This window comes from Centroberyx affinis, unplaced genomic scaffold (assembly GCF_046629955.1).
Source record: "Centroberyx affinis isolate AG114_WGS23_722 - 3 ecotype Tasmania unplaced genomic scaffold, CSIRO-AGI_Caff_v1 ptg002803l_1, whole genome shotgun sequence".
NCBI lineage: Eukaryota > Metazoa > Chordata > Actinopteri > Beryciformes > Berycidae > Centroberyx > Centroberyx affinis.
The window spans coordinates 36,631-108,248 of record NW_027280949.1 but is presented as its reverse complement, the minus strand read 5'-3'; the positions used below and the strand labels follow the sequence as shown (position 1 = coordinate 108,248).

Below are 71,618 nucleotides of genomic sequence, written 5' to 3'. Positions count from 1 at the left end.
TCACGCAAGCACACAGAGAGCGACAAGACCGGCCGTCAGACAGTCCGACACATACACACACACACACATAGAGACAGACAATACAGCCAAGACAGACAGACAGACGCACAAACACACACACACACACACACACACACCATGACTGTACACCACTATCTCCGCTCTTACACTCCCTATATCTTGCCGCCCTCCCTTCTCTCTGTTTCCTGTAACGTATATAAGCAGCCGATCCATCTAAAGCCCTTGTTCTTTCTGTATTCCTTGTCTTTTTTATTAGTTTTTATTAACTTTGCCTCCCTCTCTCTGTCAGCACTCTCAATAATCAATGCTGATATATTGCCAATATCCAGCAGAGTCCCCCGTGCCATCTTTCACTGAGACTCCGTTATTGGGGGAGATTGGCCCAATAATAATGATATTTATTATAGATATTTATTATCTGGGTTGTGGCAGTGCTGGGGACGCACCCTGCTGAAGACTTACATGCTGGCCAACTCACTGCACAGGCACATAAACACATATACACACATAATACACACACTCACACACACCATACACACATATACACACACTCTCTCTGGGGCTCTTTAATTTACACTGGTAATATCAGGCGATTATTCCCCATACAGATAGTGTACGGGTTATCAGCAATGTTAGCACACAGTGGCCGCAACCGTGGACGGTGAGCCATCTATGTATTCACTCAACATTATAGAGTCCACTGCACTTCGGTGTGTGTGTGTGTGTGTGTGTGTAGAGCCAGCGGTTCACCTATGGTACTGAACAGTATTTAGAAGCCAAGGGAGGGTGATGGGAGGGGTCAAGATTCAAACAGCGCTTGGTCAGGGGAGGGGATGCGGGAGAGAGGGGACTGGACAATCTGGCCTCTCACCCTCCACCCCCCCGACCCCCCACCCCCCCCACACACACACACCAACCCCCCCAGGCCTCATCTATCCCCCCTCTCCATCCCCCATCCCTCCAGTAGCCAGGGCCCCAGACGGTAATCCACCCCAGTGCTCCTCATCCTTTCATGTATTGATTTCCTCTCCTGCGCCACGGTTACATGTCGCACCCACGTCATTGGGTCCCGGCTGCTTCTGCTACAACCCCCCCCATTCCCTCTCACCCCTCCCCACCCACTCACCCAACCTTACCCCCACCACCCCCAACAACAACAACAACCTGGGGGAGGGACGCACACCCAAACCATCCAGGAGAGAGAGACAGAGAGGGGAGGAAAATGAGGGAGAGAGGGACTAAAGGGAGGAAAAGAGGGCAGATAAAGCACTGCAGTATTTCAGCAAAGCAACCAGCGTTTTACAGGGATAGAAACAAACAGGAGAGAATGGAGAGAGAAATAGAAAAAAAAAAAAATCTGCCCCTGGGGGTTGCAGAAGATATTGTGGAAATTATCAGAGTGCGACACACACTGGAAGTCCATGGCGAGAGATTTATTTCGAATTTGTCTTTGACAGTGGAATTCATCACTGAGTAGGCCTGTATCTGCTCTAATTTTATAGACGCAATCGACTGAATGTGAAGAGCTAATTTCCAAAAGACTACGTATCCATTTTGGAAAAAAAAAAGACAAGACATTTTCTGAAGTCCATGATTAAATACCCTTAAAATATAAAGGATCCAATCTGTTAAAGTGTTCTCATTTTGTCAACCAAGAGCTTAAGATACCTACTATCCTTAATTTACTACATTTCAAGACACATCCAGTGATTTCTCTTAAATGTTATGCTATCATTTATTTTATGAGGGAAGGTGTCACCTTTTCAAATGGTGGATATCTATGGATAATTTTGGAGCAAAACTCTTCATATGAATATTGATATGTATTTGTATTTGTCAATGTGTGTGTGATCAATATGTGCTCAGAAGTGCATCTCAGCGGGTGTGACATCCCTGAGTGAATGGATGAAGTATGCATGAGACTGCAGGCTTGGAGGAGTACAGGTCAAGGTTATGTTTGAGTGTGTTTTGGACGAAGTATGTGTCTGCGAGTGTGTGAGAGGTGTCTGTGAGCCCAAGGAGAGTGTGTGAGTGTGAGCGCTTTGCTGTCGTGCTGTTTGTGTGTGTGTGTGTGTGTGTGTGTGTGTGTGCCTTGATCATATGTGTGTATGTGTATGAGAGAGAGTAAGAGAGAGAGAGGGAGGTGTCCGTGTGTCTGATGAGGTTGTGTGTGAGTGTGTGCTGAGTCCGCAGGTTCCTAGTTCTCATCTAAAAAAGCGGTCAGTAAGAGTGACCATCAGGCAGCTTCAGCCTCACATCGTCTGTGTGTGTGCGTGTGTGTGTGTGTGTGTGTGCGTGCATGTGTGTGTGTGTGTGTGTGTGTTTGTACGTGTGTGACCTCACACACATGCATGTAAATGTGTCCCTACATACGTATTCTTCAGTTATCTGTGTGTTTTCAATTTTTTTCAAATTGTGTGTGTGTATGGGGGTTGGGGTGGGGGTGCGCAAGTGTGTGTATGTGTGTGTGTGTGTGTGTGTGTGCCATAAGGCCATCCCTATCACCAGAGCAAACATAGGCCCCATCACTACAAAGCAAACAGCAGCTAGCCACAGCGTATGCATTTTAAACACTTTATCTCTCATTGTCTATCCAACACACACCCCACTATGAAATAATATGAACAGCAAACCGCCTGCAGAAAATGTAAAACAAAAAGCTTTAAGTGTCAAATTTAACGCTGAAACACTGAAAGCTCGGGCAAAACAATCTTTTCTGTCATCACCACCATCAGCATCAGCAGAATCATCTTCAGCTTTATGATGATGATCATCCTCCCCATCATTATTGTTGTCAATGCCAGCTTCACCATCACCATAATAATGCAGCTATTAATAAGCACTCCATAAAACATCACACATCTCATTTCACTGCAGCACTAGCATTACATCATCTCTGTCAATGGTAGTGATATTGGAGGTTTTTCTGACTATGTTGCTGACAATAGTTGCTTTTCCCTGCTTGCCATTTGAAAGCACTTATCTTAAGTGGATCTACCGAGAGGCTAAATTGTAATTGCAACACAGTAATACTACATATGGTCCATATATTGTGTCGTGCAAGGCACTCAACGGCACGCTGAGAAAGAAAAGCAGTAAATGACTTTAGAAAAGGTTAGCACAATTTGGTCAAGTACGGAGGCTATAAAAAGAAAACGCTATCAACTGAATGTCTGAATTTGAGCCTCAACACTTAAGCCAAGAAAAGGTCAAATACACACATACACAAACACACACACACACACACATATACAAACAGACACAAAGACCCATACATGTGCTCACACACACGCTAGTGCGCGTGTACACACACACAACCGTGTACATAAATGGGCAATCGTTTAGTTCACATGCACATACACACATACGTACATACACACACTCAAGACATGCACACGCGCGCACACACACACACACACACACACACACACACACACACACACACACACACACACACACATAGACTTGGATACAGCCAATTAGGTCCACCACCTTCAGAGAAACACCAGTGGGCATGTAAGACTCTGAGTCCAGCGGGCCTCTGCAGCCTAACACAGTCATAAGCCAGAAATAACACACACACATCTCCAGCAGGCTCCACAGACCATGTGAAATAGCAAGCAAAAGACAAAACACTCCATTCCATCTCTGACATTTCCAATATCTGTCTATCCCTCATAAACCTCTGTTCACCCATAAAGTGACTCATTCTTCATAGATAAACACGGGCCATCCGGGTGCTTGTGGGGTGCAGCTAACTGGCCGGTAACTCACTACCAGAGACAGACAAATATGTAAAAGATAACATGTCTTCATGAGAAAAGGCAAGGAATCTGCACACTACTTAAAATCAAAAAGTCTTCAAGGCATTTATTAAAGCATGGTCTGCTCACCAAAATATGCAAAAAGTGCAAAAGTGCAGATACCAGCAGACAAACATTTCAATATACTTCATCTTCATCAGTGTCTTACCAGTTACCCATTATATAGGTAAAATAACCCAGGTAAAACACAATCACATGATAGGATAGCATAGTCACCTTGTGAATCATTATCCAGGCTGTATACATCTATTTACAAAGAGGGTAGAGCATACAAAATAATGGACAAATACATGAGAAGGGTCTTCTTTATAACAAAATACTGTATATTCTCTATCGACAATCTCCTTGATTATACAGTAGCATGTATTAAGACAAAAGTGAGTATGAAATAATCAATAAATGTATGTAATGTATCTCTACTTGTACATTTATCCTGTACATTTCATCTTTACATAGCCTACATGTAAAGATAAAATGACTGACATGGCAGGCTAATAAAAATATAATATAGATTTGGTCTACTGATCTAAAAATAAAGGGTCTGAATGGGAGTCTATGAGTGTCATTTGCTGTTTTTTCTCTGTTTCTCTACATGTATCTACCTGGCTTGTGTTAGGAAGCTCTTTCAGTCTACTTCCCCTCACAGCTCATCCTCACGTAATTCTGTTTTCCCTCCTCACCCCCCGCTCTCCTTCTTTCTCTCTATCCTTCTCTCTATCTCCTCCTGTTAATTCACTACACTGTCACTGGTCAGTGTATTTACCTAACACCCATCTCTCTCTTCCTTTCTCACCTCCTCTCCTCCTCTCTCTATCCTTTTCTCCATCTCTGCCCCTGCGAACGGTGAGACTGTGTGTGAGTGAGTGTGCAGGAGATTTAGAGCGGGGATCAATAAGAAATTTAAAAATCAATGCACTTAGCGCCAGGAAATCAATTGGCCTAATCGGGATGCCAATCGGCCCAGTCAAAACAATTAAGAGGGAAGAAAAATGTTTAACAACCTCCTCTCTCTTGCTTACATAGACACAGGGGAGGGGAGAGAGGGAGAGAGGGAGAGAGGGAGCAACGGACGGAGGGAGGAAGGCCTAGAGAGGAATATCAGAGGCAGACAGAGAGGGATGAGATGGAGTGATATATGGGAAGGAAAGGCTCAGGAGGGAAAGCTCAAAGCTTAGACCGAAGGAAAGAGGGATTGGAGGGCGGGGCGGAGAGAGGCAGGGAGCAAGGGACAGGAATGGAGATAAAGAGCGGTAAAAAGGAAGAATATGATGCAGCGGACTGACAGTCTTGAAGGACAACAAAGGGGAAACGGAAAAGTTGAAGGATTCGGAAAAGACACAGCCAGATTTCTCATCCACACGTTTCATCTGACCATTCAAATGTCAAATTCTGGATCAAATGCTTATCCCAGAATTGTCCCCTGGAAGAAAAAAAAAGGGAAACCCTACATGTCACTCATCAGACACGGAACAAGTATTGTCGAAGGTTACAAATAAGGTTATGGTTTGTGATCAGAAACAGACAAGTAATGCTCTCCCTCTGGAATTGGCACTATTCAGTTCATCAAAGGCATCGAAACCAGCTGCTCCCTATGGTCAGACACAGTATAGCGCTCATCCTCGCCAGACAACCAATCAACTGACAACCGAATCACAAACAACCAACACTCCCAAATCAACAAGATCAAAAAGGAAACATTTTGCTCCCTGTCGAAGTGTCCAATCATACCGAATGTTTGTCGGCCCGGACACCCAATGAGGAGGCTGCGGTTGAGTACGGGAATGGGAGAACGGGTTGGTGGGTGGTGGGGGGCTAATTTGGGGTCAATCAATAGATCTCCCCTCTCTCTATCTTCTGCCTGCTCACCACGCTAAAATCAATGGGAAAGCCAATAGTTCCCCGCCCCAGTGTGGATTAGTGAACACACAACTAATCAGCCAGTCACTGAAACTGACATCTCAGCTATTAACCTATTGATACGGGAGACACGTGTTGAACACACACACACACACACACACACACTCCGATACGCGCAAGCACATTCCGATACAAACATCTGTGCTGTTGTAATGGCTGTGGCGAGGATAAATTCCTTGAGATCTTGAGGGTTTAACTTGTTTTTAAATAGCACAAACATTCTTTATCCTACAAAACATCTCACCTAAATATTATAAATATAGTAGTACTTTGTGGTAATTTATTTTATTTTTTTATTTATTTATTTATTTGCTCTTATATGTATCACCGGAAGATGTATGTTTTGTAAAATGGTGGTGTCCTGTAATCCCATGTGGGATGGGCCAGATGACACAGAAATAAAAATAAACTAACTAACTATAAACTGAATGGAACTATATTGTCTTATTTTGTGCTATTTGTAGGCTGCATTTACCTTGCCTGTCGGTGTGATTACAATAGTGTCACTCTGAACAGCAGAGATGGAGTGTATTAGATAAAAAAATTAGACTGACCAACGACTCCAACAATGTCCTCTGTTTGAGACGCGGCCAGGAGCTATTTTGATTTTTTTTTTTTTTTTTTCAGATGAGTCCTCTCTCTCCCCTCCAGTGCGACATCACATCACGTGCCTCATCTCTCCTGCTGGATCCCTGGCTTTAAGGGTCAAAGGGGGAACTCAAAATGACTCTGTGTGGACGCCAGCTTCACTCTAATTCAGGTTTCAGCCACTGGCCAGCCAGCACTAGCCTCCATTAAGGAGAGAGGGAGTATGTGTGAGAGAAAGAGTGTGTGTGTACGCTTGTAACATGGTGGCACTTTGCCGATTCAGACTGATATATGAATTTGACATATAAAAGAGAAAAAAATATATATCTCTGAAATAACTAGGTGTCAAATTACTGTGGTAATAAACAGCAGATGCTGACTGATTTTTTTTACTGGACTTGATGCCTTTTAAATGTTATGTACACAGCTAATGAGAGCAAATGTTTCACAGTGAAAATAATGACTGATTTAAAAGATGCCAGTCCAATCATATTAAGGCCAATAAATTACCGAACTTAAAAGAAACCCTCGCTGAGGTTTTTCCTACGCTCAGTGCGCTCAGCCAAAACACCTCGCTCAGTCTCCTCAGGAAGATAAAATAATATGTACCTGGCTCTTAAGAGGAGCACTACACAAGGATCATTTTTCAAAAATAACAGCCTGACTAGCTTTCATCCCTTACTTTTGAAAGCCCTCTTGTTTTCTGAGATTGCCTCTCCTTCCTCTGTTCCTCCTCCTCTCCCACCCCCCAACCCCCCCCTTCTCTGTCATGTTTTAGTTTTCATATGTTGGTTTTGTTCTTCCTCATTTTCCCCTTGTGTAAAAAATGAAAGGCTGAAAATAGGATGAGTGAGGAAAAAAAAAAGGCAGGAGGCAAAAGCAGCGACTGTACATCAGTGAAATCACTGTCTGCAGTACTGAGACTGCTCTCTTCTCTGCACTGACAGTTACTGACTACAATACAGCCCCAAACCCCATCCATATACATCACACTCTGCAAACCAAACCTTATCCATAGACAATGCAAGATGTTCGCCTCGCTCAATGCTGAATTACTGTATACCGATGTGATATTCTAACAGCATAGCGAGAGGAATAGCATTGATCAGCCACAGGCAGCTGCATAAAAACATCCTTTAAATCGCATTCAAACCTACAAGCTATTTGAAAAGCTAAACCCAGCCCATGCATGTTTTTGGAATCGGTTATCAGCCATGCACATTGTAGTGTGACAGGCCAGGCAAAGCGGCAAGCATAACTGTCTGTCTTTCCCTATCTCTTTCTTTCTTGCTTCTTGACATCCTTTCAGCAATCCTTTTTCACACGTTAAACACACAAGGAGAATGGAAGTGAGAGGCGTATGAAGTGGAGTGGATTTTGTGTATTTCTTTTTTTTTTTTTTTTTCCTTTCCTCTTTCACCCCCAGACTTTATTTCCATGGTGGACCCCAGCATGAGAGGCAAGCAGTCATGCCTTGGCTGACATTCTACATTCAGGGCCTAATCCAAACCTCTTCCTCCACACTGTTGTGTTTATGGTGGAGATGGAGAGAGAGAGAGAGAGAGAGGGGGAGAGAGAGAAAGAGAGAGAGAGAGGGGTATTGCAGAGATGTCCAGGCCAGTCCGGATGCATTGGTTCCGTATAACAGTCCTATTCCACTCTGACAGACGAATCCTGCCATTCTCAGAGAACGGAATCCTGATTTCTCGCTTGAGACCCAATATCTGCACCATACAAATAGGAGGATATGGAGGGGATGTGATACAGACTTGGAATATGGCTCTTTCTTCTTATCCTGCTCAGCCATATTGATGTTTTTTGAGCCTTTCATTGCTCAGCCAAAATGAAGTCTTTCAGCGCCGGAGCCATTGACAGATTAAGAAAACATATCCTATTTTGTAGGACATGACAGAGGCACTCTTGTTATCTGAATAATATGAGCAGTGCTGAGGTGGCACGGGAACACTATTTGTGAAACATTGTGTGGTTAAACTCAGGGGGGAAATTACAGCCCACGCTCGCAACAAAAAAGTAGACCCTTGTGAGCGAAAATACAGTTTTTCACTGTGGTTGGGATATCAAAATAGTCATTTTATCATTTATCATATTGCCAAAAAAGGAAACATTATATTCAGTCATTTTGTGATATAACTGATAAGTGGAGAATCAATCCCTGATTACGCTCCACAATCAAAACCTTTTATATTTAACATCCACGGTTTTCCCCCACATGAAAGGCCAAAAATGTAGAGCTACACATGGCAGCACTGCTGAAATCTCACACAACAGAGGAACTGACGGACTGGAAATCACTGAGGCCAAATCACAGAAAATTGATCACATCCAACAAAATGGCCGCAGCGACTAAAATTGGTGCGAGCTTGAGCTCGCCTGGGACAGAAAAAAAAAAACACAGCCGAGTGCATCGCTACAACCGCATGATAGCTGCACAAACGGAGAAAAGTGATTCTGTAACGAGCTCTAATGAATTTATACTGATATAAATGGTGATGGTGACATGATGGTAACATTTGTATCAGACACTACAGTGGACAGCAGGCGGGATAATGAAAAAAAGAGATAGGCTGGGCAGATGGACAGTGGAAAAAATAGGATGAGTGGATGATGACAAAGAAAACAACAGAAAAAACCCCCAGAAAAAACGTCCAAGACAGATGAAAGAGAGAACAATAAGGTGTACAGCAGTGCTATTGCAACAAATCAAACTTTTAAAGCTGCCAGGTCTAAAATGACAAAAAAAATTGATACAATTTTATGGCATGATTGGCTCTTAAGCAGCATATGATATTAATCACAATCCCTATCACTAGCTCATCTGGAGTGTGTAAAAGGGTTATGCTGAGAAGTGGCATGTTCAGATGCGATAGACAGAAAGGAGGAGTGGGAGGAGGAGGGCAAGAGAGAGGTAGAAGGAGAACAATTGAAAAAAGGGTTGGTAGAGAGGGAAGAAGAGATTTAGGATTAAGGAACGAGTGTGGGGGAAAAGGAGGAGGATTAGGGGTTTTGGGCGAGAGAAGGACAAAGTGAGAGGAGGGCGGGCTGGAGGAGGAGAGAACAGGAGAGGAAGAGAAAGAGAGGGACAAAACCGGTACAGGGCTTTTTGACGGAGAGAGCAGGGATAAAAAGATGTATTTTTCTGCTTCCTCTGTTGTCCTCCGTCTCCTCTGGGCAACTTCCCGCTGCTCTCCCCCTCTCCGCTGCCTTCCTCCTCTGTCTGACACAGTGGGAAGATAGGTAGGAAAGCTAATCGAGCCAGACACACCGGCTGCTCTCTGCTGACACTCACAGGCCGAGGGCGGGCACTGCAACCTCCGCTGACCCGGCCCAGCCATAGACCCTGTTCCTCACCTATCGTCCATCAATCCAGCACAATAGCCTCGAGGAAGCTGGGGGAGATGGGATGAGAGTCAAGAGGGGTGGGGGGGTCTTGACGCACGGCACTAACACCGCCGTGGATTAGGGGTTCGATTCCTGCCGGGGCCTTGCGTGCGGTCACGGTACCGTAAAGTGGTGTGGGTAAAGGTGTGGTGGGTTCTGGGTGGGGTTAGCGTGGCCTGGGTGGGATGCCTCGTCCTGGGGCGGTTAGGGCTGACGCTGGGCTAGGTAAAATGGATGAGGGTCAGTGTGTGTGTGTGTGTGTGTGTGTGCGTGTGTGTGTGTGTGTGGGGAGGGGGGGATGTCTGCCTCCCTGGTCATTGTGCAGGGGGGAGGTATAGTCATTACAGACTGACTGTTACGGTGACAAGCAGTGACACACCGAGGCCTCACTCCGGGGAATTGGATGCGGGACGGACGACGACGGGGTGCGAGAGGGTTGTGTGTACATTGCACGATCGCTACGTCGTTCTATTTTTTTTTTAAATTCTCTATACATTAAGTATGTATGTGTGTACATGTGTGATTGGGATTCTGTGTGTTGCCGTGTGTGTGTCTGTGTGTGTGTGTGTCCAGGCTAGATAGCACATATTTGCTAATCTGGAGGGGGTAGCTGGGGGTGGCTGGACGAAGGGGGTGGGGTCAGAAGCCGGGGTCAGGTGTTAATTCACTGCTTCAAACCGGAGCCAAGCACCGAAACCAAGGGAGACCGCGGCAAAATTGATTGACGAAAACCCACAAACATATAAATTCAAGGTCCGATGTAGTAACCACCTCTGTTTCTTTCTGTCCTCTCCCACTACCGATTTCACCGTCTTCTTCTTCTTCTTCCCTTCTACTCTTCGTTCTTCCTTTCCTTTCCTTCCTCCCATCCTAAATTTCTCTTCCTCTAATTCCATTCATCCCCCGTCTCCTCTCTCCTCCCTGCCCTGTCCAGCATGCAGCCTCCTCCCCCAGCTGTTAGACCCCAAAGGTCAGTCAGTCTGCAGGGTCATCAGTCTGGGATGAAACTGAACTTTGACCCCGGGGCCTTGATGTATTCCAACCACACACCCACAGACACACTCACATAATGGACATGTGTGCCCTCACAAGAGGCCCATTTCATTGTGGCCATTTTTGATCAATTTATCACTTCTCTCTTGTCACTTATTGAAGTCCTGTCTGTGCTGGTGAAGCCTCGGTCTCTGTGGCGGCTGTATAGGCTGAGTGCTCGAGTAACAGAGACAACGCCATTGCCAATAGGATCTTTGCGGATGATTAAACCTACGACCATTTATCAGCTAATCGATGCAGTGATGATCGTGGATTGCCCATTGATTATATTCAATAAACACAGTCGATGCATGAGTATCTGTGTCATGGGAAAAAACACGCTCTTAGGAGGGACAGACGGAGACAGACAATATAACCACAAAAATACAAAACAACTGATCACCTATAATGTAATGTAATGTAAGCTAAATGTATACAATCACTGACATTTTGGCTACTGATTTACAGCAAACAAATGGCCAAATTTCATGTGTCCATGAAAATATTTCCTAACTAGATTTAGTCCACTACAGGCACATCTACTAGCCTATCTTCCAAAAAAGAAAATAAATCATTTAAGAATGCAATTGAATAATTTCTCTCTAAAATAATATTTGATAACCTTTCATAAATTACCTAAATTTGCAACACAGTTTGGTATTATGTGTCCATAAATTTGGGTGAAGTGGAGTTTTCTATTCAAACAAATCCTCTTTTAAAATATTCCGCATATACTGCGGTCTAACCGGTCACCGCTGGCCCCTTCTTGTCACAAAAACGGTGCAACGTGCAATTGCAATCTTTCCGCCTTAATTGAGCAACTGGCCGAGCGACCTTTGACCTGCGGGTCATTACTGCATTGTGCACCGGGCCACGGAGAGCTGCCACACCATTTGGGAGGGGAGTCGTGCGCAGAAAATGGATTAATTTTGTATGGCCTGTGGTGCTTGATACTGATTGGAAATAGCCTGTAACAAAATGTATAGAAGAAGCTATCTCTGAGCCTAATGCGAATGATCTCATTCTATAACACCAAAATTGAGCCAATAAACCGGTTATGAAATGAGCTATCGGACTGGCTACAGGTCGCCTTTAACATAAACCATAAAATTGAATGTATCGCCTGTGTGGTCTGTTTCAAGTTGATAAGGTACAGGACAGGCTTTCGGGGTGCCATGTTGCAAAAAGAGAGTCCAAGATGATCTGTTGGCTATTGATTGTAGCATTCATCGCAATCACATTTGGATTATCCAGAAAATATTAGTAATCACTTTCTCCTGCACAACCAACACTTTAAATCTATGCTTCAACTTTGGACATGTAATTTGATAAGACATCGGAAAAGTTGCGTGCATAAATCTGCATTATAGGCTGTTCCAAAATGTCCAGAGTTCATCGTTCAACTTGATTGAAAAGCTTATTTCACAAATAGCCATTCACTAAGCTGTCTATTGGTTTGATTCCCTGATTTACTTAAGTATTGTTAATCCTTCCTAACAGACTCTTTGAAAGTGCCGGTTCGCAAATGTAATTTTCATGTTTAGGCAACTGATATGATCTTAGATTTCCATGTCAAGCGATCAAATCTGCATTTCTATATTTATGTTGTCGTGCACAAAACATATTTTTCTGGGGAAAAAAGAAAAGGAAAAAAAAGAAAAACCTATTCTACCCCCTAAACATTTTTCAAATATAGTTTGACTCATCTATAGCCTATAGCCTACTTTCCTAATATGCACTCGCCCTTATAGTTTATCTTGTTTTAATAACAGCTTAACAACCCGTCTGAACTTTAGATAGCGTCAATAGCCTGAAACTAGACTATATTAATGGCGAATATTTTATAGATTTGCATGCAAGCGAACATTTGAACAATCTCTCCCGTACTGAACAGCCTGATGTGCCAAATGCTTAATATAAATAAATTATCAGACTACTAGACTAAAAGAGAATTAACCACATGTACTAGATGAAACAGGCCTATTATTTTGATTGCTATTTGAATAAGAGTTTCTACATATTGTTTAACTTTCTTGCAAAGTCTTTTCCATGAATATTGTTCTGAATTAATATTGAAATTTCAAATGCGCTAATATAGCCTATAGATCGCTATTTTCTAAATTACCCTGAATATCAATGGAAGCATTGCAAAATAGACGGTTATATTATAGCTTATTTATTTTAAATCAAGAATATGCATAGGACATCCATGAAAATAATATATATGAAAATAACAGGCTATATTTTTTCAGGGGAAAAATATCAGTGTAAACTACAAAAACATTTAAAACTATCGCTGAATGAACTCGGCATAATCTGGACCTAAAATATTGATATGCAAAAAAATCGACATTAATATTTAGATATTTATATTCTCTGGATGCACTTGACCACTGACACTTGTAAGAGGATCTCACTATTAAATAGGGTAAATTTGTCCGATATGATCTATAACTTTCAGTCCGGCCATGGATGTTTCCAACAGCCGATAGCAGAGGGATTTTGGTTTTAAATATGCAATGAACGTAGGCTAGTGTTTATAGATGTCACCATGGAATAATTCAAACATTTTCCTTCGGTTTTAATTTTAAGTTTTTCATTTAATTTTCAGACATATTTTAAGCAAATTATGCATAACAAATTCAGGATATTTTACTGGCAAATTAAATTAACCACTTGATTTCGAATAGCCAATTAAACACACACACACACACACACACACACACACACACACGCACGCACACACACACACACACACACATACAGTTTTCGCATATTGACTTTGAAATTCGACTGAAGGGTTATAAGTTTAGAAAAAGAAGATGTTTACAACTCAAACATCAATTATTGCCAGTTTTCAATTTATCAATATTATTCAGCACGAGTCGCACGCTTAAACTGATGTAGCCTATAGTTTAGCTTTGGGGAAAATCAACCTATGTCTTTCATCGTTTCTACTCCAATACCATAGAAAGGAAATGTTTGAACTGGTGACAAAGTTTTGAATGGGATTATTATTTTTCCACGGAGCTCTAGTTCACGTTATTATTCCAGTAGGCCACCCTCGCCTAAATATGTGACATTTCTTTCGGATATGAATATGCAACAAAGTAGACTAGGGGCTAGTCCAAAATCAATCATCTCTTGGTAAATCATACGCACTGATTCGCGTAATTAAATGCAAAACGCGGGGGATGATAAACAACGCAACAACTTGAGAGAGAGAGAGAGAGAGAGAGAGAGAGAGAGAGAGAGAGAGAGAGAGAGAGAACAGATTGTGGTCATATTTGTCTCCTTTTCTTGTTGTGTTAACAAGAACACAACTGTCTTCTCTCTGTCCAAAACGTGTCTCGGTCGCATGGGGTTTGGGGTTGCATTTTAGGTCTGTGAGCTACATGCTGACTTCAAAGACTCAAACATTTCAAATTTCGCTGTGTTTTATAAAAACTTCCTAATGCAAATGAGCGTGAATTACATAAGATTGCCATGAGGCGACACACACACACACACACACACACACACACACACACACACACACACAGACGCACACACACACACAGACGCACACACACACACACACACACACACACACACAACAGACTAGCAGGATGTTAATGAGCATTTTCTACAAATATTTTCCAGATGTGTAGGGTTATCCGCAGTGTGCTGCTGATGACTGCAGAACAATCCTGACCCGAAATATCTGCAACCACACAGTCAGGACACTCACGGCCTATTAGCAATGTTAATAGGCTATAGGAATCACTGATGTGTCCCGTCTACATGTTTTGATTGGAAGATTGAGATGACATGGGCGTCAGTTGGGTGTGATAAGGTGTGGGAGCCTACTCGCCATACCTTAGCCTAAGTGAGTCCAGATTTGATCTTTTTTTTTTATCATTTTAATGGAGAGCAAAGGTCAAGCAGAAATGGACAGAAATGTATTTGGGAGCCATATCTAAAAACAAATCACACCAGGAGAGCATTCTGGACCAATGTTCCCCTATGTTGTGTGCGTCAGTGCAAGATATTTTTGTGGGCTGCGTCATATAATTTATCACATTGATATAGCCTAATAATAGCCTATCTTGTCCCCAGAAATTTAGTCAATATAAGCTGAGCGGGCTTCCGAAGTTTTGGTGGCAAATGATAGGCCTATTAGATGCCGGGACTTTACCAAACCTTATGCTTTAGTGAATCGATGCCCCTGCAAGAGTATTTTGTTGAATTATCAGCCGGTACTGTGAAGGCAGCCAGCGGACAGCACGAGAGGAGCGGAGCGGCCGGGGGGAAAAGCCCGGCCGGGAGGGTCCACCGCCCGCTCTCCTCCGCTCCTCTGCCGGAGCAAGCTCCCCGCTCGGCCTTATAAAGCCCGGATCCCCTCCTCTTAATTGATTTTCTCATAATTAACTCAGTCTGTCCATCGATTTCCCTTCGGCGGCGTATCAGCCCTCACCGTGCTAACTCCTAGCGTGTATAGCGGAGGTGTTATTGTGCTATCTGCAGGCATCGGGATACCGACGAGCAAAAATCGACCACATTGATTAAAAATCTCACCATAGGCTACAAGTGAGAGGCTGTTGTGTTACATTATGCACAGCCGATCAACACAGGGCCTGCACGCCCACCTGTGCGTAAAGAGGACGTTCTCTCAAATCAGACGTGGCCTTTCACAATTATGAATCAAACAACAAAGGGGATATAATGACTGAGGAGTCAACGAAACAATAACGACCTTAAATAGTCTAAATCCTTCCAACTGTCTCATAATCAATGGCACCATTCTCATTAGTGGCCTAGAATGGCGAAATGAACCTCCTCGCTAAACCATGCTGCCATGTTGTGCATGAATTCAAATTTAGCCGGCGCGACAAAAAAAAAAAGAACATTGCCTTCAGTAACAATGACAACAACCACACACACACATATCGCTTTTTATAAGACACATTCTGTGCATGATATTCGCAGAGAGACAGTAGGCTATTGCATCGCAGAGCTACAGCATGACTCGCGTATGCATAATACAGAGCGAGACCATATTCCAAATCAAATATTCCCGCGATAATACAACATGCAGAGCAGGAGAAAGACACAACGCTATTCGCCCACGGAGCAAAGGAGCAAGGGAGGATAGGAGAGAGAGGGAGATCGAGAGAGGGAGAGACAGAGAGGGAGAGAGAGAACACGAGGGTTGCCCCCGTGAATTAATTTCTTTCTAATCAATAAAAAGAAAAAGCCCTGCCCCGCACAAGAAATCATTAGGACCGATATTTCTCTGCCCCATTTTTTCCCCTCTCACTCTTCCACTGCCTTTCCCCAGGACGCTGCCACGGGAAAGCCAGGCTCCCCTCGATTTGGACAAATTTCGGCTTTTGAATTGATACAGAAACAGAAAGATCACTACTGAGAAGGGAAACGGGAGTGTAGAGAGGAAGAGTGAAAAGACACAGGCGAACAGAGAGGAGGGAGGAAGCATTGTGCAAAAAGAAGTTAATATAGGATGCATATCTGAGCCCCCCACCCCCTAGAATTATTTTCTCTTTTTTTTTTGTTTTGGATGTGAAAATTTACCAGTGCTTCCATCGGTGAACGTCTCCATCCCCGCCATGCGAGCAGCCTGTCTGGACAAGAGAGGGATGGAGAGCAAAGATGTGGGAGAGGGAGAGGTATGGGGAGGCAGAGGTGCGTGTAAGGGGGCCAGTGAAAAGAGACGACGGACAGAGGGGGAAAATGATCTGGGGTGGGGGCTCGGCATTAAACTGGGGGAGGTTAGAGGTGAGGGGGGCTTGGCCGGGTTTTTTGGAGGGGGCTGGGGGCACGTATGGTAACACCCTAACCTTTCATGTCCCCCTTTCTCTCTCTCTCTCTCCGTGTCCCTCATTGTCCCTCTCTCTCTCTCTCTCTCTCTCTCTCTGCATCCCTTCCTCTCTCTCCATCTCTCACCCTCGACGTGTGTCTCTCAGTGGTTTCCATGGCGACCTGGTGGCTGTGGTGCTGCTGCCGAGGAGAAAGAGGCGCGTGCATGAGAGAAAGAGGGAGAGAGAGAGAGAGAGAGGGGAGATGGTCATTTGAGGCAGTGGGAGGAAGAGCTCAGACAGATCCGAGATAATTAGCAATCAAACCCCAGTGTTCCCCATTATACAAGCATTTCAAGGATCAGATATCAATAAACACTGTGTTCTGATAAAGGCATATACCAGGAAAATGCTTGCCAGTGTGATGCTTCTGGTGGTGGTGATTCACTTTGTAGGCGTGAGATGTTTAGAGGCCCCACTGTGACCCAGGGGTTGAAAGGCCTGCATAATAAATGCCATTAACAATGTATGAACAAACCACAAAGTTCTCCAAGTTTAAATCTGGAATCACTATGTTCTGGGAGATTTTGCTCTAAGTCCTATATAAATTCATGACATGACAAACAATGCTGGCATGATGCAGTGAAGTGGATATTCAGCAGATCGACTGTTTTGAATATGGGGCCTTTTCAAATTGGCGATTCATCTATATGCTGCCATCTGCAGGCCATAGAAAACACAGTTCTTCCTACTCAACATGGGCCCATGAGCAGAGAATAAAGAATCAGTAGAAGCTGCAGTTCATTCAGCTCTATTGCACACACTCACTGATAGTGATTCCTTGATATACCACCTTTGCATATTGTGTTCATTAGATCATTTACCATTACAAAGGTCAACTAACATGCACAATTTACATCAGATTCTGTATATTGGTAAATTATCTATTTCATAATTTATTGATAAACTGAATGAAGAATGTTCTTGACAAGGAGTGAAATATTCTATTCTGTGCACCTTGAAGATTGAGCACCCAAGTAAATGTCATATTCATATGTTTGAAAAAGCTTTGTTCACATGTTGTCATTTAAAAAATCTTTTTGAAATTTGTTGTGAGTGGATACCAGCTTTACAACCATATACTGTGTAGTGGTGCACCGAGGAAAACAAGGTTTTTGAGAAAATCATCTAATCTAATTTTCTTTTCTCAATAAAAGCCTTAGAATTTCCCCCATCAGAGTAATGTACCATATGCTGCAGGCTACATACAATAACGGCAGCCCCAGTGGGCCGGCAGACGGCTATAGTGTCTATCAGCTTTAGATGACACGTTTCGATAGGGGACTGATTTAGGCCGGGGATACCGCAACATGACTTGAGTCTCCATCCAATCAAGGAGGTGCGAAGAACACCTGCGGACAGTGGAAGTGGCCTTTATATAAAGTCTACAGGAGGGTGATGGCCAGTGTGCTGCCCTGCCAGACAACCCAACATTACATTAGCTGTTGCACCTCAATACAATTTGCACTATAAAACACAAAACCACCTCTGATGTTTCTGTGAAGTGTTTTAGGCAATCAACTGAACATTCACTTCACCAAATGTTCATTGTATTCTATGGTTTTAAAAAAAAACAGGTGTGTTTTATATATTTTATTGCAAGTCACTGCTGCAGCTAAAGGAAACAGAAAACACTGTTCAAACTGATTGATTCATTAAAAACAATTTTATTATTTGCTCTATTGGCTCTCTGGCCAAAGCTTCCCCCGGCTGTTTGGTCAACAGCAGACTGCATAACAACTGGGGCTCCAACACCGCAACACTGTCACTGTCCTGCTCCAGCTCCGTCACCATGGCAACGGGATCTTTGACCCTGTCTGTGGAATCCTTGACCTGGATGTAGATCAGGGAGGCATCGATGAAGCCTATTGGCTGACAGCTGCTGCGGTGCTGAGAGTCCAGAGGAGGGGTGACTGTGAGGGAGTCTGGCCCCTGAGGGTCAGCAGCAGGCCGGGCTGGGCTGGGGAGATGGCAGGCTCCTGGGGTCCGCTCCGGCACACAGGCTCAAAGATGGCGTCAGAGGGGGAGGCCGCTGTGTTTCAGCTGCAGCTCGCTCCGCCTCGGTCGGTGCAGCCTTGGACGATGGGGGTTTTGAACGTGCTCCGTCAGCATCCAGACTGATTGGGAGATCCTGGAAAGAGCAAGAGCCGTCTTTCTGGGCAGATCTGTGCTGTGAACCGGACTCCTGGAACTAGGCGGGGGGTAGTGCGCCAGCGGGCAGCAGAGGATCAGTGGCAGTCGTACCAGCTGGAGCAGCAGCCTCAAGATTATTCAGGCTTATGTCAGAGAGTACAGCAGGCTGAAGTCAGGCGGTCGAGGAATTGTCAGTGGTGGGTCCATGAGATAGCACCTGTCTAGTTGTTTCAGCTGTTTTGTTGGCTGATGGAGACACCTCGGTGAGTGAAGCAGACCCTCAGAGATCTGAATCCCCAGGGAGTGGACAGGCAGCAGGACTCGGGGCCGGAGCTCTGCCTGTGTCTTGTCCTTGGATGATAGTTGTGAGCATGATGCCGCTGCTGCAGCTCTCCAGATTTAGTGCCCCAATTTCTTTGACAAACAAATCTTTCACAGAGGCAGAGTCCTCCAAGAGAAAGTCATTGTTCAGAGGTGGAACATGGCAGCATCCTTTGAGTTGGACCTGTGTAGTTCTGCACACTTCTCAGACAGAGTGCCTGGGACTCCCTGTGGGCGTTGCTGGTCTTGCTTCAAGGCTGGGTGTGGAGAGAACCAGGCTTTCAAAAACCTCAGTGTTCCCCACGGCAGGCCTGGGGCAGTCAGGCTGGCCATCAAACAAGGCATACTCTGAACAGGGCAGAAACGGCCCTATCAGATTTTTCCCCGGGGGTTGGTCCACCTTTCTGTTCTCCATGATGGAAAGTCAATAATAAACTTAATTTATAAACTCGGCAGCTTTTTAAATGGTGGGTGTGGTCAGAGTGTAGGCTACCTGTAGACTTACTGTGGCGTTTGTAATGTCAGATAGTTCCCCCGTGCATCAATGTGTGAGACAAGACAAATGACACAAACCTGTGGTAAAATACATACAACATAAAGTAACAATCAGCCCATTCAAGATGTAGGTTATCCAAATTAGGAAAACTCTGTCCTGTCTGTCTGTCTGTCTGCATCCATTTTACTCCTAAATGGGTTGACCAATCAATCTGAAACTGCACATGGGCATTGAGCATTGGCATTGAGCATGGGCTGGGACTGGGACTGACGAAGCTGATTTTTCAATTTTCACAAATTTACGCTGTTTATGCGCATTTTTGGCAAGTCTGCACGTAGTTGTGGCGCGCGCAGCCCCGGGTATGGACTAGTGCACTAAAATAAAAACCCCCACAGTCAACTTACCTTTGTTGCACAGTCATCGCTGGCTGCAGTTTGTGTACGAATTGGACTGATGTGTATGCAAATGTACAGACGAAATAAACCACCGTTTACAGAGTAGCATGCCTTCAGATACAGCGACGGTGTTAGTGAATTATAAAAGATCTATGTAAGATACGCAAATTGGTTTAAATATCGCCAATCCTTTAACTGGTCTCACGTGCTGCGTAACAAAGCAGGAAACGACAATTATAAGCGCTCAAACGGACCGCGCTGTCGACCACATGGCCGCAGGAGGCAAAGAGTTGGCGAAGAAGCTGTTGGAAGCCTAATAGGACGCCAAGATTTTAGGCTGCATTTGAATCTCCTGCAGTTGTTAAGTGGTGTAAATCTCTACAATGAATAGGCCCGCAAAATATAATCAATTGTACTGTCGCGCGAAATGTAATTTCTATTCATTTGGCTTACATTGGAAACCATACATTCAGAGACTAGCCAATTGGAAAATGCGAATAAGAAAGTAAAGTTAGAGGATGTAACATCATATTAAAGATGTTTATTACCTGAAGTGCAACAGCATGTGTCTCCTGATGATTTTTCGGTGTGGTATTTATCACATCACTACTGTTAGTCAACACACATCCTAGTCCTGCACAACCGAGTGTAAAACCTCCTGTTAGTGCCTGTGCAGATCTAGTGCTTGCATTTCTAAGTGAAATGAGGTGGCTTTTCAAAGTGCCCTTTAGCTGACATTTACAATATGTAGCCTATCCATGTATATTTTCGAGGAATGTGCTAATTTGCCACAATCAAACATGAATATTGATACTTAATTTGTCACCAAGTATGGAGAAATCTGAACATGATTTATGAATATATTTACGGTTATGAAGCTGATGTCACTCTCTCTCAGAGCAAACAGCACACCTTTACATTAATAGTCATTATGGTCTTTCTGCTAAGCTAAAAGCCTTTACTTATAAGTCCAAAGAGGCCAGTGGTTTATTCAAAGAGACTCCATATCTTAACACAGTCTATCATGTATACCAAGAAGTCAACTTCATTTATTTAAATTCATACACAAAACATAGGCCTACTGTCTGCTTTTCTGTGCATTAATGCAATAAAGAACATTACCTTATAATGATTGTGCATGAGTGCTCTTTATTAAAATGCATATTGATTTTTTTTTAAAAAGTTAAGTGCTCCTGAAAGAAAACAACATGGAACAATTAAGGAATAAAATGTTCTTTATCTAAGTTTGTCCTCTGGGGATCATCAATGATTCAAAGGAGGCTGCCATAACGTTTGACCTGAAGAGCTAAATGAATGAGACAAGCATTGACAAGCTTGTCTGGATTAGGTCATATACATGTTCAAATACTTTCTTAAATTGAAAGGGTTACACATAGCTAGGGTAGGAAACATCTAAATCAGTCCCTATTAGATGGCTAGAATAAAAGTCAGTAGTACTCAGAGTCCAGAGGATCGGTGCTGGGAGCCACTGTGCTAAACCATCCCAACATCCACCATGCCTTAAGCTCTCATCTTACCCCTTTGAAGAAAGGTCCCCATTTCTCTCAGATTTTAAGAATTACATACATTTGTACTTCCTTACAGGAGTCTATGTTGAGGCTTTCAGGAGAGGGCCTACCCTGTGCAATTTGGCTTTGCACAGCTCTGAACAGAATTGGTCCAAAAATCAGAGATCTAGGAGGAATCACTCTTATTCGTGCTACTTCCTATTTGCATCTCAGAACGGATATTAATTATATTTTTAAAAAGATCCTGGGATGTTCTGTTGGTTGAACCTATCTGCCAAAAAATATTTTCCGACTGTTCCCTCTTCTCTGATTACAGAGCAAGGAAAGTGAGAGATGTTCTTGTACATGCAGGCACCTTCATTCCCCCTGATCTTGGTCAGAGATGGTTGGATGGGATGACTGGGTTCTTACCTTGTTATGAACGTACAGCATGTGAGAACTCAAAGAAAACTGGTACTGTCAGGTGTTCCTACGTCATTAAACAATGTCTAACATGTACTTCTGGTGGAGTCATATACCTCATCTCATGTCTGTGTGGACTACAAGGTCTTGGTAATACAAACCTGTATCTTATAGAATACAAGAGGACTATACTGGTATAGGAACAGTACCAGATGATCTACTGCCAGACATTTTCATAAAACCAGTCATCCCACACCAATCACAACTCTCTCATTCTGTGCTATCCAGCTGACCTCTAAGATACTTAGAGGTGGTGATATTGAATGGAAGTTGAATGGAAATAAATGTATTTTTTTAAATTTGAAAAAATTGCATCCAGTGGGTCTGAACTCCTTTACTCATGTCTCTTTTCAGGAGCCTTGTTTGGATGGTTTTATCTTCTCTGCTCATTGAGTTGCCCGTTATTGAATTGGAAAAAAAGGGAAACTTGTGTGATTGAAGGTAGTGTTCCTCATAATTTTATTTTTGTGTATCTTTGTGCACTACCCAGAGCCAGCTTAGTACTATTGCAGCATTTTGTTGTATTGCAATTCATCTAGAAAGAGGACTGTAGGCCTGCGGTAGAAGCTTGTGGGTTGATTGGAGACACTCGCTTCCTATTAGCCCGTGGCCTCCTACTATTGGTTGTGCTCCTTTGTAAAAGCCCTGCTGAAAAGAATATGATTTGTGCTGATAGTGGTGCTGAAATGTTCCTGTCACTTTTGTCAATTTAATTTTTTCACCATATAAATAAATCACCTCCACCTCACCTCTTTTGTCAGCGTGTGGGCCTTTTTGCATGTATCTGGTCTTTTCTGAATAAAATCACATAACGTCATACTGTACTTTTACATATCTCAGTTACCTTTTAGTTTAGCATGTTCAATTTCAAGGAAATAGAAACGTTCTCATTTTATACAGGATTATTTCATTGGGTTTTACTCTTTGTTGTCCTTGTTTCTCAGTCACAACTGAGGCTCCTTGAGGACTGCTCTCTCAGGGAGAAGCAGAATGAAGCAGGGAAGTGGGCAGCTGCACAGACCATCCAGGAGTTCAAACCCAGGTCTTGGTGCTATGACTGAGGAATGCAAATTAGGCAATAGTTTGTTGTAGTTGACGCTGCAGGGTGTTTTCATTTTTGGGAGTTCCACAAAGGACACAGCAAACATGGTTACCAGATGTATGTCTCTGTACACCGCGGCCTCACAGATTTTTTCTTATTATTATCTATTGTCTGGGCGGTTGTTTGTAATGCTGGCAATCGAGGAATGTAAGCTTATTCTACTGTTGCATTCAGCAAAATTTGCTCTGGATATGAATGTCAGATAAATGCCTAATGTAAAATGTCAAAAAACAAATTTATGTTTATTAAAATGTGTATCTAAAATTTGGCTTGTAGGGTTTGGCTTGTAGATTGAAAATACACTTGCTATGGTAATTTCATAACCTATCATAACTGAAAATACACATAAGGTCTGTTTTATTCCAGTGCTTTACAAATTTAAATCTTTTACAGCCCCAAAATACATTCAAAATAATATTTAGTTTTCACATACTGCCAGTCTTTGTAAAGCCTAGAATTTCAGGGTGAAAAAGAGTCCTACATTCAATAACTCAATATGCAAACAAGCCAGTAGCGGGGTGTTACGCAGCTATTGGCCCTTTAAGCAAGTGAATGTCACAGGATAGAAAGAATAGAAGGACAGAGTTTCAGTAAGTTTAGTGAGATGTTCAAGAAAGACACTTATCTTGGGTTTAGTCATGCTGACAGCTTAGAGCAAGGTGAAATTATTAAGGATCTGATCCAGGGTGACCCACATTCGATGGATCTCTTCATTTGAGGGCAGGGAGAGGGCAGACTCCCAGCAAAATAGATATGGGGGATGGAGGACAGGCAGAACTGCCAAGGGAGAGAGATAACTGTTCAAAATAACAGAGACGGGCACTATACAAATGAAATGTACAAACAGGCAGAGAGAGAAAGAGATTCAAGATGAGGAATAGGAACTTAAATAATTTACAAGGGAATTCAGAATATTACAGTAGTGCTGGTTGTAGTAATGGATTAAAAAGGTTTCTAGTTATCTTCATAAGTAAGATTTATATTGAAGATTTATCTTTCTAAAAGACTTTCTAAAATCTTTCTAAACATGCAAGACAGGTGAAACAAGTACTGTTTAAAAAATGTAAATACACACTGCGCCACGCTTGATGAGTAACTTGATATCTTTCATTTTTAAGATTGTCGTTAGCATCCCAAAACTAAAATTTATAACATATATTTACCGTATTTTCTCCATGGTAGTGTTTTTGTGCATTGTGTATGAGTATTTATGAGTGTATGAGTGTTTGATTGTATAATATTGTTACAGGTCTGATATGAATATGGATCACTTTGAGTACTGCTTTGTAGTTTTTGGTAATTTTTTGAGTGTTGCAATCATCCATCTCTTCTCTTACACCATATTGTATATTCATCATAATCAGGGCAAAAAGATTTCAGTGTAACAATTTTTAATAATTGATGTAATTAAGGGCTGTAACCTTCATATGAATATGTAAGTATTTAATATTCTTATGAAACATTTAAGTAAGTTTGTTAAATAAAAGAACATTTTAACACATTTAATCCAACAAACCTTTATTTTCCACCAGAAATAATTTCTAATATATTAAGATTTCCACAAACAAAGACTTGCCATGCCAAAAGTAAATATCCATGTTCCTAAACAAAAATGTTCCCCTCAAAGACTAGTGTTTTTTTTTTTAATGTTTTCTCAACAATACAATATACATTGATAAATCAATATACCAAAAACACACAAACGTAAACATGATATTATGTCCCATGTCCCTCCCTGTAGTTGCCTCTGCCTGGCCCCGTAGAGCCCTGCACTTCAGACAGTAGCAAGCAGTCTGTCCGCTTAAGTCGTGCTTGTATGAAGGGACTTAGAGTGAGGGGCCTTATTGATCGTCTTCTATGAGTGAAGTCCAGGCATTAGTTCCAGCAGGGTGAGTAGACAGCTGTCCGTGAGCCACTCTACTGGGCCAACATAGCAGGGCTGAGTGGAGCTGGGATGTGCACTTTTGATTTTGATCTCCCCAACATCACTTCTATTGACCGACGCACTGTCCTGTGCTTTACTTGCTGAGGGAAGCACTTGCTGAGGCCTAGCTGGAAGCCCGGATACAAGCCACCATTGCATTATCCCGGTTGCTGTTGACAAGCTTGTGATGATGAATCTTCCATGGTCCGCTGAGGCCCGGCCCTAATCACTGCTGTCATCTACTGGCACCTGCCATGTCCACTGACCACGGCAATCTCAAGTTGGGTTATCGTGGCACACAGGGCTGGGAGTTCCAGTGTTTATCTGGGTGTGTGTGTGTGGACTGGGCTCTCCAGAACCAAAGTTAGACACAAAGGCTGCTCTGTACTGAGCACACTGCTCTTTGTGATCTGTGTTGCTCAGGATCAAAACATAAATGTTGTCATTTCATATTTTCTTGACTGTTTACTTCGTCCTTTAAATCTGTTCCAATAAGGATAAGACCCAGCTAGCATTCCTCTTCTCAAGTCCAACATCTCAATGAAAACAGAAACAAAACTTTTACAGGTCAAGCTTGGTTTGCAGGTTGGTCTCACTGTGTTCTCGAGAACTGACAACAAACAAGTCTCATGTTGGCATCTGGATGGCCACTGTCTATTCACAAAATTAAACTAGAAGGATGATAGGCAGATTGGTGATGATTTCTGTGTTCTATGAGTTTGTGTGTGTGTGTGTGTGTGTGTGTGTGTGTAGGCAGTCTCAGCCTTGACTGTCTGTGAGCACCTGTATGTGTCAACAACACGTAGTTATTTGTGGTCTGCAGCCCGGTTGTCTTCTCTTTCTTCAAGTTTGATAAAATCATGGGGGGCTTTACCCTTGATGTTCTGGCACGGACCTGCTTGTTTCCTGTTCTCACTGAGAGAGACCGAGAAGAAGAAAACCGAGCATCTTCCTCCTCTTGATTCGTCCGTTGTTTGATCCTGGCGTCCTAGGGAGCATCTCCTGTGCATGAATCACAAAGGAAAGCTATCAATTCTGCCTTTTCTTATGTATGTTTCATTTGGAAAGAATATCATTACAGTTGAAATCTGAGCTTCTAAAATTGTAATGCCTGTTATGCACCATAACAAGCAATGGTAAGGTCTGCCATCTAGTGGTTATTACATGTATTGCATTGCAACTACAAGGAGTAAGAAGTGGGCAATGCTTAAATATGATTACAAATTCACCTGTAACCACAAGCTTTTAGTATAATAATCAACTACGACCATCCATCCTTCAAACTTAATATGATACATCCCAAAGTGTGGTATCAGCCTATGCAGCTCAGTGAATTTCCTGTGTGCCCACCATTGATGGATGACCGCATTCTCCTGGCTGTCAGCACCCTTCGGCCCTCCTCGTAGTCGTCCTGGTCCACACTGATCAGCAGGCGGACGCCCTCCGTGCCCGCCGCCATCCTCAGGGAGTCGGTGATGAAGACGCCCTTCAGAGCCTCCAGCAGGGCCCCGCTCAGATAGTCCCCCCAGAAGGCCTCGAGGTTGTCCAGCTCAGTGAACTTGATGTCGCAGATGATGGAGCCCAGGTCCCTGGCACGCAGCAGCGAGTTGGCTTGGCTGAATAACTCAAACTGCCGCTCCAGGGGCTGCGGCTTGTCCGAGGAGACGCCACCGCGAAGCGCCGACTCATGCTCCAGGTACTCAGCCCGGACGCGCAGTCGGACATCTGCTAATGGGAAGGGGGGAGGGGGAAGGGGCGGTGGAGAGAGGGATGAGGGGGGGAGGAAAGACGTGAGGGGTGGAATAATGGTAGACACATATTAAGAGGGGAGAAAGAGTGAATTATAAGAGGACAAAGCAAAGAAATAGTGAGAGATGGGGAGAGGTGATACAGGAAGGGGAGAGAGCGACAAAAGACATAGTAGTAAAAAGTGAGGAAAACAGTGAAGAGCAGGAAAGGGAGGGGGGAGACAGATTTGGGCCACGGAACAAGTGAAAAGAAGTGATGAATGGTGGAAGTATCAGATTGGATAGGGCCACATCATGACAGAAAGAAAAGGAGGGGTCATGAAGTCAAAACAAAGGGAAGAGAAACAAGGACAAAAATACAAAATCATTAACAAAGTCAACTTGTTTAAGTTAGCTACATTAGTACAGTACATCAAGCAGGGATTATAAAGGGGGTCAAGAGCACAGAGTTTCCAAGAGGAGACTGTGACACATTAAGCAGACTGACTTGACTGGGATACTACATTGAAATAACTTGAGGATATTTCCTTTGATAAAAGCCTGACAAAACAGCAAATACAATGGTGCAGCAGGGCAGAGCAAACAGTTAATTATGCAACGGGAGGGCAGTAGAGCTATACCAACCAGGCTGTTTATTAGGCTTAGTACTGCTGCTGCGACCTCTTCAGAATCTGGTCTTGTGAAAATGAATTTATGATGTTTCGGAGAGTCAAGAGAGGCATTCTATAATGAAACCACTAGTGAAATTCCTTCCTTTCCCAGCCCATTCCATAATTTTAAGCTTTAAGGTCAGCTGTTCAATAGACTGTGTGCCATAAGGAACTGATGCATGAGAATATTCAATATGAAATCCTGTGTGGTAAGAACCATGGGCTACGTATATCATAGTCTACTGCCACATGTCTCTGGCAAAAATCCAAAGTTTAAGTGTTACTAACTTGATACCCTCGGGAAGTTAAGCAAATAGCATGGTGGGAGTAATCAAGGCAGCTTAGCTGTGTCAATGAAAACTGAAAGCCCTGGAGTGGTTTCTGTTCCAACCCTGTTTAAAAAACACCAGATTCTTACTGATCAACATGATTAATTCTGAGAACAGATAGCTCCTGGAGTTCCACAGTAACAGGATTGGCGGTCATGCAACAGCACAGCGAGAAAGGTCAGAGGATACATACTGTACTGAGCAAGAGCACCGCTGAGATCGTCCTCTCATGTCATTATTCCAGAGCTTGGAGTGGAAACCAGCTGCTGACGACTTTTGCTGCAACAAAAATCCATCCCTCCCACTCCAACCCCTTTATTTTAGGTATACAGAATTTGCCATCTACTGTATGACATCCATTCTACTATGACAGTCTTATTCTCTATTTTCCATTTCAAAACTGCACAGAAACATATTTCCAAGCCGTTTCAAGGCCATAATTGCATAGTTTTGTATATCTCTAGGTCTGGCCGACCAAAACCTCACTGCTCCTCTCTATGAAACTTTTAAGGGACTAACCAGGTGAAAATCTCAAGAAGGAAAAAAGTGAAAAACAACTTAGCTACTGCACTCAAAAAAAAACATCTCATGAACATCAGTAAAAAGTTAAAATGAATCAAGTGTAGAAAGACAAATGATATTGAAACACTTATTTTTGTAGCAGTGAACAGAATACTTCTCAGAACAGAACAGAGTAATTCTCTACCTCACTCAGAGCCAAAGCTATGTGTATAGAGTACATATACCTATGACTCTGATGGGAAGACAATGAACCAAGTCTCAGTTAAGGCACAGAAGAACAGTTTCCCCAAAAGAGAGCTCAAAGGACCCATAGCGAATTACAAATTGAATAATCACCAATTGAAAATTCAAATCTTCGTCTGGAGGCCCGTGCCTGGGTAACTGAAGCTATGATTGCACTGACATATGGTACATGTTTCAACTAATGAGTCATGTTTACCCTCTCTCTATTCATATTTGTTTGGGGCTATGGGGAATGGGGCAAGACTCAAGAGGGATAAACTTTGGAAAATGCCAACATTAGAAATGCAAATGTTGAATTAAGGCATCGATTTTGCATCTCTTAACATTTATAGGAGAGTGAAAACCAAACACTGGCTTTTGCTTTCATGCTTCATAAGGTTGTAATGAGGATACTATGCAAACGGAGAGGACTGGATCAAAAGAGGAGATTAACCAGAGTTAGCCAAGGGTTTAAGAACATGTTAAAAGAACAAAGGGTTGGAGATAAGAAGATCTTACTAAAGACTCACTTGCGGAAGAGCACTGAATTCACACGTCAGTTTGCATACACACAAAAAAATGAATGCAGGAGGAGTTTGTTAGTGTTTTTCTTCATGAAGGCAATATTACGGTACAAGAATACGAAACACTTTTGCCATATTTGTACAGGAGTTTCACTTTGAGGTAACATAAAGACAGAGGACATTGAAATCTTAGTTTGACATGATGTTATTAAACCACTTCTCCATTACAATGTTTAACAAATTACTGGTGTAAGTCTAGACTTGTATTTCTGCAGGTAAATCCATGGACAAAAAAATACAGATGGCAGAGTTTGATACTTTGAGGGGCACCTCATCATACCACATATCATGAGTGTCCTTAGAGGATTTAGATATCTGACAGGATGTGTTTACTAAGCATTTCAGTACTCTTGAGGGGAAAACTTTCACAGAATGTCAAATAGAGCATCTATCTTACGGGTGAAGAACACTCCAGATGGGTCTACTTTTTATATTCTAATACAATATTCAGTATGGACTCAGTGAAATATTAAGTAAAAGGACAGTAACAGTTTGACCTTTTGGATCATTACACTGTGTGGGGGCTGTGGCTGCGATAAACACCTGCCCTTCATGCAATTACTGTATTTATGGATGGCCTCCATTTCAGCCTTCCCATTTCATAGTGAGCAGGATGGAAGTAGAGATAGTGGCACAGAGGAGAAGGCCATTTAAAACCACAGGAACACAGTGATAGTCATTTTGTTAGGGTTACAGAGCACTTCACGCTTCATCAGACACAGAGAGATCCACTTAGACAGGACATTAGGAAGCACAGCTTTCATTTTCTCCCTTTAAACACCAAGCCCGTTTGGCTTCCTCCATCTCACCCCACCGAAAAAAAAGTTTAAGTACCCATTTACGAGGAGTCACTTGGTGCGGAGAGCTTCAACTCTTTATCGATCCGTTTTTCTGCTGAACGACTGACCAAGAGAGTGGAGAGTTAGGAGAGTACTGAGAGACAGGCAGACAGAACTCCCTCTGTTCCCCTTAGACAAAAATCACTCTCTGAATCGTTTTGCGTAGTTTGAGCATTTAGTGTTCGTTCTCTCCCTCTCATTGTGTGTGAGGATAGTGTTTTCCTGACACACAGGTTGGTCTGTTTAGAACTGTGAACATAGAGAAAGGAGAGAAAGAGAGAGAAAGAGACAAGCACAAGTCGGTTGGATATCTGTCCACTGGGTTGGTTTTTCAAGAACAAGCAGGCATGGCACAGCACTCACTTCTATTAGTTGTAATGAGGTTTGAGTCAGGGCTATAGTTGGTAACGAAAAGTTAATCAGCTCAGAATTGCCTTTGCTGTAGATCCATAATATAAGGTAACATGGTAGCGTCTAAGTGGGCTGCTTGGGACTACTCTTACCTTGACCGATCCCCTTACCCTAACCTTCACCAACCCATTATTTTAGCCCCAGCCATAACATTAATCAACAATGTCCATTATAAAAAGTAAGGGCCTTCACAAGCATCCCATTTAGATGGCACAAAACCACTACTGAGCTGAAGTTACAACACCTTATGGGCATTTGTAACAGCAGTTGTCACTGTCAGAATGTAATTGAGACACTTCAGTGAAAATGATCTGAGAGATGAATCATGACAGGTAAGAGAGTATTCGAGGTCTGTCTGAATGCTGGGGGCCAGCATTGGACTGAACTGCCCTATCTATCTCTGCTCCCTCTTGACACACACACCCAGGGCTCACACGGGGCACAGAGATAAGATACAGCAGGAGCTTCCCTCAGCAGAGCACTGTTGGGTTATTTTCCTCAGAACTGCTTGAGTAAAGGTTACAGAGAAGCTTTTTCAACAGCTGTCTGTTGGCGACCATTTTAGATTCTTTGAAAGGGAATACAGGGTCCGACCTGACAAAAGGACTGGTACCCATGCACAATTTACATTTTGATAACTTGAGACTCCAGAGCTGGTTTACGTAACATTTTAGTTAGCCAGTATGATTGGAGTTGCTTGAATTTTAAGGCTGATGTTTGTGACCAGAGGTAATGAAGATCGTGTGAGAAAAAAAAGACAATGGCCTCATTCAATCTGCCACATGAGGGAACAGTTAATTCCACCACAAGTTAAGAGAAGTATGGATTCAATAAAAATGCTAACCTTTATCTACAAAGTAGATGTTAGGGAATGTTAAACAAACTTTCAAGATCTATCGCCATTAGAACCATTTTCTCAGTTCAAATTTATGTTCAGGTTTTGGGTTTTTGGATAAGATTCAGCTGAAGAATTTTTGGAAATATTCGAGGCATACTGCTGAGGACTCTGTCAGTTCTGTGAAACACTGACACCAACACCTCTCATTAAGAAAGAGAGACATTTAGGAATCAGAGACTTTAAAACATAGAATTTTCTCATCCACAGTGCACAACACTAAAGAACATTACAGGACAGTTTTTTTTTAGAGCAATCGTTTTTTCTCTGAAGGGGATAGGGAGGAGGGCAGCTATATTATGATACACAGGCATCGAATACAGAGCATAGTGGCGGCACCGCCCCCTGTTGTAAGAAGGGGGAGGGCCTCTTTACCTTAGGCATCGGACCAGACTTGTGAGAGCGCGAACGACTGAGCTGATCTCACACACACTGCAGTATGTATGGACAGAGTGGCGTGACAGACTTTTTTTGTTTTGTCCCCCAGCCTCCCTCTCTCTCCATGTTCCTTTGTTTCCTAGGTTACTCGATCTGAGTCAGAATCCTGAGTCAACCTGGTGGGATCAAATGCGGAGTCAAGAGAGCAACATGTTTACAGTCACAGGCACATCACTCTGCATAGCTAAGAAGGGCTGTCGTCATTGTTAGATGACTTTCTATTAAGTCAGAATCATCGGGCCTTAGTTGAGATAAGGATGTTTTGACCAACACGCAATGAAAGGCATTCAAAAGGAATTGTTGAGAGGGTCTGCATGAATGACAAGCAAATTTCACACAAAGTGCAATCCATGTATTGTGAGTGTTAGCTCAATCATATTGTGGTGAGGAACTAGCATTGGTCTCTAGTAAAAGGCAGGCAATAACAGAAATGTGGAACGGGATATTGACAGTGGGTTATATAGCTTTCCAGTGGGGCTAATATATTCTTGAAAATAATTTTCAGGAAGTGGGGTTTGGCAGTTGGCACTTGGGGTTTGGCAGTTGGCAACTTAGTCTCAAACTTGGAAATGAAGCAGAACAAGGGCTGCATCTAGTGGTGACTGGGCAAGTGTATCACAGCATGGACAAAAGGACAGGAGACAACCTACCGGATTGGGCTCTTAACAGCAGCTGAAAATAATCCGCTGGGTTAGAGAAAAGATGTAATGACAGGGAAAGAAGGTAACAAAGGGCCAGATAGAGAAATGGATGCAGGGATAGAATATCCCCGATGTTGCATATGTTTTATTGCGAGAGTTAAGGAGATAAATGCTCAACATGTTCAGAATGCGAGAATGAAAATGAGATTAGAAACAGCCTGAGTAACATGGATAAGAATGAGTAATGAGCAATAGGAATTCACATGTTATTTCTGTGCCCCAGAACAGTTCAGTCAAGTTTGTGAAATTGCATCTCACTTTCCTAAAGATAGAAATCAGAGAGAGAGCCCTTTAATGAGTGATGTCACTGGGATGTGAAATCAGGGGCTGTTGAGTTGCCACACAATGAAGTTTATATATTCTAGCATTGCTAATCCATGAATAACAACAACATGAACAGTATGAACCAGAATTTAAACCTAATTTGACTGTAAGAACTTACACAAAAATATTATGAGTCAACAAAGTCAAGGGTCAGTTCTCCAGTTTGTAGCTTTAGGAAAGAGTGGTGCATGTTAACAAGTATTGACTGAGCTGTCCTGGGGCACAGGAGTAACATGTGAATTCTTCAATGGGTGGCATTCCACTTTAACTCCTCTGGGTCTAGTCCTGTCATGCAGCTTCAAATAATTCCACTTTAACTCCTTTGGGTCTAGTCCTGTCATGCAGCTTCAAATAATGAACAGTTCTCACAAGTACAAACTCAAAAGTAATAGTTAAGACCTTTAAGGTAAGTTTTGAATGCATGCCCAAATGAGTGTGACACGGGAGGACAAAAAGCCCATAGGCAAAACTTATTCTTGCCTAGAGCTTCATTTTGTTTTCCATAACAGTGGCACACCTGGTAACAGAGTCTTCCATTTCAATTCTGTGCAGTTGAACAGGCTTTTTAGAGGAGCTTTTGGCTGTGAAAGCATGCTGACATTTTGCAGACAAAATCTCTCCATTGTGTGCTAGTCTGTTAGTGTGGCAAAGGGCTTGCTGGTGTGCCATTTGAAACCCTGTTGATTTACAGGAGCATGAGGATAAATCCACAGGCCTAGGAAGATAGAAGTCAAAAGGTTTGCAAGTTGCAAGCTTAATGCAAAAAGGGATAATATGCCATATATGGAACTGCACCGAATAACGAGCAGAAATTGGAAAGGGGTAAATATTGTAATTTGAAATTTGTTTATTATAATTCTTTCTGCAGCCCTAATTTAGTTAGCAAATGTATTCATCCCCAAGCATTTGAGAGGCCTACTTTTAAAAAGCTATATTGACACTCACAGTTAGGCAAAGTCTACAAACGACAGGTAGTCAGAGCGGCACAACCTCTTTCAAGAAAATGACAGAGTGTGTTGGTGGTTAAAGGCTACAAGCCTACAAGCCATTTAAGGCACATTTTCTCCCTCAGACAATTCTCCATTCGGGAGGTATTTGATGTCATATCTACAACTGATCCTAGAAAAGCTACTGGTGCAGACCTTCTGGATCCAAGACTTTTGTAGCTCCACCAATAATAGCATTTCCACTAACTCATATTTTTAACTTAACTCTGCTTGCTGAGAGCAGCAAGCAGCAGCACATGTTTTACCTTTGCATAAAGGAGGTGATATCAGTAATCCAAATAATTACTGTCCAATTTCTACATTTTCATGCTTAGCCAAATTATTGGAAAAGCTTGTTAGTAGTCAACTACACTTCTTTTTGTCGGAACACTGTATTCTAAATTCCTATCAATCTGGTTTCAGACCGAGTCGCAGCACCTTGACAGCAGCCTGTAAGGTGGTGAATGACATAACTTGTTCCCTGGATAGGAAGGAGAGCTGCATTGCTTTATTAATTGACTCATCCAAAGCGTTTAATACATTCAATGTGACTATTCTTTTAGATAGACTTAAATCATTGGGCTTTGATAATAATGCATGTAATTGGTTTAGGCGTAACCTCACTGGGAGCTATAGTTGATTTCCTTGCTGTTACTAAGGGGGTACCGCAGGGCTCAATACTAGGTCCGCTCTTTACTTTGTTTATAAATTATATAGGTTCCCTAGTTAATAACAGCACTATTCATTACTTTATTGATGACACAGTCATCTATTCATCAGCACCCTCTATTGATCAAGCTATTGCAAACTGAAAGTCAGATTTTCTTGCCATCCAAAATGCATTATTTAAACTGGTACTATTAACATGCTTTTCTCCAGAGGACAGGTAAACACAATATGTAAGCACAGAAGATTTTAAGGTATTGTTGGAGGGCTTTAGTCAAAGGAATGTAAATGTTTTTCTTGATGTATTTGTCTGTCCTCTGTGATGTTGTAGTATGTCTGTCCATTTGTCTTTTATACACCTGTTCACTTTTATTCTCTCTGTATAGTATTACACAGTATTTTTGTATTTAGGGCACCACTGTGAAAGAGAGTTTTGGTCCCTGGAAAAGTAAAGGTTATCAATCAATCAAATGATTGCATTCCTTTTATTATTAATGCGCTGGACTAATATGAAACTATCACTGAAATGGTTAACATCAAATTATTTTGCAATGACAGGAGCTACAGGAATGATGACCCTATTAAGACCAGTGATGCCACACCACTATTTTAAAGCCAGCAAGAGCAGAACAAAGCAGACTGGGCAGAATCAATCAAGGACATCGAACTTAGGGTAATTAACCAGGAGGAATATTGCAAAACTGCACACTTTGTTAAGCCAGATGCCCCATCTTATAGCATAAGTGAGAGCAGGTGATCGGTTGATGCAATGCTAAATTATTGTGTTTGTTAGTTGGTGGAGGTCTGGTGGAAATGACCAGAAAAACTGAAGCTGAGGTTGAGGGTGGAGGAACTACATCAGAGTGAGGTTGAGGGTGGAGGAACTACATCAAAGGGGAAAGAGACAAAACAACAGGGAACGTGGTGATGCTGCAGAAGGTGTTAAGTGATTGAAAAAGAAATTAGAGATTATATAACTGGAGATTGAAAAAGAAAGGAAAATGACTTGCAATAAAAAAAAAGAGTGACATTGAGATAGGAAGGTGAAAGATGAAAAGCTAGAAAGAAACAGGGTGCAGATTTTGAGGCTGCTCTTACCGCAGGACACTTTCTGCGGTAGTGGTGGTGGTGGAGGCGGCGGCTGGTCCTGCTTGCATGTTCTCTTGGGCGTGCGGCTCCAGCCATGGCCTCTCTTCTTCCTCCTCCTGGGGACTTGCCCAGGCATGGGAGGGTAAATACCTGACAGCACAAGCATGTTTTTCATGTTTTTGAGCATTCTGACATTCTTTTCTAAAGGGTAATTACTGTTCACCCTGCTTTTTTCTGTTCCTGGTCTTGCTTTTGAGCAACTGTCATTCTTTTCTAATGGGTAATTACTGTTTACCCTGCTTTTTTTCGCTCCTGTTCATATCCCAAACTACTTGAACAATCTAGAATAACACACTTCATTGGTACATGATTCTTTGTACAACCTTACATACCAATGTTTATTTATAACTGCTGATATCTGATCAACAAGTCCTTTCCTTTCAGAGGAGGTTCACCACAAGCCCCGGGCTTCTACTTTTCCAACACAATTCTTTGATTCATTTATTTGTATTTTTAATACCAAATCTAAAGTGAACTAAGGTAAACTCAACTCCAGAAACCACCAAGGCAAATCCTATATTATAGTGCTCTTACCAGTTCTCCACTGCTGTGTAAAGTTTGGCAGAGGAATTTCTGTCTGTCTGTAGTTTTGCCTCTGTCCAGAGTGGCACACCAGCTTTCTGTTCTCTATTCCATAGTTCTGTTCAATTCTCTCTGGAGATACTGTGAGGTAAAAAAACAAAACATGGGTTAAAAACTAACCATCTGGCTTTGACAACCAATAATACAGGTATGGCTGTCAACATTCTAGCATAACACCAAGCAACCAATACATTACTCAACATAATTTCACAACCTGATAATGAGCACTCAATGATTCATCCTCACCTGTCCTCCTTTTCTTGCGGGACACAAAAGGAAGAAGATCATGACGGGTGAGGACTCTCAGTAGTTGCAGTAGTGGCTCCAGGTTGCCCTCACTGATGTACCCTCGCCTTTCCAGCTCCAGCAGCAGCTCAAGGCCACTTGTGGGCTTGTATAAGGCCACTGAAGGGCATGGGGAGCCCTGGGGTTGTAACCGCCTCCAGAAGTTTAGCAGTTCAGGACTAGGAGACACACCTGGATTGTCTGAATCCCCCTCATGGGGCTCGACTGTCCAGCCTGCTGGGTCGAGGGGGTGTGATACGGAAAAGGTTTCATTCAGAAGGAAAGAGAGCACTTCAATGTCCGTCTCTGTCAGTTGAGAACCAACTATTTCAAAGACCTCATGGAGAGACAGCATCCCATAGTAGTTGAGGCATTCTGTTTCGTCCCAGTAAAGCGAGTCCCTGAGAGAGTACTGTGGGCGATGCACTACGGCCATGGTCAGGTTATAGCCTTTCTCCAACTTTCAGCCTGGGTCAAGACTGTGCAGAAACAAAAATGTTTAACAGACAGGCAGTGATGTAGCTGAGATGTTAGAATGACAGTACTCTTGTCTTAGCCTTGTGATGTACAGGTAAACATGGGCGGGTAAAAAACTAGTATGACCGGCTGTCTGTGAGTATCATGAGCCACTAAACCAATATAAACAAAAATCAATTACACTGTATTTTCAGACTTATTCAGAATTATTCATTTATGCTTGCTTTTTTCCTTAAAAGACTATATGTTCATATACCATACATAATTTTGCTACCCCCTACCATGATGTATAGGCTTATTTTGAATGTATCCTTAAAGATTTATGTCAGCCTGAAGAGGTGGGTAAACTAAAATAAAAAAGGTGGTGGGTACACTGAGTTTAGGTGGATTTACCCTCCACTACGTTTCTACTCTAGCCTTAAAAACAAGCAGGCATCTCGACAGACAGCAGGCAAAATGTGACAATTCTCAAACTGGTAAGTTAGCTAGAGAGCAGAAATCAACAGCAAGCCGAACGAGCTAGCTAATGTTAACACTTAGGCCAGTCCAGGCATAGCAAGCTCTGCAACATACCTATTTCCACAGTCAGCTCGGCGTTGTCTTGAAACATGCAATGCAAAACAGCTGGGAATGTGTTGTGTTGTCGTCGGTTCAGTGAATATCTACAAAAGCTGTCCGAAGCCAAAGGGAGAAGTCGCCCTGCAACGCCCATCAACCGGTGGAGCAAATTACCTTTGACACTTACGTAACCAGTCACGTTCCGCTGGAAAAAAAAAAACGACAACAATCATTAAATAGCCATGTTGCAATAACTAAATCCAAATTAATCATTAGTGCCACCTTTTTCGGGTATTATGAAATATATAACGGATATTCAGACCAAACTGACATGAATTCGCCGTGCATCTGTGTTATATTTGCTGATAACACCATCAGCTGACGTTAACATCAAACGGCCTGGGCTCGACAAAGACAGGCCGTGGATCAATTCAATAGTAAAAAAAAAAAACATGTTAGATCAATTTTTATAGCTGTATTTAAACATGTAATGTACCCGACGACGACTCACCTTCCTCTTTAGTAATGTTAACGTTAGATCATCTGTCAACAACTAGCACGACAGGCAGCAGCACAACAACAAAGAGTGACCAATCGCAGCCCTCTGTCCGGAAGATGACGTTGTTTATGGTTGAATTTCGCACTGATCTGCAGTCAGATCTTCTCTACAAGCTCCTTATCTGATCGACGATAGTAAAATATGAAAGCTGATCCCAAATCAGAAGTTTTAACTGGGCATACTTGCCTAGCTGGAGCTGAAATTCTGCCTCAGTTTAGAAGGTTAGAAAGTTGAATCCATTAGAAAGAGTTTATCTAGTGTTTTACAGTTTAAACACTGATATCGCTATTCTCTCTCTACCATTAACTTCTATGGGAAAATGTAAAAACAGAGTTTACAAAGTGCTTTACCAATCCAATAAAAGCAAAAACGTATACTCGTATATATATAATTTAGAACACGTAAAAACAAGAAGGCACCACAAGTTAAAAAGACAAGAATAGAGGGTAAAAACAATATAGTAGTAGAAAGAAGAGATTGAAAGACATCAAATGAAAGCAAGTCGATGCAAGCATATTTTAAAAAATGATTTAAAAGACAAATTGACTTTTTTTTGTTTGTTTGTTGTAGTTGTTCTTTTGCATAATTTACGCTTGTACAGTGAATATTTTTGATCCAGTGTAACAAAGGATGGACTACTACCCAGTACCGTCAGCAGATGGCGGTATTTTCAGTATCTTCTAGGCAACAGGAAGTCTAGACTAAACCGCTCCACATCACATCCGTCGAGTGGCAGCCAGCAACAACAGAGCAGAGGGAGTCAGCCTAACTTCAGCTGTGAGGATATTTAGGTAAATGAGTAATATTTTATATCTCTGAAATGTTTTCCTTCGATGCGTATGAAACATTCACCCACTGTGCTGAGATGTAATTTAAGACTCGTTAACGTGTATCTGTCTGGGCCGGAGTGTACACCTAACGGCAGCAGTGAAGCAAACCAAGCTAACGTTAGCTCTTTTCAACACCCAGCAAAGTTGTCTTTTACAGCATTAACTATTTTTACATGTGTTGTACAAATTTTGATAACGTCAGCTTAGTTACAGTACAGCAGTCGGCCAGTAGTTGCCTGAAATTGTCTTGTGGTATTTTGTGATGTGGCAGTTGCCAAGCCCTTTGTTGACTAACATTTTCCATTACATAATTATGTCTATTTAGCATTCCCAGCCTGCGTGAATGACAGGCGTCAGCGTGTGATGTCCGTGCGAATGCTGAACGAAATGGCATTCACACATGTTTTTCCTTTGTGCACTTAATGTTACTTGGCAGCAAGCAGTCCATAGATGCCATCTGGAGCTCCGAAGGGAGAGAACTGCCTTGTAGACATGGACAGCAAGGCTGGAGATTTGTTCAGTGCTGATGAGGCTCAGCCTACTGGCACGGGTGGAGCAGGGATCATGGCAAAGTAAGAGCTTCTGTACTGTGTTTTTTTATGTTTACCATGTGCCTCAAACAGAGCAGGGCTTCTGGTTAGACTAAAATCAGTTGTACTTGGGGTCTTTAGTAATGATATTATGAAGAAGACTCAGTGGGTAGAGTATGTTACTAATTTTGTTGGGATTATGGGTTAAATTCAAAGTCATGATGGTGATCCTATGTCAAGTAGTAAAATTGAGAAGCTGGACTAATAGCATTAAATATTACATCTCCCTATGGATACACACGTGCCTTTATGGGTTCTTACAAGGTACAGATAATGTACCAACAATGCAACCAGTTTGCACTTCATGTTTGTTTGCAATATAAATGTATTAATTGATACCATTTTATCTTGATCCAAAGATGGACAGATATGTAAAAACATGGCTAATGCATCATGACAGGTTTACCAAAATATAAAACAGATATATAGATTTACCTCATCAACAATCCAAAGATTAAGTCATTTGGATGGGAATGCACAAGCTTTGGATAAGTATGTATTCCACTGTGGTACTACTTGTTATTATTATTGTGTTTAATACTCAGTGTCTCTCTGCCTTATTTCACAGGCTCTGGCTCCCCAAAGGCTTCTCAGCCAGCATGGCTAAAGAGTGGATTGAGAGGCGTCGAGTGTCCATTCGACCATGGGCTAGCTTCGTGGACCAGCGCAAGTTCTCCAAACCCCGCAACTTTGGGGAGTTGTGTCAGAGGGTGGTGAGGAACGTGGACACTTACAACAGCAATTACACCTTCATCTTCCTGGGTCTCATCCTCTACTGCATGTAAGGACAGCAGAGGTTTTTGCGTTTTCGTCAGTGGAAATGTCACAAGACCAAAATTTGTGGGGAAGACTAATGGACGCTGAATTTTGATGATGGTGCTGTTTCACATGATATGATAGTTGGTCATGTCTTTGCAGTCGAGAATGCGGTCTCACCATCTCTTTCAACCAAGGTAGACATTACAAAAGAGAAATAGAATAATTTATTTATTTTTATTTAACCTTTATTTAACCAGGAAGTCCACTTGAGATTCAGAATCTCTTTTACGAGGGAGACCTGGCCAAGACAGCAGCAAATAAGGAGTAGAACAGGAGCAATTAAACATTATAAAGACAACAAGACAAAACAAGTAGATACCTTATAAAACAATAAAACAGTGAGTTAAAACATATAATACGTCTCACCCAACAGAGAGAGAGTCACAGAGACAGGGGGCAGTGAGGAAACAACCTATAAAAAGCAAGAGCAGAGTCCGATTGACTTGGATGACTTGGAGAATGGAAAATCTGTCTGAAATGAATATGATTTATAAAAGTAGACTAAGATATATAAATAGCCAGGAGACTAACTGAAACAAAATAATAATAAACACCAAATCGACTGCTCTCCTGATGCCCTTCTCCTGTTGTCTCCCTCAGTATCAGCTCTCCCATGCTGCTGATTGCCTTGGCTGTGTTCGCTGGTGCCTTCTACATAATCCACCTCAAATCCCTCGAGTCCAAGCTGGTTGTCCTTGGTAAGTAAAGCTACCATATATGCCTTACAAACCTTTTCAGAGTACCTGCTGAATAAATTGGATACTTGAAAAACTTGTAAATACTTGACCCATCTCATATCTTGTGTGGGTGTGGCGATGTAAATAAAGCCTAGACAGTAGTTCAAATATTTGACACCATATTTGTACTGTAAGTAGGTGCGTCATTTTGTGAAATGTAAACAAAAACTTGACATTCATCTCTGCCGGAGTCATCCTCAACATTTTATTAGCAACTCAGCAACTGTCACTTGTAGAAAAATATAAATTTGTGCTCTCCTATGTCATCATAACAGAAAGTTTCTCTGTTACCTCTCTGTTTGTGCCTTTCACAAACAAGGAAACATGGAAAAACACTTTGATGGCAGTTAGATTCCATGCATGTCTCCAGTGATGACGGGTGTCTCCATAATGTGTTTAGAAATATACAGATGCCTTGACTTTAATTCTTTGCATTTATGAAGATAGTCTGACAAAATATAAATATCTCCTTTAGACTTTGTTAATTGTTTTTCCCAGTCATAAATGGAAGAGGCAGCACAGAACCACTGCCAAGGATTTAACGTCAAGTCAGTGTCATGATTTTGTTTTTCTCCTTTTCAAATCTGTGTAATTTTCTTGTCAACCAGGTAAGGAGCTGACTGTCCCTCACCAGATGAGTCTGGCTGGAGCCATCTCTCTTCCTGTGTTCTGGTTGGCCGGGGCTGGAGCTGCAGTCTTTTGGATTCTGGGTAAGACAATCATCATTATTTGTTTTAACAGCACTTCTCTATCATACGTGATCATTCTAGGGAAACGAGTATAGTTGTTACAGTCTTGTCAGGTCGCTGTGGCTCCTCACTATTGAATGTTTGTAATGCTAGTGATGCATTGAAGCACATTCTACTGCATTCATTGCAAGTCTCTCTGGATAAGAGCGTCAGCTGAATATACACACTCCATCTTAGAAAGACCCCCTTCCTCACTCCCTCACTGTCATTTCTCTTGTCAGGAGCGACGCTGTTTGTGATTGGCTCTCACGCTGCGTTCCGTGAGCTGGAGGGATCCGACATGGATGAGCTCCTCATGGAGCCTGTGTGAAGACCAGGCTGAGCTCTCACCTTGCTGGAGTATGACCTTGTAGGTGCTGGTCTGCGATCAGTTTGACCCTATGATAATGTTAGCCCAGACGGGTGGAGGAGAAACTGGTTCTAAATCTGTTCCTAAGCTAAATGTGTACCCTGTATTCCCACAATTTACTCATCCCGATGTACCTTGAACGCACCTTGTCTTGCCTCTGAAGTAGTTGTTGTTACAGACAAACCCAGCCCTTTTCAGAACTCTGTTATTCAAATAATATGCCATATGCACAAAGAATGCCCTTCTTAATGCGTATTTAAGCACATTGTGTACAGACAATATGCCTTTGTCTTTATATATCATACCTTGGATGCCTCTCATTTATGTCAAATAGCCTACATGTTCCCTGCAGCTTCCCTTATACAGTGACATCCCTTTCAACTTTTTAATCAGTGGATTGCTTGTGCTGGTCAATATTACCTTCTACTGTAGATATCTTGGAAAATGGCTTCTGTGTCTGAAATGTCTGACAATAATGCTCATTTCTTATGTAAAGATAATGTATACATACAATGCAATGATGACAATTGTAAACTGCTTAAAATTGACTTTCGCTTTCCAAGGGAAAAGTGCCATTTAAAGCTTTAAAAAATGTATATTTCTTATCATGATCATGCAAATTAATTTTGAACAAAACCAATTTGGTATTTCAGGTACCTAATATAGATCAGTTGATGAGAAGACATCTTAAAAGGTCAATACTTAGTAATGGTATTTTGTATTTGGGATAATATGGTACATTGTGACTGTTAAGTATATGCATTTATCAGCTCTGCTTATAGCTTTTACATCTCAAGGTCATTGTATAAACTATGGAATATTTGTTTTTCAAAATACAATGTAATTCATTTTTTTTACATTTCAATGCAAGTTGAGTGTTTTTTTTGTATTCTAATGACATTTGGGAAGTGCAATAAACTCCTGATATAACAATGGATCATCACTGGTTATTTTAAGGACTTAGGAAGTCCAGTCACTGTGTTCTACCTCTAATCGATTCAAGTAGTTTGTGCCTTTCAATGAGAAGTACACTTGACTTTTGTTTGTGCATGCATGGCAGGAGATGGAGTGAACTCAGTGGCCCCCTAGCACTTAGTCTTTACATTTTCTCATTATTCCGCCCCAGTCTGAATACACAGTGGAATAGGACAGTTCCAACCCTTGTGGCTCCTCTCCTCTGTCTCTCGCACACCAAATACTGCAGTGCTCACCAACCCCCTCTTGTCCCCCTATGGTCCCCCTCTTGTCCCCCTCTTCATGTGACCCCTGTGACCTGTGCTCTGTGACAGCACAGCAAGAGGACCCCATGCTCAGGTTGCCATGGAGATGACCTTGGAGGGCCCCCGTCACACACACACACACGCACTCATCCACAGACACACTCGCTTACACACTGCGGCAAAGGCGAGCGATCGATATTCTATTATACGGAGGGTGGTGAAGGGGGAGAGAGAGAGAGAGAGGAGAGTCGCACTGCAGTGAGCTCACTGCAGAGACACAAGGGAAATTAGAGAGAGGGTGGGAGTGTGAGTGTGTTTGTCAGAGAGAGTGACACAGAAAGTGGGTGTGCATGTGTGCGTTTGAAACCGTGTGTGTGTGTATGCATGAGAGGGAGAGTGTGCATTTGTCTTTGGATAATAATAACGGTGGAGTTGTGCCAGGAAGTTTTATTTTCCCACTCAAAGGGACATATGTCCTAAGTTTTCACAGGTTATTGCAAGGTGACCCCCTCAGAATACCCGATCCTTATCCCTCCCGTTATAGAATACTATATCATGTGTGATTTCTTTAATCTGTGCGCTAGTCGGACAATAAGAGGTTCATTTAAAATAGATGACCCTTGTGGGAGAGAGAGGCAACACAATTACAGTTTATTCCCTGAAGATGAAAGATATAAAGAGTTGCGGTCTATTTACAGGGATGGAACATTTCCGTTTTTTCAGGATTTCATTGTTTTTTTGGGTTTTTTTTTGACACAGTCAAAGTCCCATTAATTTCAAAAAGGACATTACTGCTACTCACTTTTTCTTGCTTTTTGTGTTCCTGTCACATCACTATGTACTATTTGCTGTTTCTGAAGGGAGTTTTGCAAAACCATAGAACATTAGTGGAATAAATATGGCTAAAAGTCCTATCCTGGTTTCATCAGACTGTCATGTCCACAGTGTATCCCATGCTGAAGCTCATCTGTGTCGATGCCAGACAAGGCTAACACATTTACTTAGTGGTTTGGTGCATTACCCTGGGCTGCTGCCAACTCTTCCTCCTATGGCAGTTTAACATTATGCAGTTTGCAGTGGGAGTGCATGCATACTCACAACGCTAGGTGGCGCCTGATCCTCACATTTCTACTTTCCCATTTCTACTGTGCCACACACTACACTATGATAGTGGAACCTGAAGTCATTGTGAAATCAACTATTTTTCCTCACAGGTACGTGCATTTTATGAATGTGTATATTAATTCAGAAGTGTGAAAGTAAGGAAGTTTTATTTCATATTACATTTATTGTGATAAAGGGAGATTGATATATATGCTACCTTGATATAAATGTGGTTTATTCTGAACCCATTTTCAAGAGAGAGAGAGAGAGAGAGAGAGAAAGGAGAAAAGAATGTGATATAAATTATGAGGAAGGGAACTGTAAAATGAGAGTGTAGTTCCACTTTTTGAGTCAAGGACAGAGACAAAGACACACAGACAGAGCTAGGTTGTATTAAATGTTCTAGATGTTTTATTGGTGTTGGTTTCATTTATTTCACACACATGTTCTACTAGTTGTGTAATTTTTTCTTCAATCTCAACCCCTACAGCCATCTGAGTTAGACCCAGCCTGAGACCGCTGGCCCTTCACTGGTCTCCAACACATACATTCACACAGAACGCAAGACCTGGGCCGGACTGGGCCTTAGACCAGGGCCTGGACTGAACCAGACCTGGACCAGATCCAGCTCTAGACCCCAGGAACATGGACTCATCTTCACCACTCACCACATCACAGCACACTGCACCACATCATACCAGCACACCTGCAGTGATAGGAACCTGAAAGCCTCGGTTGCTGTCTCACGTCTCTTGGTAAAAACACAACCTAAAACCCTGCTTTGCTTTTATATTTTTATAATGGCCTTCTGAAAAACCAGCAAAAATTGAAACCAAACAAAAAAACACAAAGAGAGAGAGATACCTCTCACTCTTTTTTCTATCTCACCAATATTGTTGATGTTCTTTTTCATGAATGCCTCTCTTGAGCAGTTTATTTTTCAACGTGTGTTTTTTTTATTGTTTAAATTTAAATTCAGTATAGAATTATATAGTTTTCCTAGAACACACAGAAAGATTGAGTTGTATTTTCCAACTGGGGGGGGTGTACCATAGTTATTAACAAGGACAATGGTTCACACAGTGCACACAAACAGAGACAAACGGGGCAGGAGGGAGGGGAGGGGAGGGGTGTGAGAGACGAAGGGGGAGGGAGGGGGGGACGGGACGCCATGGGGTGTGCTTTGTTATGCCTAAATGAGGAAAAGCAGCTCTCACATACCCCCCTCCCATCAGAGAAATAAAAAAAGACAAGTAAAATCATTGAAACCCCCCCTACCCCATATATTAAAAAACAACAACACTGTGGCCGCTGAAAACGGAAGAGAAGGAGAATGGACGCAGTGAGAACGACGGAGAGATGACCACTCCTCTGGTCCCCCAGAGACAGGAGACGGAGGCGAGAGGTGGTGGTCGGAGTGGTGTGTCAGCGGTGGGATCTCACTTTGTGATCTGTATATCTGTGTGTGATTGGAGGACAAGCAAAGGGTTGCCGCAGGGGGAAAAGAGGGAGGAACGGAGGTATAGAGAAAGAGGGGGAGCAGGGCGAGGGGCAGGAAGGGAAAGGAGCTGGATGGCCCTTTTTTGCAGAGCGTAGACACTCCCTTTGCATCTTAGCTCATTCAAATCTACATACACAATATGCAGCTGCCGTTTGGTAGATATATTGGTTTATGTACACAGCAGTGAGAGAACACATGCAAAGAGTATCATAGGAGATGGGGAGGACAGGGGGTCAATGTAGAAAGTTGTAAAGGTGCTTTTGCTGTTTTTAATCTTTGGGGCAGTTGTGATGAAAATTGCTTCAAAGCGGTTGTTGTCTTTAAGGGGGCGGGGCATCTGGGGGTGCGTCTTTGCAGGGATGGAGTGACGGGGGGAGAAATAAGTGGAAGATGTAGGGGGTTTGAGTAAAGATGCTCTCCATCGATCAATAGTATGTCTCCTTCTCCACCCAACCTGCGGGGGAGGTGAGAGAAAGAAAGAAATAGAGAAAAAAAAGTTCGGTATTAATTCAATGATGTTTTCAAGTCACACTTTTCAAATAATTTCCATTTAGTTTAAACTAGTTAAAGACAGTTTTGCTGCATGACTGAGAGAAAAAGATACACACCTCCAGGGTTCCGGCGGATGAGAAGTTTTCGAACTTCATCATAAACAAAGATGAGAAAACTATAGGGGAATGCACAAAACCACCAGGTAGGCCTAGGAGTGAGAGGAGAGTCCAAGATTAAACATGTGAACAGATAACCATGACATGTTTTTATATGGGAGTGACTGCATATGTATCCATGTGAAAGGAAGCGTGGTGTGGTAATGGCACTCACTTTAGGGGGTACATCCTGAGTGCCACATCCATGCCTGGGCAGTAGGACAGGAAGGCAGCCAGAGCTGTCTCTTCAAACAGGCCAAAGATCAAAATCTTGTTCCTGAGTTGGGAAACACACAGCAAACATTAAACAGGGGGGATGTAGACACAGAAATAGAGATACACTATGTTCTAGGCCTGGTTTAGATCATATTATATTTCTTTATAGTCTGAAACAAGAAATGAGAAACTGACAATTATTGGCACAAAGATAATCTTAGTGTTAAGATAGGTTATGGAAACACAGCAATCAAGAGGACATTTTATACAAATATACAGATACACTAGTATACACTACAGTTGTTTGACTCACTTCATGCCCTGCTGGAAGACAGAGTTACGCCTGGTCTTGCAGATGATGACATCAGCCCACTGCACAACCACAATACTGACGAAGAAGGCTGTGTGGCATGTGAACTCCACAATCTTCCTCTGCTCGTATGTCTGAGGGCAGGAGAGGAGAGGTGGGAGTGAGAGAAGGAGACACAGTGGAAAAACCTGGGAACACACCTGCACACCTGTACCCCTCCACCCACCCACCCACCCCCACACACACACACACACACACACACACACACACATTACGCACAATACACACATACCCATTGCTGCCCATAGCTGTCTTCCAGGTCGTTGACAGAGCGGTCATCCCAATTGAGCCTGATGCCTACTAGTATAGAGGGCAGGAAACCGTTTTCAGCCAGGATCACAAAGTAGGCGAAGAAGCCTCCCAGAGCCTGGATCATACCTACGGACAAGCACACAGACAGAGATGAAGATACACATTCTGAAGTTTCCTAACTGCCTAATCCTGGTTTCCACAAAACATTGCACCTAGTTCCAAACATAATGTTGGTTTGTTGTTTAATTTCTAAGCAATAATGTGGGATAAAGTAGATTTTAGCACAAAATTGCTTTCATGCAACCCAGATGTAACTTTGATTCAGAGAGAAGACCATTCACAGTCTGTTTCAGTGGTCCCTGTCTTTAGTCCACCTACCGATTTGTCCGTAGGCAATACTGATAAGCCTCTCATTCACCAGCTTGTCCCTAGCTGGGTTCCTGGGCTGACGCTTCATAATGTCGCTTTCAGCTGCTTCATAGGCCAGGGAGATGGCAGGCACCTAAGGGAAGAGGGAGAAATATGAACTTTAAATATTATATCAGTATTGTATGATGTGCCATATCAACATGAGCTGAATTCAGTGATGTCTGTCTGGTGTGTGCACATCATATCAGACCGTGAGTGTTTGATCAAGTCTCACCATGTCAGTTCCCAGGTCAATACAGAGGATGGTGATGGTTCCTAGGGGCAGGGGGATGTTGACGATGATGAAGAGCAGGAAGGGGGTGATCTCTGGGATGTTGCTGGTCAGGGTGTAGGCGATAGACTTCTTCAGGTTGTCAAAGATCAGACGGCCTGCAGGGAGACAAGAAGATAGGTTACGTCACACGCTAAGTCCTAACTCCACATGCTGGGAGCAGTTCCATGTGAATTCTCAGATCACATTTTCTGCATTAAGATCCCTTTACTCCATGCCTTGGTGGACGAAGGCACATGCCATGAATTTGCAATGAGTTTGAGTCTGTCTCACGTTATATGTTGCAGGCCATTCTCACTCATCTTTCCTTTACTGTCCAATTAGGTATAAATGGGTACCCCCAGTGGCCAGAAATGGTGATGTGGTTTGGACTATCTCCTCTGGATCTACATGTACCTCTGCTGATCAAATCCACTAGAACCTGTACTTTGTTGACCCTCTAAGCTTTGCTACTGTCTCAAAAGATTACTTTTAGCTTATCTGCAGAAAAAGATGATCTTCAGCTTAGCTTCCATTACTTTCCACACCATAAGGCATTACCACTAACATCTCTCAGTTTTATTTGATTTCTCATTTCCCATCCACCTCTTTCCGCCTTTATTTATTGTTCCCTATTCTCCCATCGTAATCTCTTCATTGCTTTAATTGATTTCTGTCTCCCTGTTCTGTTCTTTGCCTCTGCTCACCCTCTTCCACTCCAGTGACGATAGAGGCAAAGTTGTCATCCAGCAAGATCATGTCAGCAGCCTGTTTGGACACATCGGAGCCGGAGATTCCCATGGCAACACCGATGTCAGCCTTTTTCAGGGCAGGAGAGTCGTTCACACCGTCACCTGTCACAGCCACGATGGCACCCTGGGACAGAGGGAAGAAGGGTGAGGAGAGGCTCATATCAGCGGTGAGGCAAGTGACAGTCACAGTTATTCATTTAATTTATCCCTCATTTACCCAGGTAATCTTGCTTTCAAGAGAGACTTGCTTATTGTAACAGTCAATGCCCAAACCAGAGATTAATACAATTACTATTCATTACACCACACAATAGTTCAGTGAGAAGTCAATTCTTGATAGAAATCTCATGAGAGTGGTGGTAGGTGGTAGAAAACAGATCCTCATATAGTGCATATAAATGTGAATTTTGTGCATAGATGTTGTATAACTCAGTGAGTAGAGCATTGTGCCAACACTGCCCAGATTAGAGATCTAATTCCTATTTATGGCAAAAATGCATGTATCCATAAGACATTTTATATAAAAGCATTCACAAAATGTCCCCACCTGTCTCTGGCAACCCTCTACAATGATGAGCTTCTGTTGTGGGGAAGTCCTGGCGAAGACAATCTCTGTGTGGTTCCTCAGGATGTCGTCCATCTGGTCCTGAGACAGATCCTTCAGGTCTGTACCATGGATCACACAGGCCTTGGCATCCCTGGACAGACGTATTGAGTATAAGTACAGACATAATGAAATATATTCTATGACGAGGGGGTTCTCACAAATCACTGTCTTTTGTATACTTGTGTGTGCGTGTGTCCCTTACCTGGGGTTGACCTGGCTGACTGGGATGTTGAGACGGGCAGCAATGTCCTCCACTGTCTCGTTGCCCTCGGAGATGATGCCCACTCCCTTGGCGATGGCCTTGGCTGTGATTGGGTGATCTCCAGTAACCATAATGACCTATAACAACAAGAGCAACAAAGATGACTTTTTGGGCACTTCCTTATCCTAAAATGTAATGGATTAACATGATCAATTTTGTTTTTGGAATTGAACCTTTATGATCACTTGAATGAATATACTGATTGAAACAGCTCACCTTGATACCAGCAGATCGGCATTTGCCAACAGCGTCAGGCACAGCAGCACGGGGAGGGTCGATCATGGACATGAGGCCTACGAAGCAAAGGTTGTCTGTCTGGAAGTTGACATCATCAGTGTCGAAGGCAAAGCCCTTGGGGTATTGGTCCTCTGGCATCAGCAGGTGGCAGAAACCTGGAGGGAGAGGAGAGCTATGACTTTCTGTGTTCATTCAACACCCAAAAGCAGCCTTGGTTGTTTTGTAAGTGTATGAGGTGGATATCAGTATTTGGTGCATGTCTAAGAATCAACCCCCATCGTCTCTCCCTATCTCTACTTCACCTGGGACTTGTTGTTGCGAGACTTAACACAGGGAGGGACTAAATGAAAAGTGTTCAAAAAGTTCAGAAATGCTTTGCCCATAATCTTGAGCTGTCAAATTTTGGATTCTTCAAAATGAAGAAATTCCAGCCACCTCGACTGTAACCATGGGTTTTCGGGGGTGAACACCCAAATATGCACCACCATACTCTGTTGCCACTGGTGTCATTTTGAAAGCTGTGAAATTGCAGGTTTTAGATGATAGCAGAGCCGGAGGGGGGTATTCTAATTTTCATATAAAAAAAGGAAAATATATTGTTTTTAAATTTGGGGGCATTTATGTTATGAAATGGTCAATTAGCTAACATTTCACTAAACTAACTAAAATCCCTATTTTGTCATGGGTTCTAACCCCGGCGTCCTCTCTCCCTCTATTTCCCCGACCATCCTTCCTTCCATCTCTCCTAGTCCTGTCAATCCCTCCATTCACCCATCCATTTATCCTCACCCAGTACTCTCTCTCCCAGTCCTCCCAGCTCCATGTAGGCGTTCTGGAAGGCTTCCTTCATCTCCTCATCCATAGGCTGCTCCTTGCCCTGCAGCATGATGGTGGAGCAACGGTCCAGGATCCTCTCGGGGGCTCCCTTCATCACCAGCAGGTAACGGTTGTCATTGGGGTCTTCTGTCTCATGCACTGAGAGCTAGGGGTGGAGAAGGGGAAAGAAAGTGAGTTAGAGTGATACCCTGTAATAGATTTGTATAATGTGTATCGGTGTTGTTGGTATTGTTAGTATTGTTGGGATTGTTCTGGAAAAGCTTTGTATATGCTGTATGGGCTGTGAATAGTTTTGTGAACAAAGTGAGAGTTTGAGCATATGTTGGTCAGTGTCCCGTGTAGCGGTGGGTTTAAATCATATTTGGGAGTGCAACTTGTGTGCACGGTCACAATCCATCCTAGACTGCGTGTCGCGTACCTGATACTTGTTGGTGGAGTTGAAGGGGATCTCGGCCACCTTCTTGTTCTTGTCTCTCATCGTCCTGACAGAGCCGCAGGACAGCTCGATACACTTCAGCAGGGCCGACTCAGAGGCATCACCAGCCACGTCACGCTTCAGGATGGGCAGAGCGTCTTGGCCTGCCTTGAATTGGGCACGGTTACACAGAGCAGCAACACGTGCCAGAGCCACCCATGTCACTGAGCTCTTGTCAAAGGAGGCACCTGGACAAGGAACAGAGAAGTGGAGAACATGAGGCATAACTATTTGAATTGGTTATAGCTTTTACAGCATGTGCATATTTTGAACAGCAGTGGTGTCGGCACCCCCAGACCCCTGTGACCCTCTCTCCACTAACCAGACTGGTCCTCGGTGGTGTCGGCCTCGTGGATCTGGTTGTCGAACCACATGTGGGCCACGGTCATCCTGTTCTGGGTCAGGGTGCCCGTCTTGTCGGAGCAGATGGTGGAGGTGGAGCCCAGGGTTTCTACAGCTTCCAGGTTCTTCACCAGGCAGTTCTTCTTGGCCATACGCTTGGCAGTCAGGGTCAGACACACCTGGAGGCAAATACATTCAACATGTTAAACCATGTTGCCATCCTTGTGCCTGTTTTACTTTATTTGTCCACTATGGCTAGAGGGGAAGCAGGGATAAAGTGTTGATTCTCTGTTTCTTGATGCTGAATGAAACAGGCACAGAGTCTTGTGGTATGGTTAAATAAGAAGTATAAGAGATAAAAGGTTATTTTGTGAGAAAGAAATTGATCAACGGCAAAGACAGATTGTAAAAAAGAAACTGCTGCATCAAGAAACTGGCGGCTAACTGCTATGCCATAAGTGGAAAGGGCCACAGAAGTGCCTATTTATTGGTCCACTTACAGTGACTGTAGCCAGCAGCCCCTCAGGCACGTTAGCCACAATGATGCCGATGAGGAAGATGACAGCCTCCAGCCAGCTGTAGCCCAGGATGATGGCCAGGATGAAAAAGGTCACGCCCAGGAAGACAGCCACACCTGTGATGATGTGGATGAAGTGCTCGATCTCCTTGGCGATGGGGGTCTTGCCAGTCTCCAGGCCAGAGGTCAGAGTGGCGATGCGGCCCATGACGGTGCGGTCTCCGGTGCAGATCACCAGGCCACGCGCTGTGCCTGGGTTGGGAGAGTTAGGGAGAGTATAATGTTAACAAACAGCATTTACGGTGCCACTACCAATGTGTCAGTTTTTTACACTTATACTGCATAGCACTGATCATCAATATCTCTCCTGCATTTTTATGATAGAATCTATGATGGCATTTCCTGAGTTAAAACCACTATTTGAAGATTTATTTTTAGTCTAGGGGCACAGTATTTGAGTGTGTAATTTATGAATTGCCTCATATTGGTGGCTTTAAATCCAACCACAGGTCTTCTATACGCAGGCACATTGGTTAATAATAGCATTTAATACTATTGCCATGGTTACTATACCTTCCACACAGTTGGTGGAGAAGAAAGCAATGTTACGGGTCTCCAAGGGGTTGTCATGGGTACAGTCAGGTGACCTGCTCTGAGGTTCTGATTCGCCTGTTAGGGAGGAGTTATCCACCTATTGAGGAAAAGGAAAAAATAAAACACGTAGTTATGTATGAGAGTCAAGGTGTAAGTAAGAATTAATGTGTGTGTGTGTGTGTGTGTGTGTGTGTGTACCTTGCAGCCATGAGCAGACACCACCCTGATGTCGGCAGGGATCCTGTCTCCTCCCTTCACCTCAATCAGATCTCCAGCCACCACCTCCTCAGCATTGATCTGGACCTTCTCACCCTCGCGGATCACCAATGCTTGCTGCAGGGACATAGTAGGGATGGTTAGAAAATACACCCACACACACACAAATTGGGCGAAGAAAGGAATACATCAAATCTGAATGCATTGGACATTAAAAAATATAGTATTAGGTAATATTGACTACGTATTTACAGGATATAATTGCTGGTTACTGCACAAACCAGACAGAGGTACACTAACTTTTCAAAAATATTCACTTTCAATGCTATAGGACAGTGGGTTTCCTTTTACACCCGTGACTGGTTATTGAGGGGAATAAAATAAGCTCTACAGATACAGGGAAATAGGGATGATTGATTGTTTCTTCTGTTTCTTGGGTGAACACACATGTTTACCTGGGGCACCATGTTCTTGAAAGACTCCATGATTTTGGAGCTCTTAGCCTCCTGGAAGTATGAGAAGCAACCGGTGATGATGACGACAGCTGTGAGCACGATACCTAGGTACAACTGGAAAGGGAGAGGGAGAGAAAGAGAGAGAGAGAGAGAGAGAGAGAGAGAGAGAGAGTGGGGGAGTGAAAAAGAGTAGTGAAACACGTGAAAGGGTGGGATGTGATGTGGCAGTGGGTGTGTGATAAAACTGCCTTGCCGAGGTGTTATTAAGGCTTGTACTTCACAGTCAGAAGTGTGACTGATGTGTTAATGAGGTGTAGATGGGCCAGCTGTGCATATGTGGATCTGTGTGTGTGTGTGTGTGTGTGTGTGTGTGTGTGTGTGTGTGTGTGTGTGCCACTCACATTGTCTCCTGCAGGGTCGTCCTCGGTGGCTGCCTGGATGGCGTAGGCCAGGAAGCAGAGGATGGCGCCGGTCCACAGCAGGATGGAGAATCCACCAAACAGCTGGCGACAGAACTTGACCCACTCCGGGGTGGTGGGAGGAGGGGTGAGAGCGTTGGGACCGTCTCGGATCAGATACTCTGCTGCCTTGGCATTGGTCAGTCCCTGGAGGGAGCAGAGAGGCGATTGGGTGTTGAGTCATTAACACAGACAATGGTCATAAAAGTTTGTTTACAAGTTTGCAGCAAACCATAAACAGTCTCAACACATTCTCTTGTATGACTTTGAAGTCCAGAGCAGTGTTGGGCTGGATGGGCCAATAGTACCATCCAATAGGACAGTGGTTCTCAAACTGGGGGTCCCAATAATTTTGTGGGGTCACAAGATGATTTATAGGATAGGAAAAAAACATATTTCTACTATATATATATATATATATATATATATATATATATATATTATCATGTGTAATTTTCAGATTTTTCTATAATTTGTACTTTTTCTTATGAAATACTGAAACATTTTCAGTCTCTGGGCCTCCTCTGACAATCAAATAAAACAACCAGAAAAGGGAAAATAATTGTTTGGGTTCACTGCTCCCCATATGCAGCCTGTGATGGGGCACTGCAACAGAAGTACCCTAATACCACCTAGTGGCCTCTTACTGGAAAAACAGCCTTCTCAAGTTATAGAAGGACATGATGAGAGAAATGTAATAAGGTAATAAAAACGTACCTGGACAATGTCGGTCTGGAATTTCCTGCATACCTCCTCTACAGACATCTTGTGTTCCGTCTGAAAAAGAGAGAGAGAGAGATAGTCAGTATTCTGTGTAGTTCAGTACTTGCCGTTACTGTTTGCATGCAGGAAATACTATGATGTGGAAAAAGTAGTCCAGATTAAAATAACATGCTAATATGTATTGAACAAGAATGTAATACTTTTTTAATTAGAACATTCAATAACTAAATGATGTAACTATGTTAATTAAAAATTTACTACATGCATGCATTTCACCTGAGAGATAAGAGTATCAGGACAGCCAGGTATGGCGTCCCTGGTGTTCTGTGTCCTGCGTAGGGATGTGGGATCGAACTGACGACCTCCCGATTACAAGTCTCCCCTCTTACCACCAAAAACAACATTCTTTTGGCCTGTATGGGGAAGATTTCCCTCTCTCCTACAGTTGGGGTCAACTCACTTTCAATTACTATATCCTGCAAGACGATGTTCTTCAAAAGTTGAAAATCGTTTGCTCTGAAAACATTCTCACATCCAAAGTGTAAAGAAATGATGGTCAACGAATGTTGTATCATTATTGAGTGAACTGTGAATTTAATCAGTTTTCAACTGATTGGATCAAAAGTGAATTGGCCTCAACCTTGCTTGTTGCCAACATTCAATTCCACAAGACGTAAAAGGTAAGTGTAGCTTTTACTTACAATGGGCACTTCCTTCTTCAGGTCATCCATATCCTTGGCCCCCTTCTTCTTCTTGGGGGAGCGGTCATCTTTGTCCTGTGTGGTGGCAACGCGGTAACTGTCTGACCGCCCATACTACAGACACACACACATGTTTTATACATGCCTTGGGACTAGATTGGGGAGATAGTACTCTGTCTGCGAGTATTGCTTTGTGAATTATCTTAACTACTCAGTGGGTTTGTATGACACTAACTCCAAACTGTACTTTGTTTCAGAAAATGTATCACATGCCCTAACTGTCCTGAATGCTGTCTTGCCTGGTATTTTAATAACCCTTACTAATCACTGACTACAACAGAAAAAAGCCATGGGGCTTTATTGAATTGCCCTTGAGAGTTTTCTATTTCATTGTACAGTAAATAATGTTGTCTCCCTTTGAAGTGGCCTTGTGTAACCTGTATTTCTCAAAAAGTAATAATAATGTCAAAGATTAAAAGCATAAATCCAAAAAATACACCAAAAGAATCATGGAAAAAGTCAAAGGAAAATGTATTACCCTGGTCCCTCTTTTTTGCTGAACAGTAAGTGTCTACATTAAGAATCCACTATCGCCACACACTTAACATTAAAGCCTGTGGTCTGCTCTGCCATATCCATTTGATCTCCAACGATCAAATGGTTCTCGCTCTGATGTCCACAACAAACAGACTGATGGACACATCAAAACATAATCAAGTGCAAATGGTTTAACCTGTTTAACTAATAATTTCCTGCTCTTGTTCATCTATCTTGCTGCCAGAATAAAGGACCTAAGAGAGAGAGAGAGCAGACAAACTGAGTTTAGTGAGTCATCAAAGACTTTCAGATTAGATTCTAGTATGTTCTACTCTATTAGACCGGACACATCAGTGAGACTTTGATGTGAGGAAGATGAAACAATTAAGTTGGCTCATACACAAATACACGCAAATGCAAATGCAAATGCACACACACACAAACACAAACACAAACACACACACCAAATGTCTCTTATGCTTTGTTTACTGTACTGTTAACTGTCCCAGCTACCCTCTCCTTACTATAATTGTCTCCTCAGAAATTGGCTTGTGTTGTCAAACTAGCCGTGAGTGGCCTATTAATAACCCTGAGATTCTCCATGCACTGCACATTCTAGGCCTTCTAGGTCTATGACTGTAACTCTAGCGTATTGTCAGGAAGGAGAGGAGCCTGACCGCTGGGCCAGATCAATACAAACGTCCCTGATCAGAGGTCAGAGGTGACATGGAGAGCCAAAAATGACTCCCAGGAGGCCTGCGTGGGTCCCAGTGGACAGGCCCCCCCACTGACACAACCTAGCCATCAAGGAAAATGCCCTTGGTGGCAGATCAATGTGGTCAGATATAATGATGGCTCAGAGCAAGGGTTGGAGGTATGATAAATTAAGGCAGGATTGAAGAGCAGAGTCCAAATGACATAAAGTAAGCCATATATTTTTCCCTGGATCAGACAGAAATGTCAATACCTATACAAGTGATTATCAATGACACCACTGTTCTTAATTTAGGATTAAGGTATAAGTTGTGTCAAAAGGTCAAAAAATGAGGCCAGAGGTTAAGACTTCATTGATGACTCGGTGGTATTGGCTGTGTGTTCCTCTCTAGTAGAGCAAAAACCATCTGTGAGCAGATCACTGAAATTGAACAGACACCCTCTAGTGGTAAAACCAGTTGATAACATTTTAAGTTCTGCCATAGATCTGGAATTTTGTTTGCATTTGACTCATAATTCAGATACTGAACTAACCAACCTCGCCTTGCGAATTGAGGTCTGACCTTTCACATAATGATAAAAAAAAGTATGTTTACTCTCAATAAATGAGAACGGTGATAAAGTACAAAAGGTAGGTCCTGAGTGATTCATATGCATTAACCAAAGTAGTCTATTTACAAAGGTGCAGGGAGGAGGTATGAATTAAGCTCCCAAGTCCTCCACACACCTTGATTGACAAACTCCCACACACCCTAACACACCAGAACATACATGCTCACTGTGGGACAAAAATGTAACTGACAAAGATAAACTTGCCCCTGCATTTCCCACTTGAGGCGTTATTGTAGTGCTGTTCTTTACAACTCTTGTGAAATCATGGCTCTATGTCTGGAATTTGTCTGCGGTTAAAAAGACCAGTCTTTCTGGTTCATCGTTATAGAAAGGGGCTTCATAAATGAACATGTTGATAACAACTCTCGCTGATTTAATTGTGGAGGGTGGATTGTACAATGACCACTTCTGAATTCAAAGCAAACAATGAAACCATTCAGTCATTTGTCAGGTAGAGAGTCAAATGTCACCGGGAGGGAACTGTTTGATTTGACTGCAAAAACACACACACACACACACACACACACACACACACACACACACACACACACACACACTCAATAGTTGAGCATCAAAAGAGCAGGTGAGCAAGCTCTCGCTGCAGCAAGACCAGGCAGGCCTGACGAGCCAATGGCTGCACAGAGCAGGGACTGATGCAGTGGAAAAGTACTGCTGCTCATCCCCTACGAGACAGACCCTGGCTGTGTGTGTGTGTGTGTGTGACAGAGAGTGTGTGTGTGGGTGTGTGGGCGCTCACATTTGTATAATATCCACACATATTATTCATGTGTGATTAAGTGAATGAATGATGACTCCATATCTCTATCTAAAAAGGGCCAGGGCGTAAGGGCATTGGAAACACGGAAAGTTTCATTTCTAATCAGGCATCAATCAAGCGTCATAATATGAAAGAAGAGAGAAGAGTGTCCATACGCAGGTATAAAGTTGCCACCTGGGCTAGTTTTTCCATGGAGAATGAATGAGCGGTGCAGATACACATTTAGAGAGCATTGTTAGCTCGACGGCACACCTGCTCCTCTGAACATATGCACACCTAAATCGGGAATATAAATGTGTACACAAGCTGTACTCTCTCTCTCTGTCACACACGCACAGACAAAGAAGTGGTAGGTAGGGGAGGTGACGAGTGCGATATAGTGGTGAAAGGTAGACACAGAGAGAGATGGATGGAGGGGGCGGAAGACAGACAGAGAATGGGGCACATGGAAAGAGAGACAGCAGTGGGAGGTGAGAGGGAGAGATGGACAGCGAGGGAGGCAGATGGAGAAAGGAAGAGAGAAAGAGAGAGAGAGGAGCTGTTGTCACCCTTCTCTCATGCTTCTAATTAGATACTGACCAGCAGTCTTTGTCTGCTGGCTGCATGTCAGTGTTTGACCCTCAGTGACCCCACTCTAATAGATTGCACAACCTCACTTATGGTGTGTGTGTGTCACTGCGGGTGTCTTCTCATACTCTAATGGATTATTTTCTCACTCTTAAGTGTGTGTGTTTGCCAAAGTGTACGTATGTGTGTGTGTGTGTGTGTGTGTGTGTGTGTGTGTGTGTGTGTGTGTGTGTGAATGTTCATATATCAGCATGCCACCTCCCTCACAGAGAAATGAGTTATTGCTTTCTTCTTTGTTTGTCCCTATAGTATGTTGAGTGCATTCCTGCTTTGCCTGTGCACATGTGTGTGTGTGTGTGTGTGTGTGTGTGTGTGTGTGCGCCAGGTACTCAATCATTAATGACAGACGGGACAGCCTACCAAGCCTCTCCTTTCCCTCCCACCCCTCTCACCCCCACCCGCTGGCTACCTGACAAGATGTGTCTTCATTGCACTTATGTTGTTAACATTTTATCTCGGTTACCAGGCAAAACTAACCCTATCTGTCTGTAAGTCTCTATAAGTCTCTAATGTCTCCATCTCTATTGTTAATCAGACAATAGAGAGATTATAGTGTGCATCTACAATCTAAGTATCATTTGTATGCAAAAACCGTCAAAGTATGTCTGCCTGTGTCTGTGTGTGTGTATATATGTGTATGTGTGTGTGTGTGTGTGTGTTTGTATGTGCACATGTGTGTATATGTGTATGTGTCTAGCTCGTGCTAGGCCTGCCTCATGAAGTGTTGGGTAATGTTCCTCAGTTCTGAGGAAGGAAACGGAGACCCGTGGTTGGAATTACAGACGCTGGCTCTCCCATAGACACACAGACAGAATGATGGACAGACTGATGAACAGACAGACGTATGCGCGCCCTTCCTCTTGCTGACAGACATGACCGGGAACTGGAAACAATGGATTCTTCGCTACGGATTACATAGTGTAATCACTTATATCCAGTGATGTAATGGTTTATTAAATCGTGGATAAATTATTCAGTAAAACCATAAGACAAACAACCATGAATATAAACAACAAAAAATACTTAGATTTAAAGTTTATTATTGACTTATGTTTAATTTTATTGAAAACACATTGTCATCCATGTACCATGTACCATCCATCAGTCTGATAGGGTTAGTAAACTATAACGTATACTATGAAGATTCATATCATCTAAATCATATCATCATCTCAACTCTCTGGTCGTGTCTATATTGTTGATGCATCACATCCTTTGACTTGATCATAAGCTATTCTGCCGGTCGGCTCTGACTAGCCCACTAAACCTTGCAGTTTGTCCCCATGTGAACAACTCTGATGAGTGTGTTTAGAGGGCAGGTAACCATGGCGACTGACACGGCCATTGGCATGGTGACGAAACTCAGCAGTGGCCTAGTACTCTAGGATCCCCTGATGTGAGCCAGAACGAGTAATAATTGATGTATCTGTAATTGGACACTGTATTCACGGCTGTAAAATACAGACAGGACATTGAATGCCATTGATTCAACGAATTAGTGTGTGTGCGTTTGTGTATGTGTATGTGCCTATGTGTGAGCAGAGGTGAGTCATTGTGTTGGCTACAGTCCGTATGTGCAGAGTCGACACGCACTGCGGCAGAGAGAGAGACAGAGAGATTTGGAGTGAATGAGAGAGAGAGACCTAGTCAGTGTGAAATAATACAGTAAGACGGATAGATAGAGATATGAAACAGCTTAAAACCTCGAGTCTTGAGTGGAAAAGGGCTTGTCAAAATCCTCCCGAAATGTGGACTGGCAGGTAACAGTGCATTTTCTAACACGAATGAGCATCGGGCATGTTGAAGAGACACTGGGACCTTTTACCCACCCCATGTTTATAATTTCTCTTTCACAGACATCTGTGAGTGAAATCAAGTGATATTGTTCTGTAATATTGAGCCCATCCTGCACCCACTATTTTAAGTGGCATGTTTGGTTTAGGAGTGGCACTGGAGAGGAGAGCTGTCATGTCAGGTATGTCAAGGACAGCAGGTCGGGGCATGCCCAGTGACGGTGGGTCTGCCAGGGACTGAGCTGTGGCACCGTACCATCCCTTCCCATCGCACGCATAGAGGAAGAACTGATACATGCAACAAACGCAGAGAGGGAGAAGTAAGAATGCTGCGGTTGGGCCGTTCAGTCTCTTAACTGCTACAAGGAAGTGGTTTGGGGGAGGTGGAAATACCACCAGCCTCCATAATAGTCTCATGCAACCACTGTAGACCAAAATGTCACTTCGTCACATCTGCATATGACTCTACACTTCCTCCTAGCAGCCAAGTACACTGATCACTTTAGCTCCTATCTATGCACTGATCGTAGAAGCCTACGTCATGGACATATTTTGTGTTTTTCCTAGACTGTACAATTGAGACAGTATACAGTTGCTGCACATACTTGTAACTAGAGACCACTTTTAAGGTGGGGCTCCAAGTAAAAGGTTTTGAAAAATAACTACTGGAATGTGGCAAATTTCCAACCGATAATTTAGATAAATGTGGTAACTTTCTTGCAGATGATTTTACACAAATTTGTGCTCCAGGCAGATGGGAACTACTTTACAATACTTTTAAAAAATTCTAAATTTAAAGCCAAGCTAGTGATGCTTAACTTAGAAAGTGTGGATAATTTAAGTATCGTACTGTATTTTTTATAAAACTTTTAAATGGGTAACATTAGGCTGATATTGGTGCTAATCCTTGTTGCCCTCTCTTGTGGTTCAGTGAGAATGTCTGGGCTGCAGAGCAAAGGCCTCCATCTCCAGTCTGGCCCACTGTCAATCTCAATGGACGGGCCTAATGACAGACTGATCGTGATAGGTCACGTCCCTCCCACTGGGCTGGCTGGCTGGCTGGATCTGGCCACTTGTGCATCTCTCTCTCTCTGTGAGAGAATAGGTATGAAGATTTGACTTCTTTGTGACTGTCTGTCTGTGGGAGGGAGAGATTGACTGTAATTGGCTGTGTGTCACTTTTTTTGGTTAATTTTTGAATTTATTGGGACATCCTCATGGCTCAGTTTGTTAAAACACATAGGCTAGCATGTAACTGTGATATCCTGTGTTTGAATCTGGCCCAGGAACTATGTTGCATTTTATCCCCCTCTGAACTACCCAATAAAGGCAAAAAAGCCCAAAAAAATCTTTTGAATTCTGAGCACACGTGCCGAGCACTGCAGGTTAAAATGTGGGCTCATCTGTGTCTGAATTTTTACATCTGTAGACATGTGCCTGTGAGTGTGTGTGTGTGTGTGTGTGTGTGTGTGTATGTGCCTGTGTGTGACCTTGGAAGGGCCTTGGGCCATCTGCTGTTTCCTGCAGCAGGATGGCAGGGCTCTAGGGCACAGTAGGGGGGCTCAGGCTGGGGACTAGGCGACATGGCTGCTGGGATTAGCTAGTCTGATTACTAGACTGGATTAGCCCACTATACTTGTCTCTCTCCCTCTCTCTCTCTCTTTCTCTCTTTCTCTGCCTCACTCTCTCTCTCAGTCAAATGCGTAAATGCACTATGCACACACTTATCATGAGGTCCCAATGGTCAATTAAGTTGATGAATGGTGTGTAACAATACTGGACTAGTGAATGGATTGGATGACTGTATGGTCATATTGTTATCAACTGATTAGGACTTGAATGCCTTGTAACAGAAGACTATCAAGGCATTTGTTTCGCTTATCTGTTCATATCAGCCTTGGTAATGATGAGAAAATTCCTCATCTTACTTTTCAACAGACACAGCACACATGAAAGGAGTTGTTTCCAAATCTCAGAGATGAAGGAGAAAGGGAATAGCATGCATGCAATTCTCCTGAAAGAAAGCAGACAGTAACCAGAATTGACCCTGAGGTCATGCTCTTGCTACTGCTGCACAGTGGATCCAGTTACAAGTAAACACAGTATATCTAATGGACTGGACTAATGGAATAGTATAAATAGATAAATGTAGAAAAAAAAAGATTGCGGCCGCTTAAGAGGACTAACAGAAAATCTCAATCTCTCAACCACACACACAAAGAGACAAAGAGAGATTAACTCTCTTTAGCTCTCAACTCATCTGTGTTGTGCTCCCTCCAAAAATTAAAACTAAATAAAAGAAAGAAACCAAACAACCAAACAAAACCCAAATTGAAAATCCCAATTTAGGGTATTACCCCTCCTGCCCTCCTTCCTCCCTCCCTCCCTACTCTGTTCCCTCCTGCCCATCTGTCCATCCCTTCATCGTCCTGATCTGTTCATCTCACGGAGCTAAAATGAAGTGAGAGAACTGACGCATAGCTATAGGTCTAGGCATGCAACACACAATCCACTGTCCATCCTGTGAGCTGTGAAGGACTACAGTTTGCGTGTGTGTGAGTGTGTGTTGTGTGTGTGTGTGTGTGTGTGTGTGAGAGAGAGAGAGAGAGAAAGAGAGAGAGATTGTAGCCTAGACTAGATTGGCATTGTAAATCTTGGTTTGCTGGCGCTTGTAGCGAGCATGGCATTTCGCCATTGGTGTGAGAGGGGTTGCCTTAGGACTCCTCTGCTGGTCACACACACACACACACACACACACACACACACACACACAGCTGCTGACTGTACAACAAACTGTATTTGCTTCATGAGGCAAACAGCCATCTGCATGATATCACCATTTGTATTAAACTAAATGTGTGACATCATTCATCATCCCACTGAATGGGATAGTTTTCTCTCTGAAGCTAGAGGAGACAGGAATGTAATTACATCATATATCCACTAAATTTATTTGAAGAAAGATGTAACTGTCTCACTGAGTGGCAACATAGCATGCTAACAAAATACAAATCAATACACCAAGGTCTTGCCAAATGAGCCGGTTTTGATTTTAACAAGAAGCCTTTGTCTATTGTGACTTCCCCTTGTGTTACTCTGTGTGCTTTGGTGTATAAGTGACAGACACTGACACAGACAGACACAAACGCAGACACACACACACACACACACACACACACACACAGATCTCCAGGACGACTCCCTGAATTAGTCATGTCTTTGTAGTCAGGCAACCTAACCCTTCTGAGTGTCTCTCAACATGGGAGACCATCAACACTCTCACAAAGCTGAAAAAACGGTTAGCCATATTAATCACTGTGCCTACAGTAATCTTGTTTTCTAGTAATGTATGAAGGAGACAGCAATGACCTTTACATTTTATTAGTCTTGCACAAGCTGCTACTGAGCTCAGAGTAAAGCTTTGCCCTGTTTGCCTTACACTAGCATGCAGTGTAACTGCAGTATTTCTGCTGAGGCACTACAGAAATCTGGACTCTGTCCTTCAGCAGCAGTCTCACTAAGGACGATGTCCTCATTACAGCGGAAATCTATTGATCAGAGACCCTCAATAGGCTTTAAGTGGACAATGGAGCAGAATTTCCAAGGGTCAGCAGGATGACCTTATTTGACCCCTAGGTCCTAAGGCCTAAAAATCCCAGCTGGCCATGCAGTCAATCAAACAGCATCTGACCATGCAGCTGATCAGATCCCATGTGAACGTGCTTTCCTATTGGTCCTTGCAATGTGCGGGACAGATCAGTCATGGTACGGTGCAGCCTATCAGCATCAGGCAGCAGGTGCAGTGGGGAGGGATGTGCAGCACTCTGCACCAAACTGAGGGCTGGGCCGCTGCAGAGGCCAGACACCATCTCCTGAACTACCTCCCACTAACACCTGGGTCCTTACCTTCTTCACTAGCACTCTACTCACCTTACTGCTGCAAGAATGAAAGAACACGCTGTTCTTCCTTTATCTCATGACATGATGCGATACAATAGTAAATCTGATAAAAGTCATATAGTGGATTCTGAACTAGTAGGAGCCGGCTTCCCCTCTGCCATACTGCATTGAAAGTAGCTCAACCACACCACTAGTCACTAGTCAGTATGACCTTCTGATAAAGCCTCAGTGCTACTGCCTTCATCTCTCTCTCTCTCTCTCTAATCCCCCATCTCTCCTGTGGCATCTGCCCACCTACACCCTACCTCTCCACTAGCAATGACCCCCATACCCCCTAAGTCAGTATCCTATGGAGATGACCCCCCTCCCCCTCCCCCTCCTCCTCCTCCCCTTCCCCATCCCATCTGGCTCCTGTCTCCGTGGTAACCAATCCCACAAAGCGCAGCAAGGGGAAACAGGAGCCATGGTAATGTGAGCCTCAGGTCATTATCCTGTAACAGGATATACAGCCAGGCAGCCCTCCCCCGCCATGCTCCTCCTCCCTCGCGTTCAATCCCTCTCTCTTTCGCTCTACACCTGCAGACCAGTCACTACTTATCCTGCCCTTCCTCTGACTCTCTCTCTCTCTCTCAGCAGTGGCACCCTCCCCCCTTCCGTGTCACGTGTCTGAAGGTGAAACACAGCGGTCATCCCATGTGTGCGGCCCTCCATCAATGCCTCACTATACCTTCCTCCTGTACTCTCAGCATCCCCCACCGCAACATCACTAGTTGTACCAGTGCAGAGAAGAAAGGAGTGAGCAAGGGTGGGGGGAAGGAAATGGACACCACACAGATATTTCCTTGGAGATGATGTGCCAAATTTAGAGCCTCTCTCTATGCCTCAGACAGACACAATGTGCTAGTTGTCTCTCTAGTATCCCTGACACATGCCCAAGTCTTGCTCTAGCATCACCGCTGCTTCTTGCCCCGGTCTTTTCTGCGTGGCTCCTTGAACCAGCCTATCACAGCTCTTTACAGGGAATTTCCACACCGGAGGCCCCGCCCCCGTTTTGACGCAGAAGGCGCGTCGCAAGCGATGCCCCCTGCGGCCTTGGGGAAGGACAGCTGGCAGTGCCACAGCACAGCGCGTCAAGCGTCAGTGCGCCAGTGCGAAAGTCGCGGGAGAAAGAGACAAAGAGAGGGAAGGAGTGTAGGTGACACCAGGGACATGTGATAACAAGGAACCCGGGACACTCATATTCTCTTCTGATGCAATTCTCTTGAGAGCTCCGGTATCTTTTGAAATGCCACGCTGCTCCCACTCAGCATCTCTCTCTCTCTCGCTCACACTCTGCCTAACCCAACTTCAACACAGCAGCAGTACATGCGTAAGCACTTTTTGCGCTCCCATCCCTTTTGACGCAGTGCCTAGTGATGCTGCCGAGTTGGCTTTCACATCTAAATGAATAGCCTACCGACCTAAAGGCTCTCTTCTCTCCCCGAATTATCCCTTAAACGCCTCGCCGGGGAGAGAAATCTCAAACGCAGGGGCCCTGTCGACGAGTGTCACTGCGGTGTCACCTGCTCGGACTGCCTCTCCAGCGGTGGATATCTATCAGCCCCGCACGGGTATCTGCAGCGTCATGCCATCACATTAATTCACCCCGCAGACCACGGTCGAAGATTAAAAAGCACAACTCCCTCTGCATTTGATGATGGAGCAGACATTGCGCAATAGCCCGCACTGACAATCGCAGCATCTGCACCTCGGCATTTCCCAATAGCGCTGAACTTTTTCATTGGCCTCTACTGACGTTCATTTGCATGACACTTAGCCTAAGTAAGAAAATGATTAGATGCTTTGTCAGCCGCGCACTCTGACAGTAAGTCTTTAAAATCATTTTGACAAATTCAGTCTTACGAATTCCTCATCAGCCTCTGCCTATAGTGAACTGGACGCATCTTTTTTCTTTAATCTGTCGTGTGTGTGTTCACTGTCGGCGATTACCGAGTCCCTGTTATGTCACAAATTAAAGGGGAAATAAGCTGGTGAGGCGCTTATTCCCGGTAACCGCATTATGACGCATGGGTCACCGAGGCTGCCGAGGCTGAGACTCCTCCGCCGGCTGTGGGCTCAGCATCTCCTCGGTTCACCGCCCGGCACTTTTCCCTATGGCACTATAGAGCTGCATCCGTGAGAGGGCAATGCCAGCGGTTTTACAGCGGGAGTGGAAAGGAAAGGAAAGGAAAGGAAAGGAAAGGAGACAGGGACGGTGGACAGAGGGGGCATGAGGGAGGTCACTGCTCTGCAGTGCACATTTGATCACTGAGAAAATGTTATAACCATGTATTGTGAAGCTTACAAATGCGATAACGTGAGTTTTAACACCAACTATGATGATGATGATGATGATGATTGGAATGAAAGATTTCTAACATGTGCATCTCTCTCTCTCTCTCTCTCTCTCTCTCTCTCTCTCTCTCTCTCTCTCTCCTTCTGTAAGAATAAACCGATTAGGCCTACCGTGGCTGGCAAGGTTATAGTCAAAGTAAGGCCTATCAGATTGTGCCAAGGGAATACCAAAATTAGCCCCAAAATATAGCCTATATGCGCCTGACAACACCTAAAGCATAAATTCTAGCTACTTTTAAGACTTTAGCATCAGTTTTATTCAAGATTTCAGTTTAGTTGACTGACTCCAGAAGAGCAGAGGACATGGGCCTATAATATTCCATTCAAGACAAAAGTCCTGAGGTATAGGCTACCTAAGTGAGCTTTATCAAGGTGCAGCATTTAAATGTCTTCCTATAGCCTAGCTGCACTGTGACCTGAGCTATTATCAATTTGTCGCAGTCTATGAGACCAGGGTAGGCTATAACAAAATTCCGCATTAGAGTCAATGTCACTCCGACATACAGGATCTCCATCGGAAAAAAAAGACATGACAGCACAGTTTCACGCCCTTCCTCGCCAGGAGCAGACAGAGTGTGATATCAGGCTATCTCTCACTTCACAGGCCACTTCAGGTGGGATACAACGCAGTTAAAAAGTTGGAATCGCCAGTCTTACCCCCATGTTGGCGCAGTCACTCTTCTCCTCTCAGGTGATGCAAAGCTTGAGAGGTGTCAGCCCCTCAGGTTGAATTATATCAAAATGGCTTGCCTTTTTAAAGAAAACGCGATAAAAGAGGTTAACGTTATGCTCAGTTTTTCAGGGTTGCCTAAAATGAAAAATTAGCTGCTAAAAGACGTCAGGGAAGTTAGCTAGGATTGACAAAGGGGTTTGGGGTGAAAATAAACGGACTGTCTCTCAAACCTTGAAAAGGCTTAGGCTACAATCTTTTTTCCCCCGGTGAGACGTCTTTCAAATGAAATGTTGCGGTCTCAAGCGGAGCATCACGCGAGGATGCGGGTCCTTCTTCTGCTCTCTGATACTTGCGGTGAAAGACCGGCGAAACTGACGAGCCGCACTGCTACCTTTTTGGAACTTGATCTCCCTCCGCGGCTTTGCCGGCTGCCGCAGTACTCCCCTCCTCTGGTCACACCACTCCGCCAATGAAAGAAGCGCCGGTGGGTGCTCGGGACAGCGCCGCCTCATTGAAGCAAGCAGATAAACCGAGCGGCCCGTAACACCCGCCCACCGATCACACAGCTGGCCAATAACTGTTCGGAGCGTCTCATCGGTGATGGGCTCGCTGACCAATCCGCTTCAGCTAATTCCTCCAGCGGGCCAATAGAAGGCCAATTCTGCCCCTCCTGCTTTACTGCAGAATTCCGAGGCTTGCAGCCAGCAGCATCGCGAGTCTCTAGGCTGAAATTTTGTGTAAATGGACGCACAAGGTTAGATTCTAGTTGTCGTGATTGTGTTGTTTTTATGTAATGTATTTCTGTAAGATAAAATAGTGGTTTTGTGTGCACTGTTGCATGTGATAAGCACCCCTGGATGTCTCATTGGTCGTGTCGGTTCTGTCATTAGCATGTTACTGTGCACCTCCATGTCACTCCAGTACTAGGCCTGGACGCAGCAGTCAGACAGAGGAGACAGCAACAATGTGTGCGTGCGTGCGTGTGTGTGTGGGTGTGAGAGAGAGAGAGAGTGAGAGAGAAATGCAGACAGAAATGCAGACCGTGAGAAATCAGGTGAAGACAGACAGACATATGATCAAGTCAAGCCATAAATTTCACACCACATCCGTGCCATAGCTGCCCACAGCCACAACCTGACTGCCTTTGTACCAGCAGGTGTGTCCTACATGTGTTGACTGTGCAGACTAGACCACATCTGCATCTCTTTTCAGTTGATGCGGAGTGACTTGCAATACAATGGATGGGTAAAATATTGATATGGGAGTCAGATAAAGAATTAAACCTTGCTTGTTTCAGCATCATGAATGTTTTATCAGGTGAAACTCACTGGCCACTGGAGCTATAACTTTGTTTTGCCTGTCATTTGTGAATACAATGGTATGGAACAAATGCTGACATGTACGAGTGACAACTTCTACAAACACTGACAGACTGAGAGGAATGAACTAGCTGAACAAATCAAACTGCATTCTTCAAACACTGGACTGATGGAAGGATAGCGGGATGGAAAATGACGAGAGAGAGAGGTAGGCCAAGGGCAAGGACAGTGGGGATAGACAGAAAAATGTAAGCATAGGGGAGACGGACAGATTGTGTATTTGTCTGTAACAGTGCCAACGAGAAAGAGAGAGAGAGACAGACAGAGGACATGGGCAAAGATAGAGGGAGAGAGAGCGGTAGCTGGCCTATATGCAGCAGTGAGTTGCCATTACAGGCCTTTGGTCACGCTCTCTCCTGTGTTTTTTACTGAGGGGAGGCTGCAGCAGTAGCACCACACACACACGCAGACATACACTCACTCACTCACTTGCATGCCCACAGACACACACACATACACACACACATAGACACAAATGCATGCAACGTCGTGCCTGATTTGCAAGGGAAAGCTGAGAGTCATGCCTGCTGTTCCTGGGGCAGATAGTTGCTACGCTCCGCTGCCTTCCCTGCTCTGGGCACAGACGATGACCATCCAGCACCAGAAGACCACAGAGCGTCACAGCAGGGTTAGCTCAGGGTTACATGAGAGTCAGCTACAGCCGTCTTCAGCTATGTTGTTGTGTTTTATCATTTAAGGTCTTTGATGCAGTCGGTGATTAACAAATAGCAAGGAATGATTCACTTTAGCAGCGTGCTGCCATGCTGTTTTGGGTCGAAATATTTCTTACTGTTTTTTAACCTTTTTGGTCTAGCAGATGGGTGGAGTAATATGTGTCATATGTGGCAAATCCCGCCCATATTGTACTCCCAGGAGGTTAAAACAAATACACTACTGTACTAATATACAGTATAATAATAATTATACAAATACTATTTATCCAGGTCTGGTTGCAACAGAGTAGTTTATGCTGGTGATATTAGCACTCTGGGTCTGAAACAAAGATATGATCTGCCTACTCTACTCATTCTGTTTAAAATTATATGGGTATGGCATAAAATCCATGCACACCATAGACTCACATACAATATACAGTATAGGCTACATACAGTAAAGATTACTAAATGGAATTTGATTCTGGAGTGCACAGTGCTGCCCATGAGGGTGCCTTTGTCATCTTGCTGTTGCTAATAAAGGTTTTTCAATCTCATTTCAACCAAAATGGCCGCCAGCAATATCCTTCTTTAACCTCTGCCATACCTCCATGTTTCTCACTCTATACACTGCCCCCCCCGCCTTGCAGCGGAAGAAAGAAGGGGAGGGAAAATCCCCCAATTCTCGGTCTCCCACAGCAACAGCAGTCAGGTGACCTTGTCTCCGACTGGTAGTGCTGAGTCCAGAGAAATTGAGGGATGAGAGAGGGGATGAGGAGAGGAAAGAATAGGAGAAAGAAAGAGAAAGAAAGAGAGAGACAGGGAGAAAGAGAGAGAGATGACACAGAGAGAAAGATGGTACCCAACGCCCGTTATTATCACTGATGCCGGCGATGTGGAAGGCGTTCAGACAATGCTGTGTCATCCTAATTTTCCATGAAGCCACATTGTGTGTCTTGAAGTGTAGCCGCCCAGTTTTGTATAGAATACAGGATTTTGCCAAGAGTGACAGACCAGGGCCACTTGTGTGTGTGTGACAATATGCGTAGTCACTGATTTAGGAAAGTATGACGTTTGAGCGTACAGTATGAGTCAAGGCTGCAGTCAAGTATTGTATGTCATGAGGTTTTAGTGTCATAGAGCATGTGTGTAGGGGTCAGGAAAATATTTGTGTGTCACATCGAGTGTGTGTCTGTGTGTATGGGGGGGTCAAAATGGAAGTGTTTAGGGGGGGGTGCAGTCGTGTGTGTGCGTGTGTGTGTGTGTGTGTGTGCGTGTGTGAAGGTGATCCTAGCTAATCCGGTTTTATAAATGTCTGACATAATCTGTGTTCCACTCACAGCGCCCAGAACAGGGGGAAGGGAGGAAAAGAGGAAGAGAGGAAGACAGAGAGAGAGAGAGAGAGAGAGAGAGAGAGAGAGAGAGAGGAACAAAAAGAGGAGAGGACTGAGATCATCAGGGAGAGACTGACTCCGGCTCAGATGATGGAAAGGGTGAGGGAGGAAAGGAGGATGACAAATGAAGGGATATGGAGGGAGGGCGGGAGGAAGATGAAGAGGACAAGTACAAAGTAAGAGAGAGATGAAAGAGGATAGAAGCAGGCGGGCGGAGGAAAAATTTCCTCTGGGATTTAGTGTGGAAGGAGTGACACGGGACTGTCGATTAGGGATCAGTTACCATGGGATGGCAGAGGCATGGTAGAGGGCAAGAGGGATGAGAGAGTGTGTGTTTGTGTGTGTGTGTGTGTGTGTGTGTGTGTGTGGGGCAGAAATGTGCCAATGAATGCAAAAAAAGCCGGAGAAAATAAATAAGCAATCTGTCAGTACAAAGGAATGGAGGTTTGTGTTAAAAAACTGAAATCAAAAATGACATTCATGCGCCAGGAAGAATAGATAAGTGAAAAGACAGATAGACGACCATTAACTAGAAAGAGAGAGAGAGACAGAGAGAGAGAGAGAGAGAGAGAGAGATGAAGATCAAATGAAGGAAAGACATGTAACAGGAGGGAGAGGCAAGGGGAAGTTGAATTCAGGAGGAGACGATCGAATTAATGAAGTAAAGCCTTACAGAGAGCGGTGAGTGCTGCAGGTACATCCAGACCTCTCTCAAGTCACACACATAAACACACACACACACACACACACATATACATCTGGCTCATTCGGTTACGTGAAGTAATTTAACCAAATAACCACGCATGTGACTTGAACCTGCCGCTAATTGACTTCCTGTTACGTTCATGCTCACCCCCACTCTTTCACTCCATCTGTTCTTAAACTGTACATCTGGTTCCAAAACATGTTTCCTTGTCTCCTTCCCTCTGTCCCCTCTGGCTCTCCCTCCCTCCCTCCCTCCACCCTCTCTCCCTCCTCCCTCCTCCCTCCCTGGCTGGTAGC

The 71,618-nt window shown here is 43.4% G+C and overlaps 3 protein-coding genes across 8 annotated transcripts; 1 reads left to right on the top strand and 2 right to left on the bottom strand.

Moving 5' to 3' along the window:
- Window positions 1-24,603: 24,603 nt before the first annotated feature.
- Window positions 24,604-37,969, bottom strand: dedd1 (death effector domain-containing 1). 4 transcript variants are annotated; one of them, XM_071535969.1, is made up of 7 exons: window positions 37,876-37,969; window positions 37,380-37,569; window positions 36,291-36,808; window positions 35,997-36,125; window positions 35,412-35,552; window positions 26,349-26,723; window positions 24,604-26,000 (listed from the first exon to the last, which is right to left on the bottom strand). In XM_071535969.1, the coding sequence occupies exons 3-7, from the start codon at window positions 36,763-36,765 to the stop codon at window positions 25,987-25,989; spliced, it is 1,134 nt and encodes a 377-aa protein (XP_071392070.1). In that variant the 5' UTR covers window positions 36,766-36,808; window positions 37,380-37,569; window positions 37,876-37,969; the 3' UTR covers window positions 24,604-25,986. The 4 variants fall into 4 exon arrangements, with proteins under 4 accessions (XP_071392070.1, XP_071392074.1, XP_071392073.1 ...); XM_071535973.1 differs by having other exon boundaries at window positions 37,539-37,569; window positions 37,876-37,914; XM_071535972.1 differs by lacking the exon at window positions 37,876-37,969 and adding an exon at window positions 37,696-37,763 and having other exon boundaries at window positions 37,539-37,569.
- Window positions 37,970-38,574: 605 nt separating this feature from the next.
- rabac1 (Rab acceptor 1 (prenylated)) lies at window positions 38,575-42,915 on the top strand. The gene is made up of 6 exons (XM_071535974.1): window positions 38,575-38,714; window positions 39,190-39,325; window positions 39,912-40,124; window positions 40,763-40,860; window positions 41,508-41,609; window positions 41,870-42,915. Exons 2-6 carry the CDS (start codon window positions 39,204-39,206, stop codon window positions 41,956-41,958), a joined length of 624 nt encoding a protein of 207 aa, XP_071392075.1. The 5' UTR covers window positions 38,575-38,714; window positions 39,190-39,203; the 3' UTR covers window positions 41,959-42,915.
- Window positions 42,916-44,709: 1,794 nt separating this feature from the next.
- atp1a3b (ATPase Na+/K+ transporting subunit alpha 3b) lies at window positions 44,710-67,622 on the bottom strand. Of its 3 annotated transcripts, none has more exons than XM_071535977.1 (22): window positions 67,175-67,622; window positions 55,163-55,276; window positions 54,456-54,515; window positions 53,682-53,885; window positions 53,281-53,394; window positions 52,808-52,942; window positions 52,589-52,706; window positions 51,999-52,267; window positions 51,476-51,677; window positions 51,100-51,344; window positions 50,634-50,826; window positions 49,824-49,999; window positions 49,548-49,684; window positions 49,286-49,436; window positions 48,694-48,862; window positions 47,951-48,105; window positions 47,686-47,809; window positions 47,288-47,433; window positions 46,999-47,129; window positions 46,645-46,746; window positions 46,431-46,522; window positions 44,710-46,276 (listed from the first exon to the last, which is right to left on the bottom strand). In XM_071535977.1, exons 1-22 carry the CDS (start codon window positions 67,178-67,180, stop codon window positions 46,248-46,250), a joined length of 3,072 nt encoding a protein of 1,023 aa, XP_071392078.1. In that variant the 5' UTR covers window positions 67,181-67,622; the 3' UTR covers window positions 44,710-46,247. The 3 variants fall into 3 exon arrangements, with proteins under 3 accessions (XP_071392078.1, XP_071392076.1, XP_071392077.1); XM_071535975.1 differs by having other exon boundaries at window positions 51,479-51,677; window positions 67,175-67,621; XM_071535976.1 differs by lacking the exon at window positions 67,175-67,622 and adding an exon at window positions 59,283-59,304 and having other exon boundaries at window positions 51,479-51,677; window positions 55,163-55,263.
- Between the last annotated feature and the right edge of the window lie 3,996 nt (window positions 67,623-71,618).

Bases quoted from the DNA above. Each gene is read 5' to 3' on its own strand.
- dedd1 (XM_071535969.1), bottom strand. From the start codon at position 36,765: ATGGCCGTAGTGCATCGCCCACAGTACTCTCTCAGGGACTCGCTTTAC. The intron at 36,126-36,290 runs GTGAGGATGAAT...TTTACCTCACAG, and splicing joins CCGCAAGAAAAGGAGGACAG to TATCTCCAGAGAGAATTGAA. The intron at 35,553-35,996 runs GTAAGAGCACTA...TTGTGCTGTCAG, and splicing joins TACACAGCAGTGGAGAACTG to GTATTTACCCTCCCATGCCT.
- rabac1 (XM_071535974.1), top strand. From the start codon at position 39,204: ATGCCATCTGGAGCTCCGAAGGGAGAGAACTGCCTTGTAGACATGGAC. The intron at 40,125-40,762 runs GTAAGGACAGCA...TGTCTCCCTCAG, and splicing joins GGTCTCATCCTCTACTGCAT to TATCAGCTCTCCCATGCTGC. The intron at 41,610-41,869 runs GTAAGACAATCA...TTCTCTTGTCAG, and splicing joins TGCAGTCTTTTGGATTCTGG to GAGCGACGCTGTTTGTGATT.
- atp1a3b (XM_071535977.1), bottom strand. The intron at 48,106-48,693 runs GTGAGCAGAGGC...GTCTCCCTGCAG, and splicing joins CGTCACTGGAGTGGAAGAGG to GCCGTCTGATCTTTGACAAC. The intron at 47,434-47,685 runs GTAGGTGGACTA...GCTTGTCCGTAG, and splicing joins TATTGCCTACGGACAAATCG to GTATGATCCAGGCTCTGGGA.